Genomic DNA, 72,089 nt, shown 5'->3' with positions numbered 1-72,089 from the left:
AAATTCATCCTTCCACAGTCCAAATTTCGCACACAATCACTCATATCATCTAGTACAATTAGTCTCCTATTCGATTTCACAATCCTAACATCATTGCATATAATTTCTACGAATTCCTTCGACTAAAATCCCAATTTCGTTCACACAATATTTCACCATTTTCAGCATATTATTGTTTAATAAGGTTCAGACCCCTTACCTCTTTGGATTGAAGGAAGCTCTGAGCAATCTTTGGCCTTTTCCTCTTCCTTCTCTTTCTCTTCAGCGTTTCTCCCCCCTTTCTCTGACTCTGAGGCAAAACACGTGAAAACAACCTGAGTCCTCACTTTGGCCTCTTTTATCCAATTTCCACTTTTACCCTTCCACTCTTCATATTCCAATTATTTTATTTATTTAATTATTATTAAAATAAATAATATCTATAATAATAATAATAATAATCCAATAATTCAACTTTATTTAATTAAATTAATAAAATAATATTAACTCAATTAAATAATTCTCTTATTTTAATCGGGGTGTTACAGCCACATCCAAGCTTATCCACTCCATGATCTTCTTCCAGGTAGCCCTTGTAACAGATGAATTTCACAAGTCACAAGTTCGAAATAACAGCTTCACAATGATCATGTTGCAGATGAACTTAGAGAGATCTTGAATGATGTGTCAGATGAAGTTTCAAATTGCAAGCACTTGGTTTCTCAATAAGTTGGCATTGACCAAGTCCTTTAGCATAGGAAGGTTGCCTATATTCTAAGTCAGTTTGTCCAAGATCAAGCCAATAGTCCACACAAAAGTTTTTTAGGCATTTTTTTGTTATTATGTACATTATTGGTCAAAGACCACACAAACAAGCAAAGCACAAACAAAATATATCACACAATATGGTCCAAATGGACAAAGTGAAAATTGCATTAACATAAACAATTAGAATGGTATGAACAATGGCAAATGAAATAAAAGCTAGAATTAAATGGCATTAAAGTAAAGGGCTTGAAATTAAAAGTTAGTAGTTAATAGGTTAGAAGTTAGTATTGTTTTGTTTTTGCTTTTCATTCTTAGACATTCTTTGGAGAACACTCAACCCACCTATCACAAGCATGAATCCTTGAGCCAAAATATCTTCCAAAGGAAGGAAAGAAGACCAAGTTTCCACACAATACCATGAAAGAGGGGAGACTTACAATCTCACTAACTAGAATGCTATGCCTTTTATGTCACAAATTTAGCGCTATGTTAAGCAATCGTAATTGGACTTATGTAGAAGTCACAACTATTTGAGGCCGGGCAATAGAAGTTTGGTGTTAATGCATGTTAGAGACATAGTATAATAGATTATACTCATGAAACATACCATACACAAAAAAAGATATGCAAAAGGTGTGGCCTAATCTCATCCATACTCATGTTAATTTTTCAATCAACTAGCATTAGAACTTTGAGATATCATCTACCAAATGGAATGAATGAATGAAGAAGGGGAATAAGATGAAGTGGGAAGGGAATGAATCAAAACACAAATTGGTCAAAGGAGGACTTTTACCAAATTAATATCATTCATTCATTTTGGGAGATGGAATGTACATTCCATCAATCCCCTAAATCCAATGATATTAATTTGACAAAGTCAAATCAACCTTTACCAAGACCCAACAACAATAATCAAACATCAAAAAGTCATCAAAATTGGTCAACAAAATTATTTGGCAATTAATCAAATTAAAAATACTAAAATAAGGCATTTAAATTAAATATGGTTTGTCCAATTCCTAAAACCTCATCAAAACACCAAATAAATGGCCATGAGATTTATCATAGGTCAAACAAGGTCAAAGGACCTTGGAGAAAAAATTTCATAATTTTTGGACATTCAAAAGTATTTCTAAACAATTAAAAACAAATTCAAAATCAATTAAATCATGAAAAATATTAATAATGATCCAAAAAATGATTTTAATTCAGAATATGAAAGAGGAAATTATTTGAAAATTTTGGGTGAAACTCTCATATTTTTTGGATCAATATTAAAATTAATATAAATTAATGAAAATAAAAGGAATTAAAATAAAAAAGAGAAAATCAAAAAAACGTGGACCACTTGATCTGCCTCATTAATTGAGGTGGCAGATCAAGTGGTTGAGCACGCGCGGTTCACCATGCACTTGAGTCAATTGTCCACACACGTGGTAATCAACATGTACGCTCGTGATTAAATCATTTCAACTGGATCCTATGGTTGTGAGAGATGCCAACACATCGCTGGAGATGTAGCTCCGATCTTCTTCTCCAGTGGACCTCACCGGACTGGTCCACCTTCAACCATCACCAAAATTAAAAAGAAGGACATGATTTCAAAGTAAAAATGGCACTGGACACGAATCTGACCTCAATTTATCCCAACTCCAAGTATATTGAGAGATACATGGAGTTGAAATTTGAGGTACATGAACTGAGTTGCTTCGATTTGGCCTCAAAGCAACTCAATCTTCTTACGTACATTGGTAGGACTTCAGACAACCAAGGAATTAAGAGAATTGAGCAAGATTTAGGGAGAATCGAAGAGATTAAAATTTCTGGAAAATACCTTCAATGTAGGTCTGGATTCAGCTGTTCTTGCCTTGGCTCGTGCTTGATCTCACTCCAAATGCTTGCAGAAGAAGAATTGAATGCTCAAAAGGTCTTGGATCCCTAGAGTTTTGAATCTCAACACAGTGAGAATTCGAACTCAATTTCAAGTGAAATTCTTAGGATTATCCTTTGGAATGAGAGGGTTAGAGGTTTGGGACCAAAGCTGGAGCGGATGTCTCTGAAATTCTGAGCATATGGAGCTCTATTTATAGCCAATTCAGTTGATATTTGCACACTTGAAATGAACTTCCAAAATTAGTAATGTGTGATGCATGAGTGCATGGGCGTGTGCAGACCCATGAAATCACTCCATTTGATCCATAATTGAGTGTAAGTAATGCTGAAGTCATGTTGGAATGCTAGGCAATTGTGCATGGATGTTTGATGTTCAATCTTGCCAAATGATGATACCATGTTCAAGCCATGCGCAGCCTATTCATTTCTTGTCCAAAATGGATGAATTTGGGCTTTTTGGAAAGGTTAGATCAAGAGGAACAACTTTCATGTTCAACACGTTTCCATTTGGAGCTTGGAACTTGAAGAATTTTGAGGTGGAAGTTTGGAAATTTTAACATATTGAAATTTTTTCAAAGTGTCAAGCCATATGTCTCAATATTCCACCTTGCTTAACTTTTTATGTGAGCTTCAAATGAGAAAAGTGTCTTCATCAAAGTTGTATCTCTCTAAAAGACCTTCAAAATGGTCACCAATTTCATGTCATTTGGATTTGAAATGATAGAGTTATGCATTTTTGAAGTTTGGAAAAATCACTTGATCAATGTTATAGGTCAAAAGTGACCTATAATGTAACCTCATATCACATGCTCAAAAAAGTTGAATCATCTCTCACTCCAAACATCAAAGTTGAATTAGACATCTTGAATTTAATTGTGCAACTTGGAAATCTTTCATCTCATAGCAATTTAGCAAGTTACGGCCTTGGGAAGTTGACTTTCAAATTAGGGCTTAGACAAAATGACCTATAACGTTTCAACATAGAAAATGATTTTCCAAGCAAAACTAGTTCTAGGGCTCAACATGAAAGTTGTTTAGAATATCATTTAGAGTAAGTTTTATCTCGGAATCATTTTCATATGGTGAAAATTGTAGGAGATAGGGTCTAGGGAGACCCAGTTTTGATCAAATGAATTCATCTGGCCAACCACCATCAACCAACTTGATAATCTTCAATTATCTTGAATTTCTAGGCTCATGGTAGATCATATATGCATAATATGATGAATTTTGAAGTGTCCCTTGTGAAATTTGATCAATTGATAAGATAACTTATTGGAGAAGTTACTCAAGATACCCAGTCAAACTAGGGTTTCCAATGCAAATCACTCAAACTCTTGAAGAATGCTTGATCAAAATAACATGTAGAGATAATTGGGACTCATATATGATGTTCATAATCATTCTTGTATCAATCCATGGTTGTGCTCTTTGTTCATGAGGGTCTCAAACCCTAGATATGAACTTAATAGATCAATGGAGATCATGCCCTACCTACAAAAGAGTTAGGCAAATGCAAAGAAATATTTTTGGTATTTTGGTTAGTGAAATGATAAAATACAAGTATGATACAATCACATAGTGCTTGGTGATCTCTCTCAAAACAAACCCAATGAAAGAGGGGTAAGGAGGATGCCAAGGTATGATCCCAATGTTAATGCTTATAATGAAATTGCATGAGGGATCTTAGGGTCAAAATTGGGGTCTTACAGCTGCCCCTATTTAAGGACATTCTAACTGAGGAGGAGAAGGTTAAAATCTTCATGTTGACTCAGTAGAATGGGCTTAAATAAAAACATATAGAAACAAATTTTGGTCCCTAAGAGACCTCATGATGCATATGATATGAATGTAAAGGTAAATTCTTTGTGGGAAAATATTGCCACAAAGGAAAAAGAAGTCAGAGAGACCGAAAGTCCACAAGAGTAAAATGCATTCCGTAAGGAAAACTCACTAGGGAGATCGAGACTCTGGGGGGGGGGGGGTAAAGGAGTTATGCGTAGGCCAGGCTACGACTCAAAACTACTGGGGGACTCGAGGAATTCCATACAAACATGGAAAAGAATCAGCCGGGGAGATAACAACATCTATAGGGGATACGAGTAAGTCAGGATAAAACTGAAATACTTGAATCATGCAGGGAAAAGCGATATCACTAAGGAAATGCACACTCAACTCAACTGGGGAAGAAATAAACTTCAACATAGGAGGAGCAGAAATCTATTATCCACAACCTGTTAATGGGTAAGGAGATAATAAAGATCTGACAGAGAGAACACTCGTCACCGATTAGGATGAACATATCAAGGATGACTCACTGAGAAACAACAGAAGGGAATATTCATTACCGGTTACTGGGTAAGGATAGCCTTATTGGGGAAACTGCAGAAAAAAGGATTTACAGCTACCAGTTACTGGGCAGAAGACCAAAGGTGAGAGTATCCATCATCGGTTAGGATGAACATATCAAGGATAAACTCAACAGGGAAGAAAATCCGTCATCGGTTAGGATGAACATATCAAGGATAGACTTGCCTGGGATTGTCAAGGAGGATACCCGTCATCGGTTAGGATGAACATATCAAGGATAAACCAACTGAATAATAAGTAGGAATTACATCTATCGAATGCTGGATAAAATACCTCAAAGAGAAAATCCGTCACCGGTTAAGATGAACATATCAAGGATAGACTCTGAGAGGAGATAAAATAGGAATTACATCTATCAGTTACTGGATAGAATACCAAGAGAGAGAACCTGTCACCGGTTAAAGTGAACATATCAAAGATCAACTCTGCGAAGGGGACAAAAAAAGCAGGATTTACAACTACTGGTTACTGGGTAGAAGACCGCAAAGAGAAGGAAACCCGTTATCAGTTAGGATGAACATATCAATGATTAACTCTCTGGGGAACAAAAATAGGGATTACGACTACCTTTTACTGGGTAGAATACCAAGAAGAGAATATCTGTCATCGGTTAGGATGAACATATCAAGGATAGACTCAAGCAGGGGAGAGAAAGATATTCGTCACTGGTTAGGATGAACATATCAAGGATATACTTCTTAGGGAATCAGATCCACTAGGGACTCCACTGTTGGAAAAAATATGGGTACTTTTGCTGGGTATTGGGCAAGAAGTAACAAACTGCAAGCTAAGAAGAATATTACCAGTTACTGGGAAATAAACTCTTAGGAGACTCGAAGCATCTATCTAGGTAAGAGCTAGAAAGAAACGGTAAATCAAGACTCATCCCAATGAGGACATGACTCAAGGGGAGCGGTTCCATCCAGGTAATTAACTGGGGAGGAAACTGAAATAATAATCATCCACAAGGAAATAAACTCGGTGGGGAAAAGGAGAAAGGTTAAAGTCTTTCTGCTTAAAGGGATGACACTCTACAATTGAAGGAGGACAAACACCAGATTTTATATGGGGATAGAGTACCTCCATAACAAAGAATAATCTCGAATGAATCAATAAAATATGATAATGCATGAAATTATATGAATGTGTATGTATATGTATATATGATGATTATGCTGACAACACGATCACAAAGGATACAAAGGCGTCGCAAAGAATTTGAATCATCGGTACAATCCTGGTCAATCCACAAAATATAGAGACAACTGCTGGAGAACAGAGAGATCAACAATCCAAAAGGCTTAACCCTAACTGGGGAAGGAGGATATCTGCTGAGGAAAGAAACCTCAAATCTGTAGGGAATTTTAGGTCAACACCATAAAAATGGGAGACAACCCTACAGAGAAAATAAACTGCTCAAAAACCAGGGGGAAACTCTGACTGGGAGCAAGTTGAAAGGCGATCGACGGGGAAATCAACCTTATCTGCTGAAGATCCACCCTACTGAGGAAATACAAACTCCGTTGGGGAAGGCAGAAACTTTGTCGGGGAAGATAACACACCACAGGGTATTCGAATCAACCAACTCAGTTGGGGAAACAGAACAAAGCTCTATTGGGGGAACAAATACTCCGCCGAGGAACTGAATCAACACAAATGTCCAGGGATACCCAAAGGGTTAACTGCTTGGAGAACCTCTAATGTTTTGCACTTAAGGACTTTCTATCCATTAAAATGTTGTTAATATTCCTTTTGATTGCTTTGAAAAATTCTTGCTTTTATATATTTATGAAAAACTGATTTTGGTTAAAAAATTAATTTTCAAAATGATCATAATAAAATTTAAAACTATTGGCTGAAGTAAATAAGAATAGAAACAATTGGATAAAAGCTCAACTTTATTTGATAGAATGGTAGTCTATAAATGACAAGACTCCACAGATTTTTACAAAGTTGAAAATGATAATTTACAATGGAAAAAGGTTACATTGAATACAAATGATCCTTAATCCTTATACCAACTCTTGATATCCACTGCGCTCTTGACCGCTACTGGGGTGATGAATCGATGTCAACCCTTATGCTCAAACTCTTGAAGAATGCTTGATCAAAATAACATGTAGAGATCATTGGGACTCATATATGATGTTCATAATCATTCTTGTATCAATCCATGGGTGTGCTCTTTGTTCATGAGGGTCTCAAACCCTAGATATGGAGTTGATAGATCAATGGAGATCATGCCCTATCTACAAAAGAGTTAGGCAAATGCAAAGATATATTTTTGGTATTTTGGTTAGTGAAATGATAAAATACAAGTATCATACAATCACATAGTGCTTGGTGATCTCTCCCAAAACAAACCCAATGAAAGAGGGGTAAGAAGGATGCTAAGGTATGATCCCAATGCTAATGCTTATGATGAAATTGCATGAGGGATCTTAGGGTCAAAATTGGGGTCTTACACTTGGTATAACAACTTATTGTTTATTGAGTTCACTTATAATAACAATTACCATTTGAGTATTGGAATGACCCTGTTCGAGACGTTGTATGGTAGGAGGTGTATGGCACCTTTATGTTGGTATGAATCTAGCGAGAGTGCGGTGATTGGATATGAGACTGTGCTACAAACTTCGGAGAAGATCAAAATGATCCAAAAGAAGATGAAAGCTTCACAGAGTCGCCATAAGATTTACCATGATAAGAGGAGGAAAACATGTTGAAGATTAACACACATCAAATCATAATCAGTTGATTCTGATTTGTCAAGCTGTTACAAAACAATGGTGTAAATAGAGTTATTATCTATTATTGTTATTCCTTTATTTAGGTAATTGCTTTATTTACATAGCAGCAATTATAGGAAATTATTTCTCTGTTTATTAACAAATTTGGGACAACTTTCAACCTATTGTATTCTATTTATACCTCACATGTAAGAGTTCCAAACACAATGAAATATATAACATATTTCTACATGGTATCAGAGCACAAGATCTGAACCATTCCTAAACCTTGAGCACCACCAATGGCTGATACTAAAGCAGAAAATCCAGCCAACAATTTGGATGAAGAACATGCTCTTCCTATCACTAGTCACAAATTGAATGACCAGAATTACAATCAATGGATGTGCTCAGTCAAAATCTACCTTCAAGGAAAAGGGAAGGAAGGTTATATCACAAGAGACTCCAAGTGTCCAAAAAAGGAGGATTCCAACCTCGGAAAATGGCAACTAGAAAATAGTCTAGTAATGTCATGGCTGCTAAACACCATGACAAATGAATTTGGAGAAATTTTCATGTACTATGACATTGCCAAAGATATGTGGGATGTCGTAAAGGAAACCTACTGTAATGTCGACAATACATCTGCAATTTTTGAAATCAAGAGCATACTCCATGATTTGCGTCAAGATGATCGCTCAGTCACAAAGTATTTTAATACTCTCAATCGTCACAGGCATCAATTGGATGTATATGATGAAAATGAAAAGAGCTGCGCAGAGGATAAAAAGAAGTACAAAGAATTGGTGGACAAAGATAGAGTCTATAAATTTCTATTAGGTTTTAACACAGAACTTGATGAAGTTCGTGGGAGAATCCTTGGAACAAAACCTTTTCCAAAAGTTTGAGAAGCTTTCTCGGAAATACGAAGAGAGGAGAGCAGGAGAAAAATGATGCTTGGAAAATCCAGTACATCCCCATCTATAGAGGGATCTGTAATGGCAGCAAGGGGAGATCAACGTTCTTTCCAAAAGAACACCCGACCTTGGTGTGACCACTGCAATAAACCGGGTCATACCAAGGACACATGCTGGATCATTCATAGAAAGACATCAGAGCTAAAATGGACCAAAAATTGGGATAATAGAGGGAACACAACTGAGGTAAATTCCCACTCATCACCATTCAACAAAGAGAAAATGAAAGCCTTACAAAAAAATTCATCAACAAACAATTGGTACAGCTACTGTGGCACAAAAAAAGTAATTTTTTGCATGCTTTAAACATTAACAAGGGAAAAAAAATTCATGGATTATTGACTCAAGAGCATCTGATCACATGACTGAAGACTTGGCTTTCTTTGATAGCTATTCTCCATGCCAAAATAATTTGATTGTTCGAACCTGTCTAAGGTCAGGGGTAAATGTTATGTCATTATTTCACAAAATATTACTCTTAATTCAGTACTCTATGTGCCTATTGTCCATCAGTAAACTTACAAAAGATTTGAAGTGCATCACTAAATTCTTCCCTAACCCGTGTGAACTTCAGATTTTGGAGTTGGGGAGGACGAATGGCAATGCTAAAGAATGTGTTGGACTCTATATCCTTCAGGCTGAAACATCTAAACCAGAATCCAAGGTAACCTCTTGCGCTGTAGTTTCTGAATATAGTGAAAAATCTACAATGTTGTGGCACTATAGACTAGGCCACCCAAATTTTATGTACTTAGAAGAAATGCTTCCTAAATTATTCAATAAAAATCAGAAATTGTTTCATTGTGAAATTTGTCAATTGTCCAAACATACACGCAACCCCCACCCACGTCAACCCTATAGACCTTCCCAACCTTTTTGTGTTATTCATGGTGATGTATGGGGACCATTGCGGGTCAAAACTGTAACTGGATCGAGATGGTTTGTCACCTTTATTAATGACCTCATAAGGATCACTTGGGTCTACCTTATGAAATACAAATCAGAAGTTGGTAGGATATTTGAATGTTTCCATACCATGGTGCAAACACACTTTCAAAGCAAAATTAGAGTGCTTAGGAGTGATAATGGTCGTGAGTACTATAATTTTGCACTAAGATCATACTTTCAGCAACATGGAATAATACACCAAACCTCACGTGTGGATACACCTCAGCAGAACGGGGTTGCCGAGAGAAAGAATAGACACCTTCTAGAAATAACTCGATCTCTCATGATAGCTACAAATGTACCTAATCAATTTTGGGGAGAAGTTGTCCTCACCGCAGCTGTCATACCCCAAAATTTGCCCGTTAATATTACAAGGCACCCCGACTTATCTTTCAAGGCATTGACCTTAAAAAGAACAAAGACCCAGCTCACAGATGGCCAAATCCAGAAAATGGCCCAAACTGGCATGCTCGCTAGGCGAGCAAATCCTTCGCCTAGCGAACCCTTCGCTACACGCTCGCCTAGCGAAGCTTGCGAATATCAGAACTTTTGGGCTTCATTCTGAGCCCATTAGGTCACCACAATCACTATAAATATCGAAACTTCAGTCACGAAAATGGAGAGACGAAGACGGACAGAAACCCTGGCATAGAAACCCTGGAGACTAACTCAAAGAATTCCGAGTAAAGAAACCCTGAAGGTCGCTCATTCGCACCGAAGTTACCTCCACCCAACTCCATCCGATACCAAGAGTGGTCAGTCCCTTTAACATCTCAGTTCAGTTGCAAACAGGTTTGCGCATCACCACTGTTTTATGCTTTTAATCGGTAATCTCTACATACATAAGGCATCATGATTAAATGTTCGGATATGTAATTTGATTTCACATGTGAATTTAAGCATGCCTGAATATCCTGAATGTTTATCCATGCTATTCCTGTAATTAAATGCCATAAAGTTCAGGGTTCCGGAGATCATGCTGCTATCATACTCAAAACCCGTAGCCGCTCGCTAGCACATCGCTAAGCGAGCCTGTAGCGAGCACTCGCTAAGCCTTCGCTAGGCGAAGCAGGAGCGAACGGGACAGTGGCTGTTTTGTTTCTTTTCTGTTCTGCCTCATGTTTACCTAATCAAGATTTATTATAATTCTGCATTATTTGGCCTGACTTTATGACTGTTGTGTTTATTTTGTGGTGCAATTTTCAATTGTACTTTATCTCGATGTTCTAACCCGTGTGCTGAATTGTGTAAAGGCTTACATATTCCCGAGGAAACGGCCGGCTAGGTATTCCACTTTATGTGTGGGATACCCTTATGGAGATGGATTCTGAATCACTTAATTTTAGTGTGGAGATTCATCCTAAATTACCTAATTGATTTTAATGTGGAGATTCGTCCTAATTATGTAATCGATTTTAATGTGGACCTAATCACCTAATTGATTACGGCTATCTAATTAATTGTAAAACTTTGCCTTTAAATAAGTGATCTCGGACCTCTCTTTGTTGCCTTACGGTATTACGGTATTACGGTATTACGGTATTACGGTCATGTCCCGCGAATGTGGGGATACACTTAGCACAGACCCTTCGATTAAATCATCATGTCCCTACAAAATAAGTCATAGTCCCTCGGAAGGTGCCTTCGAATATATGACTTTGTCCCTCGATGACCCTTCGATATAGCCTACGGTTAAATGATGATAGTCCCTTTGAATGCTAAGGTATCCTCATAACTGTTGCCTTCAATGACCAATCGATGACCCTACGATGACCCTTTACATCCAAAGGGATAAGACTACTTACTTCTCAATAGTAAGGACAGTTTTACCCTCATAAGGATAGGAAATGCCCATAAAGACCTTGGGTAGGTATAGCTCCTAAATGCTTGCTCACAACTTAAACTATTTTTCACACCCCACACCTTTCAAAACATCTTTTAGAAAATCACCACTTGGTATACATTCATACTAGAATCATTACCAAGTTATATTTTTCTAAACCACTTTCAAAATTAAACGAGATAAATACTTTGTATACATTCGTACAAGAATCATTACAAAGTTAAACTCTCTTTTCAAAACACTTTCAAGCAAATCACAAACACTTTTTTCGGACAAACATAAGTGATCAAGCAATTAAGAGCCCATGGATAACCATGGATACAAAGGGTGCTAACACCTTCCCTTTGTATAATGTACCTCCCGAACCCAAAATCTAATCAAGGTCTTTCCTGTTCTTTTATGTCCTTTCCTTTTGGATAAAATAAAAGTCGGTGGCGACTCTTGCTATCCGCGACATTGCGATTCAAAGCAAAACACACAAAGTCAGTTCACCGTATGACAGAACTGGCGACTCTGCTGGGGATGTAAAAAGAGAGGTTACCTTAAAAAACAAGATCACTTATTCAAAATTGTCTGATTTACTTTTAAGGGATTGCTCGGGTATCCTACACTTGAGTGAAAGATCCTACACCCGGATCTAGTGTACCTTAGGTAAGTAGCAATAGATCATCGCGACTATCCGGCGTATACTGGAATGGTTAAAATGATAGCTACGGTTAATGCGACACTTTGGATGTCCTGATGTTCCTCATGTTTACTTGAGGAGAAATTTGGCGTCTGCGTGGTGTCATTAAAGCATTAACCAGACCTTTAGAACCCTAATTGACTCATCCTAGCCATTAGAAAGTAGTGAGATAACTGACTTCGGTTCCGACTGGGGTTGGTTGAGACTCGATACTACACTCTTTGAGATTGGACTTTAGGGAAGCTTCGGTCAACCACTTGGTGTTGCACTGAGGTGGACTTAAGGAAAGGTCGATGATTTGAGATCCTTTTAGAACCCGGTTACTATTCTAGGACAGGTTGAACCAACCAAACTTCAGTGGGGAGGGTACTTACCTGTGGAACTCATGCAAGCCTTTAAACTTAGGAATGATGGTTGTGTGACTTGCTTGTGCTTGTTATTTACTTAACATCATAACATCATAACATCATAACATCATAACATCATGACTGTAGCGGTGTATTCGTCGCTATATGATCTATCGATTAAATCATAAGCTAGAGATACATTGAAATTTCGAGTCGCCACCGCACTTTTATTTATCCAAAGGACTGGCTAAAAAGCGAACAAAAGCCTAAGAAGTTTTACACGTAGAAAACTAATAAAAAGATCAGAGAGTCTGGGTAAGGGGTAAATTACGCAATGGGAAGGTGTTAGGCACCCACTACGTCCTAGGTACTCCTAGGGAGCCCTTTTCACACTTGTTATGCTAAATTGTTATTTGTTATGACAAAAATATTGTGCAAACATGATTGGGATGATGAGAAAAGAATATACAAGTTTTATTGAGTTATTGGGTTATTGGGTTTTATTTATTTTTGTGTTATTGGGTTCGAACGGATGAACCCGTTGCCTACGTACCTTCCATCAAAGGTAAGGATCAGAACGCCGTAGTTCGGCTAAAAGATTTCCAAAAGGTGGGTGGATTCAGTTTTAAACACAAGCACTGAGGCTTTTCATTATCAATGGGAGAACACTCGACCAAAAACAACATCCACCATGCGAGGATAGCTTCGACGTACTAGAGGGGTTAGCCCTGTTTGAAGTACGGAAGTCTTACTGTCGACTCACTAAGGATAGGCCAGATTTACATCAACCACAATGATAATTGAAACCTATGGCTAATGTGAAAAGATTAACAATGGACAGAGCCAAAACAAGTGAATGAGTGATGTTAATAGATTGTGATTATGAAAATGAAGTCAAAGTATGATTAAGATTGATTTGAAGAAGTATTGTGAAATGGAGTTTGAAAAAAGTCAAGGACTTGAGTCCAGGTTTTTAGTTAGAAAAAGCATGAAGATGTTTGCACAACACTTATGTCAAGTTTGAAAGATAAAGTGTGAAAAGGTTTAGGACATAATGAATGATGAATGGATGGAAATGGATTGTAAAACTTCTTAGAAGGTTCACTTCTTGAAATCATATAGGAGATGATTCAAGTGTGTCCTTTGGAATAGCAATGGATAATAATAAACAAACAAAGCAAAGAAAGAAAAGCGGATATCGGATGCCAATCACTGGTCTTATACCAATCTCCTAAAACAGAACGGGATATCAGAAGCCACTCAATGGTCTTACACTAATCTCCACAGGCAAAGAAATAAAAGGCGGATACCGGATACCAATAGATGGATTTACACCAGTCTCCTAAAACAGAACAGGATATCAGAAGCCACTCAATGGTCTTACACTAATCTCCACAGAAGAAAACAAGAATGAAACATGGAAGTCAACTGCCAATCTATCTGGACTTAGGTTAACTCCACAGTATGGTCCTAGGAAATCCAATGCCACATTACAGGGACTTACAGTGGATCCTCACATACAAGAACAAAAGCAACACATGATCATAGGAATGCAAATGCCAACTTGCAGGGACTTACAGTTGCAACCTCACATAAACAGAGAAAGCGAAACATGGATGTCAGATGCCAATCTGTCTGGGCTTACTCTAACATACACAGTATGATCCTAGGAATACAAATGCCAACTTGCAGGGACTTACAGTTGTATCCTCACATACAATCAAATAAATGTATCAAGCAAAGATAAGATGAGTGGCCAAGGTGATGGTCTTATACTCACTTCCATATCATAGGAGCAATGGCCAAAGAAATGGACTTACAATTGTCCTCAATGGGTAAACAGCAATGATAGCACACAAGCAAATGAGATGATGGTGCATTGATGAACAATTAATGATGATGAGTGCACAAAGCATGAAAGCAAACATGTGTATGAAGCAATCAATCAATCAATGAATATCAAACAGCACACTCTATAGCCAAACAAAGGGGCTCACACAAGAGGGTTTGACTTTAAAAGTCCACTGTAATAGGTGAAGGTCGCTCTTAACCTTGCCATTGAGAGGCTAAGGTGAAGCAGATAAAAAGGAGAATGAGGGGTGTGCCTCATTGCTTCTATCTCAGATCAGAGAGAGCATCAAAGAAAGTGTGGGAGTTCAGAAAGTAGGAACTCTCTCCACATTATTGACTCGATTAGATCTTGGGTATTTATCTCATTGCTTCAACCAGGTACTGGGAGCAAAGAGAGGACACACTGAATAGTGGGGGATAGATTGCTTATCCCTACCTTCCACCAATTGCCTTACTTGAAGGGCTTTTCCTGCTTGGGACAAATATAAACAAACACAGGCATTGCCTCTTAAGGAGGACTTCAGACAGTTTGCCCGGTCAAATAACAGACCGGGTCTCCAGACTACATGAAGAAGAAGTATTTATACCTCAAAGCAAATGCTAAAAAGCAAAGCAAGCAATCAAGTTCAAAGAACTTAGGCAACTAAAGTACCTGAAAAAGTCAAACTCATTAGTAAACAAGTCAACAGTCAAAATCAAAAGAAAATGAACCAATAGTCAACCACAGAGGGACCAATTGTGCAAGGCACAAAGACTCAAGCATATGAGTCACCTACAAAACAAAGGTTAGCACATTAAACAATCAAACTAGAACACATTTGAACGATCCTCAATGCATTGATGCTTAACCTGAAACAAATGAACTCAACATAAGCTTAGAGGACCACTAGGACTAGCCTAGGGTCAAAGATGAAAGAAAAAGTCAAGGCAGCAAGGAAGAGTCAACCCAAACCAAGTCTAAACATTCAAGAAGCATTCTCAATTGGATTCATAATTATATCATGCATCATGGTCATTTCATATGCAAAAGGATGCAAAGCATGGCAAGAGAAGCATACAAAAGTCAACAGCAAAGACTTCATTCAAAAGTCAACTCAAACAAACTCAAAAATCATGAAATAAATCACACTCAATCCTAACATCTAACATGGTATACATGTAAAATTTCATGGCATTTGGATGAGAGGAAGGCAGTCAAGTAAAATCATGAAGTCAAACCAAGTTCAATTAAGCATGGTGAAAGTCAACAAGCATAGGTCAACTTCAAAAAATCATATTAATTTGAAAACAGAAGAGAAATGAATGAGATTAACACCAATGCAAAGCTTGAGATGTCTAGTTATCACATATGAAATTTCAAAGTCATACAATATGATGTGAGAATTTCACAAAAGATTTGGCAAGGCATAGCACAAAAAGTCAACAAATGACCAAATATGGAAGAAAATTCTCAATCAAATGGAAAACAGCATGATTAATTCCAAGAAAATTCATACACAAACTAGACATGTGATAGATGATTCATGCAAAATTTGGGGTCAATTGGATGAGAGGAAGCATGTGAACAAAAATTGGGAAAATACATGATCATGGTATAGCACCAAATGTAACACATAACTTCAGAAAATCATAACTCTCAATCCACAAATGATAAATGCACAAACTTTATATGGAAATGAAGGTCAATGTGTCTAGTTTCACCACAAAAAATTTCAGGCTCATTGGATGCAACATGAGAATTTCACAATTGAAATGGCTCAATGTGTCATTTATGCATACATGTTGGAAAAACAATTATCATTTAAAATCCAGACCATGGAAAATTAATTAAAAATCATGATAAAATAGAGGACACATTCATGAGTTTAATGCAAAAAATCTCACAATTTTTGGAGTTGAAATGAATTTAAAATGAATTATGGAAGTTGATGAACATTTGAATGGAAACATGAAGAACATGGCATGGCAATTGGTCAACATAAGAGTCAACGATGGCATAAGCGTAATTTGGGACTCACTAATCTAAACTACTGCGTTTTGGCAAGGCAAAACGAAATGTTCTCATTGGCTCCCAGCCAATGGAACAGTAATTTGGCCAACGGTTCAAAATATTTTCTGTTTTAGAAACCCTAGGTTCACATACAGCAGGGCAAGCTCATTCAACATCAATGTTCAACATTCAATCAACAACTTCAAATAGAATAGGTCATACAGCCATGGCAAAACAGCAGGTCCCTCATACAAATACCTCATGAACAACAAACCAACAATAATCAACAGCAAAAACACACATAGACATGAGAATTCTGGCCAAGGAAGGTTTGGTATGAACAGCAGCAGGGTTTATGCAGAAAAAACAGCAACAGGGTTTATGCAGCCAATCACACATTCATTATCATCATCATGAACAAAACGCATCCATCAATTAATAATCATACAACAGCCATGCAAAGCTATCCTCATGCAATATTAACTAACAACAATCCAAACACGATCATGAGAAAATTCTGGATATGGTAGGTTTCGAAACAGCAGCATGGTATTGAAATACTGCAAGCAGCATCATGTGTTCATCAACATCCAAACAAAACAAACAACAGCATGGTATTTGGCAAGGTTCTTGCAGCAAGCAGTCCACAGCATACAACACCATCATCATGTTTCATCATACATAGACATCAAGCATACAGCAGGAAAATTTATGGGAATTAATCTTAGAGTTTTTTTCAAAAACAACACAGCAGCAACAACTAATCATGGCAATGATGCAACAAACCAATACACATTCAGACCAAATTCCTGGGCATACTCATTATAACAGCAGCAGGCATTATCTTCATGTTCATTAACAAATAAAACTCAAACAACAACATGGACACCACATGATAATACACTCATGATGCTTATACAACATATAACACACAGCAACCAAAACATATGAGCTGGATTTCTGGAAACAGTATGAGGGTTTGGCTTATGCAGCAACACGATTTCAACATTAATCATTCATCATTCAAACATCAATCGTGACCAACATCAACAATCCAAACAAGCAATACATCATCATCATTAAGCACCCTCAACCAACAATGAAACAAGCATATCATAGGAAAAATCTGGGCAGGAATACGCTTATGAACAGGGCAGCATACATTCATCCACCATGAGCTCGAAAATTTAATGTGCCCAGAAATTGAAATCAAAGGTACCAATAGCATCATCAAGCAATAGGCAAAAAGAATATAGCATCAAAACTCATCAAGCTAATGCAAGCATGGCCAATCGAGCAGAAATGCATTTGGACACAAAATAAGAAACTCAGATTTCTCTAACATAAGAGCACCATTTCAAACAAGGCATAGCATTCTAGAATCAACATTCAAGGACCTTTCACAAACATAGCATAGCAAGGCATATAATGGAAGTCGATTGCTTACTTGGTTTTGAAGAAATTGTTGAAACAGTGATGGTTTGGATGTTTCCAGCTCGAATAAAGATCCACAATGCTTGATGATGATGGATAGTTGGAGAAGCTCAGCTCAAAACCATCAAATCCAGCTCAAATCAAATTTCACCATGGACATGGCTTCATGTAGCAGCAGCGAGAAACAAGGTTACAGCAAGGGAATGGAGGTCGATTAAGCTTCAAAAGGTTGTTTGGACTATGGAGGAACCAAGTGTGCTCGAGTTTCTTCAAGGGTTTTTGCATAATTTTTCTTTTGGCCAAAATGTAAGAAGGAGAGTATGTGTTGTTCTGTGATGGTAGGCTGCAAAAACTAGGGTTGAAATCAGCAGAAATATTGCTTTTATACTTCTGTTTTGCAAGGCTTAATCAAATGGTAAACTTGTTTATGCTTAATGACACATTTTGCAATTTTGCTAATTGGTATGTAAGTGGAGAAGGGAGGTATAAAGCTGGTCGATTTGGGCTGGAAAGGCTGCAGAAGGACATTGCAAAATGCTGTTTGTGGTTGTACATGTACTGCTGTACCTGCCTTTTACTCTTATGCTCCCATTTGCACATTTTGCCAAATTGTGCTTTTGATCCAAAATGATGGTGGAATGATGGTATGGACATGATTTAAAGCTTGAGACAAGTCACAAATAATATATGAAACATTTCCCAATTGGCCAATTGGTGAAAAAAGTCTTAATTCAAAAAGTCAAAGTTTGGTCAAACTTTGATTTTAAATGCAATAGGTCCAAAAATGCCATTTTGAATGGTAAGGTTTTAGGTCATGAAATTTATATTTTTGGAAAGAGGATGAAAAATGTGGTTTGTAGGAAAAAACCCCACCAAATTTGGCCTTATGGTTTGAGAGATATGGCTTGTTGAAGTTCAAAAATTGGTGAAAATGATTTGATCATATCTTGACAACCACACATGGGATTTTGATGTTCTTGGACTTTTTGAAAATGGGAGAACAAGATCTTCAACTTTCATGTTGGGCAAAAATTCATTTGAAGCTTGTATCATGATGTAAGTTTAAGATCAAGAAGTTTCCATTTTTGGCAGTTGAAATTACAGGTCCACTTGCTATTTCTGGAAAATTTCTGATTGACTTGATTTTCTTCCATGATGAGGTTTGGCATGATAGATGAGGCTTATACAAGCATGAATGAGCTTCTTCAAATCAATTCCATCCATCAAATTACTGATTAAATCCTCAGTTGACCAAGTTTGACTGTCTGTTGACTTTTCTAGGGTTTTGAATGATTGATGCACTTCTGATGAATTCCAAACCCTAATTCCTTGAGAACTTGACTTCAAATGATGTCTCAAGATGTATGAACTTTTGATTATTGATCATGGTGCCCAAATTCTGCAAGAATGGCCACCGTCCATTGCTTTGACTGACTGTTGACTGTTTTTGACCTAATTTCTGATGACTGCTTCAACTGCAAGCAACAAGGTTAAACTGACAATATTTTTGTACTTTTTGGTTAGTAATCATATGAAAAGCAAAGATATACAAATGCAAAGTATGCTTGGTGATCAAGAAATCAACCCACAGGGCAACCTACCCACTAGGAGGGGACAAAGGCATGCAATGATCCTTGAGGTTATGATATGATATGATATGGACCATGAGGGATCTTAGGGCCAAAATTGGGGTCTTACAGATGCCCCTATTTAAGGTCATTCTAGCCGGAGAAGTGAAGTTTAGAAATCTTCATCTCGACGCGGTAGAATGGGCTTAAATAACAGTAATGAGACGAATTTTGGTCCCTAAGAGACCTCATGATGCAGATGTATGTATGTAAAAGACACAAATTCTGTGGGGAATATGATTCACACAGAAGAAAAGACGATCCATCGGAGTAATACACTCACCAGGAACAGAGACTCTAACAAGACTCTATGGGGATAGTAAAAGAAAGAGAGATGTGTGAACAAGACACGACTCCAAACTGGGGAATATAAGACTGACATAACGTGATCAAAACACGACTCTGATTAGGGGAAAAACAGAGAACAGACCAGAGAACTCACTGGGGAGTGAGGGACTCACACTGGGAAGAGAATTCCAAGTGGAAAATAAATCCATTGGAGAGACACAAGCTGACTCCTGGGGGAGAAGCAATAGAAAACTCCACTGGGGAAAGTAACAAAGCAAATGAGATGTTACCAGGCATACGGGTAACAAACTCAGGAAAATCTGACTCCACAGGGGGACCGAGGTCATAATAGGGAGCAGAAAGGAGGGAACACCAAGGATACCGGTTACTGGGTATATAATAGGTGACCGACCAAAACGTGAATTGGATTTCACTTCCAAAGCACTCATCATCCTGAAGGGAGCTAGAAAAGCAAACTTGTTTATAGGATGGATATTTGATTCTGTAAAGAATGCAAATCTTACTCTGAGGGGAAAGCAACAAAGGATTGACCCAAGAGTGAACGAGACATATTATTCATTACCGGCAGACCGTGAATAATATACTCGAAGGGAAAATTATCCTGAACCGGTTACTGGGTTGTTTATAGGATAAGATCCGAAATCGTGAATTGGTTTGTGTTCCAAAACACTCATCACCCGAAAGAAAGCTAGAACAGCAGACTTGTTTAAAGGATGGTCAAAAAAACGTGAATTGGTGTGTGTTCCAAGACACTCATCATCCGAAAGAAAGCTAGAACAGCAGACTTGTTTAAAGGATGGTCAAAAAAAAACGTGAATTGGTGTGTGTTCCAAAACACTCATCATCCTGAAGAAAGCTAGAACAGCAGACTTGTTTATAGGATGGACAAAAAAACGTGAATTGGTGTGTGTTCCAAAACACTCATCATCCAAAACACAAACTGGTTAAAGGATGGCTATTCGATTCTACAAAGAATACGAATCTTGCTCAGTTGGGGAAAATCAACGAAGGATTCCAACTAAAGAGCGCATGAGAAATATTATTCATTACCGGCAGACCGTGAATAATACACTCGAAAGGAAAATTATCCTGAACCGGTTACTGGGTTGTTTAAGGATAAAAATCCGAAAAGAAAGGCATCGGGATACCAGAATAGGTATATAATGATGACCAGTCAAAAGGAGCAACAGACATTACCAACAAAAGGGTAAATGAAAGGCGATCTGCTGAGGATAAATTGCAAGCATCCGGCAATTATCCACAGGGACTAGCTGGGGATGCATTGGTAAACAACCAATGATCCAGGGAACAAATCACGAGCATACGGTGAAAAGACCCACTGGGGATAAAATTGCTAGCATACGGCAATTATCCACAAAAGACTTGCTGAGAATATAAGTGCTGATCTGAGCAACTTATACAAGCAAAGGAAAATCATCATCAAGTATTGAATGAAGATAACCACAAAATTAGGGTTTACATCTACCGAATACGGGGTAGAAGACCGAAAACTCCGCGTGGGGATAGAACAAATCACAAATCCGCACGGGAAACCAAAATAGGGTTTATAACAAACCACAAACTGCTGAAGAGCAGGAAAATAGGATTTACAACCACCGGTATACGGGTAGAAAACCAAAACTCTGGCTGGAGAATAAAAGGTGTATAACCACAAATTCTGTTAAGAAAGCCAGGAAAGATAGGACTTACAACTGCTGGTTTGTAGGCAGAGGCCCAAAAAACATTCCGCTGGGGAACAACCCACTGGGAAACACAAGATAATTGACAAATAGCCAATTCGGGAACGATCCGAAAAGACAGACTGAATCAAGACACGTCCTAATGAGGATATAACTCAAATAGGAAAATCCATCCCAATATATGTGTTGGGAGGAAACGGAAGAAACCGTCATCCACGAGGGTATATCTCAGTGGGGAACTGCAGAAGAAAAGACAAACTTTTTCTGCTTATGGGGCTGACTCTATATGGAGAGATTTATAACACCCGACATCTGCTTGGGGAGATCTGTAAAGAGATCTATATCACCATAGCAGGAGACACGACGAACAAAAGATATATGGCAAGAAATGCAACATGAATATCTGAATGTTTTATGAATATGCATGAATATGCGTGATTCATGTTTGATGAATGCTGACAAAACAGACAATTCTAACACAACAGGTTCAGGAAACAAACGTCCGGTATTATACTTCCAGGGGAAAAACCAGCTGGAGAGCCAATCTGCGGAGATCTACGTGCTGTAAAGCAAAGATCTGCGAGTACTGCTGAAGAAGCAGAGAATCATAGATATCAGGAAACAACCCAATCAGGGTACAGAAAGTCACAACGGGCGAAACGGCCACCAAGACGAATCTGTAGGGGAACAAGAGAAAATCCAAGATATCTGCAGGGGATCCCAGTGTCAACTGAGAAACAAAAGGTGCATTGCACAAACTGCTGTAGAAGCAAATCCACACAACTCCACTAGGGAACAACCCACTGAAGGAGAATGATATCATCCAAATAGAATCTTAACTGCATAAGCAACTCTACTGGGGAAGACTGTCGGCTACTCTCTTGGGAACAAGCCACTGAGGGAGGACAAATCAGACGAATAGGTTCTGCAACAAACCGCTCCACTTGGGGAGAATATACATAGCAAACTGATCACAACAAGTAGATTCTGCAATATAAGCCAACTCTACTGGGGATCACAGACAGTCAGGAAATTAATCCGTTCACTGGAGGCTAGAGCCATCATCCGACCATACTGGGGATTGAGGGAGCAATCAACTGGCGAAACTGCCACAACGAACACTCTGCAGACTACGCTGAGGAAAAGATGATTGGAATACTGGGATACCAACCCAATCAACCACGGAGTAGGAAAATAAATCCTACTCTGCTGAAGAGAAAAAACTCTGATGGAGAGATAGCAACAATTCCACAGACGACTTCGCCGGGGAAAAGGGTAAAGTGCCGGGTATCAAACCACTGACTTACCAAGTCTTCAAAAAGAAAGCGATCGTGCTGAGGAAACAGACAAGTCCTGCTGGCACACTGCGTGGGGAGAAGCGGTAACAACTCCACTTGCAAACCTGGTGGGGATATTAATAACAGCTCTACTCGCGACTCCGAGGGGAGTATCAATCAATCAGTTATACTCCTGACTGTGCTGAGGAGACAAATAAAGTCTGGGGCGTACGACCCACTAGAGAAAGTGACGGGGCACCAAGATGACAAACCATCAACCACCGAAACTTCACAAGAAAACACCCATGCTGGGAAAACTGCTGCTGGAGAGTACGAAGTCTTCAACAACACATCACTTGCGACTGTATTGGGGAACAACCCCAACAACAACTCTGTCTGAGGAATAACCTCAACCGAGATCTGAAGAAAGAAGATACCACCAAACCAGGAATATGAACGAATGTCTTACCTGTTGGGAATCATGCCACCCTCGGGAGAGCACTGAGATATTCTTGAGTATCCTTTCAATCTTGTAAATGTTCACTTTGTTTAAACAACGATTTTGAAAAATTTGATTTGTTTAAAACAATGATATTTTATCAATTTAAAACATGCAAAACATTTGTTGAATTGAAACAAATAAGAGTGCAAATAATTGGATAAAGCTCAAATTGATTTGATAGAATGGTAGCCTGCAAATGGCAAGACTCCATAGATCTGTACAAATTTGAAATCAGTGATATATATTGGAAGAGGGCTACATTGAACATAATGATCCTTTCTCTACCAATTTGAATCTCGACGTATTCGAAGCTTCAGTTGACGACGAATCGAGAATCTTCTGACGAAATGACGACTGATGAACCAGAAAGTCTTGTCAGGATGCAGTTACTTGCCAAATCCCTAATTTTTGCCTAGATTGCCCCAGAGTGAGGTACTCAATCTAGCGGGATGCAAATATTTTTTCCAAAGTCTCTAATTTTTGCCTGGATTACCCTTGCGGGTTCTCCACCGAGACGCTCATTTTTGCCTAAGCCGCCCTTTCGGGTTTTCAACTTAGCGAGCAATTCTGTTTTTTCATTCTCTTTTCATTTGCATATACTTTTTTTCTAGGCAAAGTATCTCTTAACCGCATCTGAATTCACAGGACGAGTGAAATCCTCCCCATCCATTGTTGTAAGCATCAAAGCTCCGCCTGAAAAGGCTCTCTTAACAACATATGGACCCTCGTAGTTTGGAGTCCACTTGCCCCTGGAATCGGGCGCGAAAGACAAGACTTTCTTGAGCACAAGGTCACCTTCTCGGAACACACGAGGCTTGACCTTCTTGTCGAATGCGTTCTTCATTCTCTGCTGATATAACTGACCATGACACATGGCAGTTAAACGCTTCTCTTCAATTAAATTCAATTGGTCATAACGACTTTGAATCCATTCAGCATCAGTCAACTAGGGACTTGAGGGTATACTTTTTTCTTTTTCTTTTGAAAAATTTTGAAAATTTTTTTTTGCTGATTTTTGATTTTTCATCTTTTTTTTTTTCACCCTCTTTCTTTCTTTTTTTTTTTTTTTTTTTTTTTTTTTTTTTTTTGATTGCATTTGCAATGCCCCAGTTTAACTGTTTTGTTGATTCTCATGATACAGCTGAATGAGCTTCTTTGGTGCTCAAGAAGGCGGGTAATCTCGTCAGGAATCCCTTCAACATCATCTTCCTCTGCCTCAGATACAAGGACTTCAAGATTGGGAGACGGCGTTGGATCATTATGTTCAATGGGTTTAGAAATCCCTGCATAATGATTCTGGATAATGAAAAGCTTTTGATATTAAACAAGCAAATCATTTATGCAGATGAAAAGACTGCTTTTATGTTTTTCATGGGTTTTTTGTGATCACCGATTTCATGCAGAAAAGCAAAAAGTGAAAACAAATGGAAAAACAAATGTTTAACAATGCATTAATTGAATGAAAACATCATTGTATATATGCTCTGCCAACAATGTCATCACTTCTCCTTTTGGCATGGGAGAAGGGTTTTAAACAAAGTGAACAAATCACGCTGATTTATGAATGACCGTAGGAACATCCACAGCGACCCAATTGTGGCAGACACCACCAGGTATGATGAAATTGTTCAGGTCTTCTGCGTCTTCTTCAAAGATAGCAGCAGCTTCCTCAGGTTGATCGTCATGGATGAATCCTCCACTTGTGAACAAACCTTGCTCCTTAAGTGCCCCAGAACAGTAGCTAATGCTAGCCCGGGATCGGTTAACCAGGAATAAATCCATCAACAGGAATAAATCCATCAACAGGAATAAATCCATCAACAGCACTAAGGCTGACAAAATCCTCCCTGAATTCACAATTCTCTTGCTCCGGATGATCCATCAATCTGGCAGAGTTGGCTCTGGTATAATACCGGCAAAGTGCGTCTTCAAAATGAATGAAGGTCACAGGGTCAGACCACAGGACGGGAAACCGGAACAAAACACCTGCTTATGCAAATGATGCATGAAGTGTTTATGCATATGCTTGTTTTTTATCAAAGGAACCCGAGGGTTTTACTTGCAAACTTTGAAATTTTAAGCATTTTGATCATACATGAGAATATCTCATCAGATATATCAGGTGAAATTTTTTTTCCGGTTTTTTCATGTTTTGAAATTTTTTGCAAATAAACTCCTTTGAGTTCCTTGAAAATTTTCTTTTTCTGATGATATGGATGCGGATGAATGCGTGAATGTATGAATGCAACAAACACACTCAAGGATCAAGCAAAGCACACCAGACAAAGGTCGTGGGAAAGCTCTATGTATCCCTAATATCAATCATCCATTTTGGTGGATTTAAGTTTTCACCTTATCGACACCCAAGTTCCATTGATATTAACGGTACATGAACCGGTTCAGACATTCTTAATATCAACCAGCCGCTTTGATGGATTTTAGGTTTTACACCTGATCCGGGATCCATTGATATTAACAATGTTTGAACGACTCAACCACGAATCACGGGTTTGTTGAGAGTCACGAGCATGGAGTCTCGGTTAAGGACCACCCAAAGGGAGTGTACTAGGGTTTAAACCTGCCAGACATGTTCTATCAGAGGTTCCCATAGTCATCGTTCCATCTTTCGAATATTGTCGGAGGAACGAATACTCGTATTCCAAGAATATTCTCAAGAGAAACTCTTATGAGTGTAGTATCGCGTAACAATCGTATCAGAACTGACATCTGAACGACCTCCGCACTACGGTCCTAAAAATAGGCCAAGATGGGTTTGGTAAACTAAGGTCCTTGGCTTCTGCGGAACATGATTGAAAGAATAATGCCTAACCACAAATAACTTGTGTGACATTATTAGTTCAACATGACCTCCACCAAGTGAATGGGCTCGCAAGTCAACTGGCTAAGGACTACTCCACACCAGTCGACAAGACTATGCCATTCTCCTATCCTAGAGAGCACTCGAGTTCGGGTATAGAACTCATCTCACAGATCACCAAAGCACACAGCAAATGTATATCAAGCAATTCACACATTACAATCAATACAGTGATCCCAAATTGTACAAAAATATGTCAGATAAAGAATAATAATATAGCACAACAAGGGTGAAAAGTAGGCACTACCACCAGGGACCGGCTTATTTCCCCAGCAGAGTCGCCACTTTTCTGTAGCGGTGTATTCGTCGCTATATGATCTATCGATTAAATCATAAGCTAGAGATACATTGAAATTTCGAGTCGCCACCGCACTTTTATTTATCCAAAGGACTGGCTAAAAAGCGAACAAAAGCCTAAGAAGTTTTACACGTAGAAAACTAATAAAAAGATCAGAGAGTCTGGGTAAGGGGTAAATTACGCAATGGGAAGGTGTTAGGCACCCACTACGTCCTAGGTACTCCTAGGGAGCCCTTTTCACACTTGTTATGCTAAATTGTTATTTGTTATGACAAAAATATTGTGCAAACATGATTGGGATGATGAGAAAAGAATATACAAGTTTTATTGAGTTATTGGGTTATTGGGTTTTATTTATTTTTGTGTTATTGGGTTCGAACGGATGAACCCGTTGCCTACGTACCTTCCATCAAAGGTAAGGATCAGAACGCCGTAGTTCGGCTAAAAGATTTCCAAAAGGTGGGTGGATTCAGTTTTAAACACAAGCACTGAGGCTTTTCATTATCAATGGGAGAACACTCGACCAAAAACAACATCCACCATGCGAGGATAGCTTCGACGTACTAGAGGGGTTAGCCCTGTTTGAAGTACGGAAGTCTTACTGTCGACTCACTAAGGATAGGCCAGATTTACATCAACCACAATGATAATTGAAACCTATGGCTAATGTGAAAAGATTAACAATGGACAGAGCCAAAACAAGTGAATGAGTGATGTTAATAGATTGTGATTATGAAAATGAAGTCAAAGTATGATTAAGATTGATTTGAAGAAGTATTGTGAAATGGAGTTTGAAAAAAGTCAAGGACTTGAGTCCAGGTTTTTAGTTAGAAAAAGCATGAAGATGTTTGCACAACACTTATGTCAAGTTTGAAAGATAAAGTGTGAAAAGGTTTAGGACATAATGAATGATGAATGGATGGAAATGGATTGTAAAACTTCTTAGAAGGTTCACTTCTTGAAATCATATAGGAGATGATTCAAGTGTGTCCTTTGGAATAGCAATGGATAATAATAAACAAACAAAGCAAAGAAAGAAAAGCGGATATCGGATGCCAATCACTGGTCTTATACCAATCTCCTAAAACAGAACGGGATATCAGAAGCCACTCAATGGTCTTACACTAATCTCCACAGGCAAAGAAATAAAAGGCGGATACCGGATACCAATAGATGGATTTACACCAGTCTCCTAAAACAGAACAGGATATCAGAAGCCACTCAATGGTCTTACACTAATCTCCACAGAAGAAAACAAGAATGAAACATGGAAGTCAACTGCCAATCTATCTGGACTTAGGTTAACTCCACAGTATGGTCCTAGGAAATCCAATGCCACATTACAGGGACTTACAGTGGATCCTCACATACAAGAACAAAAGCAACACATGATCATAGGAATGCAAATGCCAACTTGCAGGGACTTACAGTTGCAACCTCACATAAACAGAGAAAGCGAAACATGGATGTCAGATGCCAATCTGTCTGGGCTTACTCTAACATACACAGTATGATCCTAGGAATACAAATGCCAACTTGCAGGGACTTACAGTTGTATCCTCACATACAATCAAATAAATGTATCAAGCAAAGATAAGATGAGTGGCCAAGGTGATGGTCTTATACTCACTTCCATATCATAGGAGCAATGGCCAAAGAAATGGACTTACAATTGTCCTCAATGGGTAAACAGCAATGATAGCACACAAGCAAATGAGATGATGGTGCATTGATGAACAATTAATGATGATGAGTGCACAAAGCATGAAAGCAAACATGTGTATGAAGCAATCAATCAATCAATGAATATCAAACAGCACACTCTATAGCCAAACAAAGGGGCTCACACAAGAGGGTTTGACTTTAAAAGTCCACTGTAATAGGTGAAGGTCGCTCTTAACCTTGCCATTGAGAGGCTAAGGTGAAGCAGATAAAAAGGAGAATGAGGGGTGTGCCTCATTGCTTCTATCTCAGATCAGAGAGAGCATCAAAGAAAGTGTGGGAGTTCAGAAAGTAGGAACTCTCTCCACATTATTGACTCGATTAGATCTTGGGTATTTATCTCATTGCTTCAACCAGGTACTGGGAGCAAAGAGAGGACACACTGAATAGTGGGGGATAGATTGCTTATCCCTACCTTCCACCAATTGCCTTACTTGAAGGGCTTTTCCTGCTTGGGACAAATATAAACAAACACAGGCATTGCCTCTTAAGGAGGACTTCAGACAGTTTGCCCGGTCAAATAACAGACCGGGTCTCCAGACTACATGAAGAAGAAGTATTTATACCTCAAAGCAAATGCTAAAAAGCAAAGCAAGCAATCAAGTTCAAAGAACTTAGGCAACTAAAGTACCTGAAAAAGTCAAACTCATTAGTAAACAAGTCAACAGTCAAAATCAAAAGAAAATGAACCAATAGTCAACCACAGAGGGACCAATTGTGCAAGGCACAAAGACTCAAGCATATGAGTCACCTACAAAACAAAGGTTAGCACATTAAATAATCAAACTAGAACACATTTGAACGATCCTCAATGCATTGATGCTTAACCTGAAACAAATGAACTCAACATAAGCTTAGAGGACCACTAGGACTAGCCTAGGGTCAAAGATGAAAGAAAAAGTCAAGGCAGCAAGGAAGAGTCAACCCAAACCAAGTCTAAACATTCAAGAAGCATTCTCAATTGGATTCATAATTATATCATGCATCATGGTCATTTCATATGCAAAAGGATGCAAAGCATGGCAAGAGAAGCATACAAAAGTCAACAGCAAAGACTTCATTCAAAAGTCAACTCAAACAAACTCAAAAATCATGAAATAAATCACACTCAATCCTAACATCTAACATGGTATACATGTAAAATTTCATGGCATTTGGATGAGAGGAAGGCAGTCAAGTAAAATCATGAAGTCAAACCAAGTTCAATTAAGCATGGTGAAAGTCAACAAGCATAGGTCAACTTCAAAAAATCATATTAATTTGAAAACAGAAGAGAAATGAATGAGATTAACACCAATGCAAATCTTGAGATGTCTAGTTATCACATATGAAATTTCAAAGTCATACAATATGATGTGAGAATTTCACAAAAGATTTGGCAAGGCATAGCACAAAAAGTCAACAAATGACCAAATATGGAAGAAAATTCTCAATCAAATGGAAAACAGCATGATTAATTCCAAGAAAATTCATACACAAACTAGACATGTGATAGATGATTCATGCAAAATTTGGGGTCAATTGGATGAGAGGAAGCATGTGAACAAAAATTGGGAAAATACATGATCATGGTATAGCACCAAATGTAACACATAACTTCAGAAAATCATAACTCTCAATCCACAAATGATAAATGCACAAACTTTATATGGAAATGAAGGTCAATGTGTCTAGTTTCACCACAAAAAATTTCAGGCTCATTGGATGCAACATGAGAATTTCACAATTGAAATGGCTCAATGTGTCATTTATGCATACATGTTGGAAAAACAATTATCATTTAAAATCCAGACCATGGAAAATTAATTAAAAATCATGATAAAATAGAGGACACATTCATGAGTTTAATGCAAAAAATCTCACAATTTTTGGAGTTGAAATGAATTTAAAATGAATTATGGAAGTTGATGAACATTTGAATGGAAACATGAAGAACATGGCATGGCAATTGGTCAACATAAGAGTCAACGATGGCATAAGCGTAATTTGGGACTCACTAATCTAAACTACTGCGTTTTGGCAAGGCAAAACGAAATGTTCTCATTGGCTCCCAGCCAATGGAACAGTAATTTGGCCAACGGTTCAAAATATTTTCTGTTTTAGAAACCCTAGGTTCACATACAGCAGGGCAAGCTCATTCAACATCAATGTTCAACATTCAATCAACAACTTCAAATAGAATAGGTCATACAGCCATGGCAAAACAGCAGGTCCCTCATACAAATACCTCATGAACAACAAACCAACAATAATCAACAGCAAAAACACACATAGACATGAGAATTCTGGCCAAGGAAGGTTTGGTATGAACAGCAGCAGGGTTTATGCAGAAAAAACAGCAACAGGGTTTATGCAGCCAATCACACATTCATTATCATCATCATGAACAAAACGCATCCATCAATTAATAATCATACAACAGCCATGCAAAGCTATCCTCATGCAATATTAACTAACAACAATCCAAACACGATCATGAGAAAATTCTGGATATGGTAGGTTTCGAAACAGCAGCATGGTATTGAAATACTGCAAGCAGCATCATGTGTTCATCAACATCCAAACAAAACAAACAACAGCATGGTATTTGGCAAGGTTCTTGCAGCAAGCAGTCCACAGCATACAACACCATCATCATGTTTCATCATACATAGACATCAAGCATACAGCAGGAAAATTTATGGGAATTAATCTTAGAGTTTTTTTCAAAAACAACACAGCAGCAACAACTAATCATGGCAATGATGCAACAAACCAATACACATTCAGACCAAATTCCTGGGCATACTCATTATAACAGCAGCAGGCATTATCTTCATGTTCATTAACAAATAAAACTCAAACAACAACATGGACACCACATGATAATACACTCATGATGCTTATACAACATATAACACACAGCAACCAAAACATATGAGCTGGATTTCTGGAAACAGTATGAGGGTTTGGCTTATGCAGCAACACGATTTCAACATTAATCATTCATCATTCAAACATCAATCGTGACCAACATCAACAATCCAAACAAGCAATACATCATCATCATTAAGCACCCTCAACCAACAATGAAACAAGCATATCATAGGAAAAATCTGGGCAGGAATACGCTTATGAACAGGGCAGCATACATTCATCCACCATGAGCTCGAAAATTTAATGTGCCCAGAAATTGAAATCAAAGGTACCAATAGCATCATCAAGCAATAGGCAAAAAGAATATAGCATCAAAACTCATCAAGCTAATGCAAGCATGGCCAATCGAGCAGAAATGCATTTGGACACAAAATAAGAAACTCAGATTTCTCTAACATAAGAGCACCATTTCAAACAAGGCATAGCATTCTAGAATCAACATTCAAGGACCTTTCACAAACATAGCATAGCAAGGCATATAATGGAAGTCGATTGCTTACTTGGTTTTGAAGAAATTGTTGAAACAGTGATGGTTTGGATGTTTCCAGCTCGAATAAAGATCCACAATGCTTGATGATGATGGATAGTTGGAGAAGCTCAGCTCAAAACCATCAAATCCAGCTCAAATCAAATTTCACCATGGACATGGCTTCATGTAGCAGCAGCGAGAAACAAGGTTACAGCAAGGGAATGGAGGTCGATTAAGCTTCAAAAGGTTGTTTGGACTATGGAGGAACCAAGTGTGCTCGAGTTTCTTCAAGGGTTTTTGCAGAATTTTTCTTTTGGCCAAAATGTAAGAAGGAGAGTATGTGTTGTTCTGTGATGGTAGGCTGCAAAAACTAGGGTTGAAATCAGCAGAAATATTGCTTTTATACTTCTGTTTTGCAAGGCTTAATCAAATGGTAAACTTGTTTATGCTTAATGACACATTTTGCAATTTTGCTAATTGGTATGTAAGTGGAGAAGGGAGGTATAAAGCTGGTCGATTTGGGCTGGAAAGGCTGCAGAAGGACATTGCAAAATGCTGTTTGTGGTTGTACATGTACTGCTGTACCTGCCTTTTACTCTTATGCTCCCATTTGCACATTTTGCCAAATTGTGCTTTTGATCCAAAATGATGGTGGAATGATGGTATGGACATGATTTAAAGCTTGAGACAAGTCACAAATAATATATGAAACATTTCCCAATTGGCCAATTGGTGAAAAAAGTCTTAATTCAAAAAGTCAAAGTTTGGTCAAACTTTGATTTTAAATGCAATAGGTCCAAAAATGCCATTTTGAATGGTAAGGTTTTAGGTCATGAAATTTATATTTTTGGAAAGAGGATGAAAAATGTGGTTTGTAGGAAAAAACCCCACCAAATTTGGCCTTATGGTTTGAGAGATATGGCTTGTTGAAGTTCAAAAATTGGTGAAAATGATTTGATCATATCTTGACAACCACACATGGGATTTTGATGTTCTTGGACTTTTTGAAAATGGGAGAACAAGATCTTCAACTTTCATGTTGGGCAAAAATTCATTTGAAGCTTGTATCATGATGTAAGTTTAAGATCAAGAAGTTTCCATTTTTGGCAGTTGAAATTACAGGTCCACTTGCTATTTCTGGAAAATTTCTGATTGACTTGATTTTCTTCCATGATGAGGTTTGGCATGATAGATGAGGCTTATACAAGCATGAATGAGCTTCTTCAAATCAATTCCATCCATCAAATTACTGATTAAATCCTCAGTTGACCAAGTTTGACTGTCTGTTGACTTTTCTAGGGTTTTGAATGATTGATGCACTTCTGATGAATTCCAAACCCTAATTCCTTGAGAACTTGACTTCAAATGATGTCTCAAGATGTATGAACTTTTGATTATTGATCATGGTGCCCAAATTCTGCAAGAATGGCCACCGTCCATTGCTTTGACTGACTGTTGACTGTTTTTGACCTAATTTCTGATGACTGCTTCAACTGCAAGCAACAAGGTTAAACTGACAATATTTTTGTACTTTTTGGTTAGTAATCATATGAAAAGCAAAGATATACAAATGCAAAGTATGCTTGGTGATCAAGAAATCAACCCACAGGGCAACCTACCCACTAGGAGGGGACAAAGGCATGCAATGATCCTTGAGGTTATGATATGATATGATATGGACCATGAGGGATCTTAGGGCCAAAATTGGGGTCTTACAATGACATCATGGCATTGTACTAACCATTTCAAGGACTTTAAACATTGAAAACATTTCATACATTGCATAGCATGACATAACATTGCATAACAGGTACTCTAAAGGGATCAATGTTCTCACGGTTTTCCTCCAAACAGAAAAATGGACCTCGAACAAACTGTCAAAGATCTCCATGCTCAGAATGCTCAACTCCAGGGGATGATCTTGAACTTATCCAAGGGGCAGGAGGAACTGAAGGCTCTCTTGCTTGAGAAGAAAAAGGACAAGAAACCTGTGAGTTACATTAACCCGGGAAGAAGGCTTAGGGGACAGGCTGCAGGAGTCAAGATTAGAATTCCGAAGGATCAAGAAGAGGGGACAGGTTCAGAAGATGAGAATGCTGATCCTTTCAACCCTGAGGACGAAGATGAAGATTGTGAGAATGAACATTACTCTCCAAGAGATGATAAGTACAAGTTGCTGGAAGAACGTATGCTAGCTATGGAAGGTCAGAGGGCGCCCGGTCTGGATTTCGAAAGCCTAGGTCTGGTCTCTGGTGTGGTCATTCCCCGCAAATTCAAGGTCCCCGCTTTCACTAAGTATGATGGGGCATCTTGTCCTCAGATGCATCTGAGAGCTTATGTGAGAAAGATTCAGTCGTATACCACCAGTAGGAAACTATGGATCCATTTCTTCCAAGAGAGTCTGTCTGGCACACAGTTAGAATGGTACTATCAGCTCGAGAGCTCTGACATCCGCACCTGGACTGATTTAGCGACAGCTTTCTACAAGCACTACCAGTATAACTCTGAACTAGCGCCTACCCGGCTACAGTTGCAGAATATGACTATCGGATCTAAAGAAAGCTTCAAAGAATATGCTCAAAAATGGAGAGATTTGGCTGGCAGAGTCAAACCCCCCATGACTGATCGAGAATTAGTGGACATGTTCATGAGCACACTGACTGGCCCATTCTACAACCATCTATTGAGAATTTCCTCATCGGGCTTCACTGAACTTATATTGACAGGTGAACATGTTGAAAGCGGCATTCGAAGTGGAAAGATACAGGCAACTATCTCTGATTCTCCGGAGACTCCTAATGTCATCACTGCTCCTCTGCCTAATCTTGACAAGACTGTCAATGCTGTGGAAGATGCTGATAACAATTGTGACTTGGATAGTTGGGTTCTCCCAACAATTGGTGACGGACTCGACAATTGGAAGGCTGAAGACACTATCCTGATTTTCTTTAGTCAGGAGTAATTGTTATTGCTATTTTAGTGTTTCAAGGCATTGTGTCTATGCCCGGGGCACAATAGCTAATTTTTCAAGGGTTTTGTCATTTTCATAAGCATATTCATATTCAATAAATCAATGGACCTTTTTGCATTCAAATATTGCGCTCTTTATCTTTCAAATAAGCTATGTTTTCTTGCACACACTCACGTAACAAATTACCGATCCATATCCACTCTGGATCCTATTGATAGTAATTATGCTACCGTTCATTATGACTTTGAAAATCCGATCTACCAAGCTGAGGATAGAAGTGAGGAAGATTGGGAAGTACCTGGAGAGCTTGCCAGACTACTGCAAGAAGAAAAGACTATTCAGCCGCATGAGGCATCGATCGAAATCGTAAATCTGGACCACGTCGCCCGATTTAGCTCTCATTTGACCGCTACTTGCAAATCCATCTCCAAATTACTGAGACAAAATCAAGAAGTATCTCCAAGAACCTCCAATTCTGATACCACCAGTTGAAGGAAGACCTCTGATCATGTATTTGACCGTGTTAGAAAATTCAATGGGGTGCGTGTTGGGGCAACATGACGAGTCTGGTCAAAAAGAGCATGCAATATACCACCTTAGCAAAAAGGTACCGACTGTGAAACAAGATACCCACAGCTCGAGAAAGATTGCTGTGCTTTGGCTTGGGCTGCTCGCCGACTAAGACAGTAGATGTTGAATCATACCACCTTATTGATTTCTAAGATGGATCTTATCAAATATACATTTGAGAAACCTGCTATCTCCTGAAAAAGCTATCACTGATAATGGTGCTAATTTGAACGACAAGATGATTACTGAATTCTGCATGCAGTTCAAAATAAAACACCATAATTCCGAAGTGGCGACTTGGTAATAAAGCGTATCATTCTACCACAAGGTGATTCTAGAGGCAAATGGACTCTCACATACGAAGGGCCATTTGTGGTTAAGAAGGTATTCTTTGGTGGAGCCATGATACTTGCTACAATGGATGACGAAGAATCCCCGCATCCCGTGAACACGGACATAGTTAAAAAATACTACGCATGTACACACGGAAAGTCGAAAACCTGAAAAGGCGGCTTGGGCAAAAAAGGGTATCCTGGTGGACTGAAAACCTGAAAAGGCGGTCCAGGCAAAAATTAGGGATTAAAGCGTCTGACTATGTCCCGTTCTCGGTCAGCTTCACCCAAATCAAAGGGACTGAACAAGCCAATCACTTTTATCCGACAGCAGGAGATGAGAGGCTTGAAGACATAATGACAGTGGCAGAATTAAAATCAATAGGACTTTTTCTTCATAGCTTTTCTTTGTTGTCTCGACGATTTCCTCTTACTAGGATTTCTGTCTCCTTGTGCTCAAATTGCCTGTTTATAGGCCCTCTTTCAAAATCAATACAATTTTATTTCCAAAAAGATGCTTTTGTTTTATTTTTTCTGTTTTGTTTGCATAAACGTCCATTGATTTAATTTGAATTAATATATGCATTTGAATATGATCGATGTTCATCAAAAATACATACATAAAATAGCAATAGCAGTTACTAAAAGACTTTAGGATCGAGGAGAAGGTCTAACCATACGTTCCAATGAATCCGGTTGCTAATTCCTTTCCCCAACAAAAACCAGCTACCTCCTAGAAGAGATTGGCATCACTAGACGGACTGGTCGTCTCCTCCACCCCCCAGCCAGGCTTCTATTGAACATTTCTACCATCAGACAGAAATCAAATACCCCCAGCTGAGAAAGGGTCATCAATACAAATATCTCCGACCAGAAGACTGAGATTTATTTCCCCAGTAGAGTCCCCTGGAAGAACTTTTCAGACACATTATTCATTCATGCATCATTTCACATCACATACACGCATACGATGTTCGCATTTATTTTCAAAAGCATAAAACATCTCATGCATCATGACATGGCATGAAGCTAACTTCCCTTTTCAGGTTAATTATCCTCCTGATATAGTCAAAATAAAAGATCCATTCAGACGGACGTCCTTATCAATCACATTCAGGATTCAACTACATCTTTCAGATATACTCCATGTCAACATTCATTCTGACATCCTCCTAACGATGGCATCTATAAGCCCATCCCAGACATTTATTGCAAATACAACATATACAAATATCAGCGGATATAGCCTAGCGTACGGCTCATTCTGATTCAGCCCAACATATGATTCCTTCAACTATTTCAAGACGGTCTAGCGTACGACCCATTCGGACCTTCAAGTCTTCAGATGCTACCTAGCGTACGGTACATTTCTGAAGTGTAGTCTAGCGTACGACTACCCCTTTCATCATCAGATTCAGCCTAACGGACGGCTCATTCTGCTCAGAGACGGTCTAGCGTACGACCCATTTGGATGTTCATTCCCTCAGATGCTACCTAGCGTACGGTACATTTCTGAAGTGTAGTCTAGCGTACGACTACCCCCTTTCATCATCAGACACAGCCTAACGGACGGCTTATCCTGCAACTCCAATACGGTCTAGCATAAGACCCATTTGGATCTTCAACTCAGATACGATCTAGCATATAATCCGGTCTGATCTTCTATCCCCAGTGAAATCACCCGCTTAATGGAGGACTCATTCGGTTACTCAGATACGATCTAGCGTACGATCCATTCTGATCTTTACCTCTCCAGAGGCAGCCTAATAGATGTTTCATTCTGCAATTCAGATACGATCTAGTGTACGATCCATGCTGATCCTTTATCCCCAGCAGCGTATAACACACTCTGACTCCCCAGCGAAGTCGACAGCCTAATGGATAACTCACTATACGGTCTAGCGTATGACCCGGTATGACATCCATGTTTTCAGATATCGTCTAATGTACGACGCATTCTGAAGCTCTCATCATCAAACTTCCTGGATGGCATCTTTAAGCCCATCTCCATCAGGAATAACTTCTGATTAACAAGTGCAAATTTTTGGGGCATTCTAGTGTTTAATATTCTTCCACCTCCAGACCATGAATGGCGTACATACCATTCCAACTCTCTCAGTCCAAGAATATTAAACAGGGGCAGCTGTCATACCCCATTGCCCGTTAATATTACAAGGCACCCCGACTTATCTTTCAAGGCATTGACCTTAAAAAGAACAAAGACCCAGCTCACAGATGGCCAAATCCAGAAAATGGCCCAAACTGGCATGCTCGCTAGGCGAGCAAATCCTTCGCCTAGCGAACCCTTCGCTACACGCTCGCCTAGCGAAGCTTGCGAATATCAGAATTTTTGGGCTTCATTCTGAGCCCATTAGGTCACCACAATCACTATAAATACCGACACTTCAGTCACGAAAATGGAGAGACGAAGACGGACAGAAACCCTGGCATAGAAACCCTGGAGACTAACTCAGAGAATTCCGAGTAAAGAAACCCTGAAGGTCGCTCATTCGCACCGAAGTTACCTCCGCCCAACTCCATCCGATACCAAGAGTGGTCAGTCCCTTCAACATCTCAGTTCAGTTGCAAACAGGTTTGCGCATCACCACTGTTTTATGCTTTTAATCGGTAATCTCTACATACATAAGGCATCATGATTAAATGTTCGAATATGTAATTTGATTTCACATGTGAATTTAAGTATGCCTGAATATCCTGAATGTTTATCCATGCTATTCCTGTAATTAAATGCCATAAAGTTCAGGGTTCCGGAGATCATGCTGCTATCATACTCAAAACCCGTAGCCGCTCGCTAGCACATCGCTAAGCGAGCCTGTAGCGAGCACTCGCTAAGCCTTCGCTAGGCGAAGCAGGAGCGAACGGGACAGTGGCTGTTTTGTTTCTTTTCTGTTCTGCCTCATGTTTACCTAATCAAGATTTATTATAATTCTGCATTATTTGGCCTGACTTTATGACTGTTGTGTTTATTTTGTGGTGCAATTTTCAATTGTACTTTATCTCGATGTTCTAACCCGTGTGCTGAATTGTGTAAAGGCTTACATATTCCCGAGGAAACGGCCGGCTAGGTATTCCACTTTATGTGTGGGATACCCTTATGGAGATGGATTCTGAATCACTTAATTTTAGTGTGGAGATTCATCCTAAATTACCTAATTGATTTTAATGTGGAGATTCGTCCTAATTATGTAATCGATTTTAATGTGGACCTAATCACCTAATTGATTACGGCTATCTAATTAATTGTAAAACTTTGCCTTTAAATAAGTGATCTCGGACCTCTCTTTGTTGCCTTACGGTATTACGGTATTACGGTATTACGGTCATGTCCCGCGAATGTGGGGATACACTTAGCACAGACCCTTCGATTAAATCATCATGTCCCTACAAAATAAGTCATAGTCCCTCGGACGGTGCCTTCGAATATATGACTTTGTCCCTCGATGACCCTTCGATATAGCCTACGGTTAAATGATGATAGTCCCTTTGAATGCTAAGGTATCCTCATAACTGTTGCCTTCAATGACCAATCGATGACCCTACGATGACCCTTTACATCCAAAGGGATAAGACTACTTACTTCTCAATAGTAAGGACAGTTTTACCCTCATAAGGATAGGAAATGCCCATAAATACCTTGGGTAGGTATAGCTCCTAAATGCTTGCTCACAACTTAAACTATTTTTCACACCCCACACCTTTCAAAACATCTTTTAGAAAATCACCACTTGGTATACATTCATACTAGAATCATTACCAAGTTATATTTTTCTAAACCGCTTTCAAAATTAAACGAGATAAATACTTTGTATACATTCGCACAAGAATCATTACAAAGTTAAACTCTCTTTTCAAAACACTTTCAAGCAAATCACAAACACTTTTTTCGGACAAACATAAGTGATCAAGCAATTAAGAGCCCATGGATAACCATGGATACAAAGGGTGCTAACACCTTCCCTTTGTATAATGTACCTCCCGAACCCAAAATCTAATCAAGGTCTTTCTTGTTCTTTTATGTCCTTTCCTTTTGGATAAAATAAAAGTCGGTGGCGACTCTTGCTATCCGCGACATTGCGATTCAAAGCAAAACACACAAAGTCAGTTCACCGTATGACAGCAACCTATCTTATAAATAGAATGCCTTCCTGGATCCTTAACTTTCATATTCCCTACTCCACTCTCCAAACCTTATACCCAACCAATTGTATCCTTACATATATTCCTTTGAAAATATTTGGATGTACAACCTTTGTCCATAATCTTGATCCCCAACGCAGTAAACTTGACATGAAATCCATTAAATGCATATTCCTTGGCTACTCTCCTCACCAAAAGGGATACAAATGTTATTCATCTCAAAACAAAAAATTCTACCACACCATGGATGTAACCTTTTTTTAGAATCAACCATATTACCCCAAAATTGGCATTCAAGGGGAGAACACATATCCAATTGAAGTGATAGAACCCCAACTTTTGGAACTTGATCTAACTAAACCCAAACTCATTGCAGAGGCATTAGAACCTACACATGAACCAAATGAAAATGCAACAAAAAATGCAGAACCTACTCGTGGACAAGAAGAGATTACGTCAGAAAATGTAGAAGATATTGCAGTAGAAAATGTAAAGGATATTGCAGTAGAAACTACAACCCATACAATAGAAACTGTACCAAGAAACAACATGAATGTGTACTACAGGAAGAGCAATAAGGGAATAAAGTCCTGAACAACTCCAATGCAGAACCAAGAAACCTCCAAGACTCTAGGAAATGGTGTTCTCTCAGGTAATACTGCTCCTAACTCTGTGAATGTTGATGATATTGATATTCCTATTGCCTTGAGAAAAAAATGTAAGATCATGTACTAATCATCCCATTGAAAGATTTGTATCTTATGGAAAATCATCCCAGAGTTATAAAACTTTTGTAACAACTCTTGATAATACACACATTCCAAGCAACATCCATGAGGCACTCCAAAACTCTGAATGGGCAGCAACCGTAACTGAAGAGGTTCATGCCTTAATAAAGAATGACACTTGGGAGATCACAAGGCTACTTGTAGGGAAGAAGCCGATAGGATGCAAATGGATATTCTCCATGAAGTATAATGCAAATGAAGGTATAAATCGGTACAAAGCTGGACTTGTAGCAAAGGGATTCACTCAATCATATGGAGTAAAATATGAAGAGACTTTTTCACCAATGGCCAAACTAAACTTAGTTAGAGTTATTCTGTCTTTAGCTGAAAATTTAGATTGGCCACTCCATCAACTAGACATCAAGAATGCCTTCTTAACTGGTGACCTAGAAGAGAAAGTTGATATGCAGATTCCTCCTGGACTTGAATCATCCAGCACCGCAAATATGGTGCGCAGGCTCCGAAAATCCCTTTATGGACTCAAGTAGTCTCCAAGGGCGTGGTTTGATAGATTGACTCGAGTTGTCAAGAAAGACGGGTTCAACCAATGTCAATCAGATCACACTATGTTTGTTAAACACTCCATGGAAGGAAAGGTAGCTTTGTTCATTGTTTATGTTGATGACATCGTTATTACAGGAAATGATTATGATCAAATTGATCATTTAAAGGGACTTTTGGCAAATGAATTTGAAGTTAAGGACTTGGGACAACTTAAGTATATTTTAGGAATGGAAGTTGCACGAATAAAGAATGGCATCTATGTGTCACAAAGGAAATACACCCTTGACTTACTTCAAGAAACTGGAATGTTTGGGTGCAAGGAAACTAATACACCAATAGAATAAATAAAAGGAAGAGAAGATGAAAGTCCACTAGCCGACAAAGATAGATATCAAAGTCTAGTTGGGAAACTAATCTACCTATCTCACACTAGGCCCGACATTGGGTTTGCGGTAATCTTGGCTAGTCGCCACATGTCAACTCCAACCGAGTCTAACATGAAAATGGAGAATAGAATCCTTCAATACCTCAAAGGCACACCAGGACGAGGTCTCCACTTCAAGAAGAATTCAAACAGAGGCATTGAAGTTTATACAGACCCAGATTGGTCAGGGTGCTCCACAGGCAGAAAATCGACTACAAATTATTGTTCATTTGTGTGGGGGAACCTAGTAATTTGGAGAAGTAAGAAACAATTTGTAGTGATGAGTAGTGCAACAGCAAAATTTAGAGCTATGATCCTAAGTATTTGTGAAGGAATGTGGCTTAAGAGCATGCTAGATGAAATCAAAATTCATGTGAGCCCTACTGTGAAGTTACTATGTGATAACAAAACTGCTATAAGTATTGCAAAGAACTCAGTCCAACATGATATAACAAAACATGTGGAAATTGACTGACACTTCATTAAAGAAGAAATTGATCATAAGATTATTAGTATTGATCGTGTCCCATCATGCAAGTAAATTGCAGATATCTTAACCAAGACTCTTCCAAGAAATACTTATGAAAATATCAAATCCAATTTGGACATGATAGACATCTACCACCCAGATTGAAGGGGAGTGTTGAAGATTAGCACATATCAAATCATAATCAGTTAATTATGATTTATCAAGCGTTACAAAACAATGGTGTAAATAGAGTTATTATCTATTATTGATATTTCTTTATTTAGGTAATTACTATTTCCTTATTTAGATAGCAATAATTATAAGAAGTCATTTTTCTGTTTATTAACAAATTATGGTACAATTTTCAACCTATTGTATTCTATTTATACCTCACATGTAAGAGTTCCAAACACAATGAAATATACAACATATTTCTACAAAACACTTGAAATCCAAGAGGGAGATCATGTGTTCTTACGAGTTATTCCGGTAACTGGTGTTGGTCAAGTTTTGAAGTCTCAAAAGCTTATGCCATATTTTGTTGGTTCATACCAGATCTTACAGAGGATAAGAGAGATTACATATCAGATTGCCTTGCCACCGCTTGCTAATCTTCATGATTTGTTTCATGTGTATCAGTTGAGGAGATACATTTTAGATCCATCTCATATGATCCAAGTGGACGATGTACAAGTGAGAGAGAACTTGACTGTTGAGGCATCACACATGTGGATAGAGGATCGGGAAGTAAAGAAGTTGTATGCTAAAAATATTTCCTTGGTAAGGGTTGTGTAAGGAGGACCAACAAGTGAAAACGTAACGTGGGAGCTGGAGAGTCGGATGAGAAAGTCTCATCCAGAATTATTTTCTTAAAGTAATTTTCAGGGACAAAAGTTTTTTAAGTGGATGAGAGATTTTTGAAACTTTGACATATGCATCTACACTTCATTCTCATAGGACCAAAGGGATATGATATGCAACTTTCCTAGATTACAAGCAAGGTGTCAAAGGAACTATCCTATTGGACATCAACGATAAATAAAATTTTCTTACCAAAAAAAATGTTGTTCATCGTGAACATATTTTTCCACACAAATGATCATACATCTTCTAATTCAAACATCCCAATCCTTCCAATAAACTCTTACCTTTTTCCATTAAATTGATCATTTTCGTTCTCCATAGAAACCAAACCCAATAACACAGAAAATAAATGTTCAAATAGCAAACGCCCACAAAGGTCGGAAAATGAATGGAAAATAAGAAAACAAGAAATAAAATTAACACATCGTTCTAGTGATCATGCTTTGCTAAGTCACCAAAATATAAATCAAAAGCACCTTTGATTTTAGCTCTAGATACAAATGAAGCCAAAAAATAGGCTGTAGCAATCACATGAATGACAAGCTTTGTGCTCTTTTTTTTTACTTTTCCAACCTTGTATAATACATACAAATACATGAAATCAGACTAAACCTTTGTCGGAGAAGAGTCTAGACTTTAATTCAAACATTGCAGGCCTAAACATCACATGCACAACAATATTTTAAGGAACCAACAACCTTTAAGTATCATCACTTCTTCTCTGTTGTAACACCCACGACAACATTGCTTACCTGTGCCAGAGTTCACATTCTTACAATTAGACCTTGTTTTGTTAAAAAATCGGAGAAAAAACAGTGAAAGAAAAGAGATAGTAATTACCAATTTCCCACTTGAATCAACGGACATAGGATTTTCTACTACTACAGTTTGGCTCTCAAAGCGGGGTCTTGACTGCAGGGTAATACGATCATACGTATACTTGTTAGATATCATAACGGTAAACCATGGTATGTACAGTGAATAATAACCGACAGAAAGAAAAATCAAAAGCAATAATGATGCAATAGAAGATACCGTTTCTGAACTGGTTGTTTCATTAGGTCGCTGTGCAGGAAGCGGTGGCCTTCCATTGGTCATCTACAGAAGGACAACGAAGCACAAGTGGCGAATTCGTAAAAGAATTCAGCTTAACAGAAAATTACATAAAATGCCAAAGATTCACATCATATTTTTTAAAAATTTCATGTAATGGTGATATCAAATGAGAGGCAGGCACAGAGAAATAGAAAGTGAAATCACGGATTAATATAATTCCATCAATGTATACTTACACTGACATTAGTAATATAGTGACATATTGCACATTTGACCGAGGGAGCTCCATAAGGATACACGAGTGTTGTTCGACAGTTCCCACAATGGATATGGCTCATTTGATTAGAATCTTTTTGATACATACACAAAACCCAAGAACAAGTCAGTAAACAATTTAGCATATATGATTGTTGACATAAATTCTTACTATAAAATAAGGACCAACAAGGACGAAACTATAAATCACACCGTCAAAAAGGATTTAATACCATGCAGTGAACCAACTGTTCCAGTTACTGAAATAGTTAATAACAGCTTCAATTGAGGTGTACAATGGCGCACTGGACAAACTAAGGATAGTAAGAATGACAGCAGGGTAGGCCAGTGGATATAATGCTCAGAGAATAGTAACTTCAGCTCCACTGCTCCACCAATGCAGAGGAAAGAGAAAAGGCTGCACCAGAGGTGAGCCTTGAACAAAGTAGAGGGAAGACGATCAAAGTTGAAACACAGTCAGTCAAGTATGCACGATTTTTAGACTTTTCATTTTGGCCCTGATACCATGTTGGTAAAGAGAATAGGGGAACTATATGCTGTTCTAGGAATAATCAGAAGATATTATGTTTGTTGGATATTTCTTGCTGTACGTTTTAGTTGTTAGAGACACAAAAACCAATTCTGAGCCTTTAACCAAACATCTTACGCTTTTAGAAGGGTTGGGAATTGACAAGGTATCAAATAATACAACCAACCGATCGAAAATTCAACGCTTGTCAATCCCATTCTTCTGAATAAAACTGAATTTCAGCACAAAGTGGAGCGTGGGCTTTTACATTGTACACATCTCTACGTTTCAAAAGCAGAGGGTTCTCGCACAAAGAAATGTGTGTGAGATATAAAAAGTATTCATGATATTTCACTACACAGCACGGTCTCTTTCATGTCCGTTGATCACTGAGTAGACGACAAATACTTGTTTGAGTATGGTGTACATATAATTGGCTTGCATTCATTAATAGACATCACCATAAATGAATTAAGTGTATTTAATGACCAAGAAAACTACAAACACATTACTACAGTTACAAATTGGAAAGGTGCGTTTATCAGCAAATCAGCATGCAGTGCAACAAGATTCATATTAAACTAAATAGCTGTATAAATCTGGCAACACGTAACTGAAAATATATTATACCTGGTACAAGATTTATAGTGTTACAGCAGGAACATCTCACGCTGGTAGCTCCGCGTGTGTACATTAGCAATGTCCTACAGCCTCCACAATAAAGTTGCGACATTTCCATTCCTGCACGCACATTAGAAAATTTAAGATCCTCAGATGTAACCAATTACTTTAAATCCAACAACAAATGAACTTTTAATCTAGCTGGAACAACAAGATGGCTACACGCTACATTCGTTTTACATTGGGAATGAGGAACTACGATAACGATTGAACTATTTTATAGAACTCGAGTCCAATTCTGTACAAAACTGGTATTATTGAGTTAATTTCCCCCTTGGAAGAACCAACAACCAAAGTGGCTTCCATTCCATAACTGCGAAAGCTAAAAGCTTACTACATAACCCAAGCGTGCAATCAAGTTAACTAAACACACTAAGCATGGAGCAAGAAACTTCCTCAAATCCTGAAATCTTGATAACAGAAACAGAAAAAGGAAACGTACCGGGAGGAAGAACAGGAGTAATCGTGTTGCACAATGCACAACAAACATTGGTTGCTCCTCTAGGGTAAAGCAACATGTTCCTACACCCACTACACACAATGTGGCTCCGCATAGCTACAAAGTTAAACAACACCATAATCAAACATACTTAAAAAGAGAACAAAGAAAATAGACAACACCACAGCCATAATGAAAAAGAAACAAAAACATGAAATGACAATTTGTCACAAGATGCACAATAATAACAAAGGCTTATCCAACTAGGTAGAAATCTTATATCTCTTGCCAAACCATTGCACTCTATCAAATCAATAGTACTTCTCTAACACACATGTTCAAACCACCTAAGTCGAGATTCATCCATTTTTCAACCAACAACCAACATCATTCACAAGATATATTCTTTACAATAACCAAGGGTTGAATTTTAAACTATTGAGTTCTCCGAAATCCATATTCAACCATCTTTTCTACGACAACCACCATCATCACAAGAAAAAATTTAATCTTTACATTTTCAAACACCAAAATATTCAAAATTCTAAGAACAAAACAAAGCCTACCACACCAATAATAATTATCATAGCATAGAATTACAAACCCAATAATTTTGATGAAATATAAAGATTGAAAGATCTAAGAAAAAGAATACCTGCAATATAGTGAATTGGGAAAACGCACAGCAAAATTGTTGTGCGGAGAAATCAAAAGAAGAATCAAACTATGAATGAAAAGAACAAAAAGGAAACGTTTTTGATTCAATTGCGATTTATTTCTATCAAAGTTTTGATCTTTTTTGCCTTCAAATTCAAGTCTTGTTTAATTCTTCTTTCTGGATTGATGATGTGCGGAAACTTCTTCACCGATTTTTTTCTTTTTTTTACTTTAAGCTTTATGCATTAAAAAACAATTTTTTTTTTTACCAAAATGGTATAAAATTTATTATATTCTGTTACTTTGCTATGAAAATTGCTTGGAATGTTCTTTTTGTATAAACTTTGACTTCATTTAATGTGGTAAAATAGTGTTTTTTGACTCAGAATTTTCTTTACCCATTTTTTTTATATTTCTAAAAATAGGTTAACAGAAATAAAAATGATTTTTTAGTTTCGAATTAGGAAAGAAATCTTACCATAAAGGATATTACTAACTAATTAGTTTACATCTAATAGTTGGTATCTTAAAAATTAGCAAAATAAATTTATAATAAATTAAATTTATTGTGTATGATAAAAATAACGGTTGAAAATTGAATAATAAATATAAAATAAAATAAATAAAATATTTATAATTATTGTTTTTTTATTTAAACATGAGACTAAATATAGAATTGAAACCAAAATGATGATTTATAAGTTTTTTATAAATAAAGGTCACATATAATAAGAAAAGAAGGAGGGAGGTAAATAGGAGGTGGACTAGGCCAAACCATCTATTAAGAAATAAATTTAAATTTAGATAATTTATGTTGAAACAAAATTGTTCATATTTTTTGAATTTTGATGATAAGAAAGTATTTAAAGAATAATTTGATATACTAATATACGTTCAAGTGTATAGGATCATAAGTTTATAATTCAACTAAGAATTAACCCTGATGAAAGTATATGTAGAGATGCTAAAAGTTTCAGATTCTGAAAGATCATAATCTGATGACTCTGAACATGGTGTTTAAGTTTCTGAAGCATCAAAATCTGATGACTCTGAACATGGTGTTTAAGTTTCTGAAGCATCAAAAACTCTGGTGACAACTCAGACTCTGGAGACCTCAGCTAAAAGTGCCCAATCTCTGGTCCGTACTCTATCTCCATAACATACCAATCTTGTCAACGCCGGACTTATGGGAAAAGTCAACTAGAGTTTCTTAGTGCAAGGCTCAAGGAAAGTTGATCTGACCTCTTAAGTCTGCTCCAACATTTGATATATACCTAGTATGAAAAAGAAGCAATGGACAATGCTATTATTCATTGGATGAAAATCTTAACAAGACCCATCTTCCAACGTCTCTCTCTTGGAACTACTGTTTTTCAAAAATCACTTATGCAATCTACTTTCCAACGACTCTTTTCCCGCCTCTATAAAACGGAGCTGAAGATTTGAAGGAAGGTTAACAACTCACGAACAATCTAACAAGAATAACTTTGAGCAAAAATATTTATTTTTTTATTGCACAAGCTCTTAAGATTTCTTATCTTTGTATATCCTAGAAATCTTTAGTGTTAAGAATCATTGTTGCGCTTAAGGTATGTTGACGTGAAGCTGCTTTAGAATCTCCATAAAATTTCTAAATTGTTGCGTTTCTTTAGCCTTTCTAATCCTTTGGGGAAAAGGTGGTGGTGGTATCTCATACACAAATTTGGATGTTGTGCTGACTTTTGGCATATCAGTAGTCGGTTCTGATATTGTAGATGCCGTGCCAGAAGTCATCAGATTAGCTTGCTAAACTTACAGTATTTATGTTCTTTCTTCAACTATGGGAGTTGTTGTAGGTGTTACAAGCTTTTCTCCTGATGCATAAAAAAACTTTAGATCTTTTCTTCATTGGTCAGTGTTTTATTGGTTTGGTTCTTCATACTTTGTGCCACTTCTCAATGAGATGACTTTGCATGTTTCAGTGCTCTTAGCACAAAAAGTAGATGTTGGCATTTCAGTGGAACTTGGGAGTACTCCCATAGGTCTTGAAGTAAGTGCATAAGCAATTAGCCCAACTTGGTTTTTCAATTTTTTGATGCTTCCAGGTTGAGCTTGAAACTGATTCTTAGTTTCATATATTCAAAATATTTTCTAGTTGGTTATTTCCCTGTGTAACCACAACATGATTTGGTGTATAAAAAACAGGGGGGAATTTATGGCGATTGAGGCTTAAGTTGATTTTGGGTGTCACTCAATGAAAAGTTTGGATGTTTACGCCATGTAGGGTTGTATGTATTATTGTAGGAGTTGTTGTATTTTTTGTTGCGACATAATTCACAAAAACAAGGTTAGCTTAATATTATTCAAATAAGTGAGCTCTCCTACAACACAAACATGCAACATCATTAGGATCTGTTACAACTTTGACTGGCTCGGCCGCTGGTGGCTCACAGATGGCGCATTATAACTCATTATCATGTTCTTCATCATTTTATGTATTTGGTACACTTGAGAAGCTAAGGTTGTGGTCTCAGTGACTTCATGAACACTAATTGGCTTCTTTGGAACAACTACAATGCCTACTTTAGTAACCACCTATTGATATGTGTTGATAACAATACTCTCAATCAATTTTTAACCTTTTTCATAGGACATAGACAATAATAGGGGTGGCAAAACGGGTCCGGCCCATTGGGCATGCCCGTTTTGCCCGCACTTTAGTGCGGGGTGGGCCAAGGATTTAGGCCCTCACTCTCTGATGTGTCCGTCCCGCCCCGCCCTGTTTTATTCGCGAGCTTTTGCGGGCTCGAGCATTTACATAAACTTTTGCATTTTTAGGTTTAAAAAGTGAAGTGCCCGCGGGCTTTCCCCGTCCTCATTTTTTGTGGGCCGAGCCTATGTTTTAGGCCCGCATCCTCAACTATGACCATCCCGCCCCGCCCCATTTTTTGCGGGCTTTTGTGGGGAGGGCCTAAACGGGGCGGGCATACCCGTTTGCCACCCCTAGACAACAATGCATCCAAAATGTTTATTGATGATGTTACTAATCCATTGTAAAATGTTTTCAATTGAATACAGATTTGGATCCCACGGTGTGGACATTACCTTAATAATTCCTTGAATCTTTCCCAAGCATCAAACAAAGACTCATCATCTCCTTTCCTAAATGAAGTTATTTCATTTCTCATTTTCGCATTCTTGACAGGAGGAAAATACTCAGCTAAAAACTTTTCAGCAAAGGCATTCCATGTGGCTATGGAATTAGGTTCTAAGGAATTGAGCCAACTTTTTGTTATATCCCTTAGAAGGTATGGAAACAACCTCAATCTAAAAGCATCATCAATAATTCCAAGGATTTTGAAGTTACTAGCAATTTTTAGAAATTACCTCAAGTGTAAATGTGGATCTTCATTAGCAACTATTGAGTATTCACCAATAGCTTGTAACATTTGGAACATCATAGGCTTGAACTCAAATTGTGCCACTGTGATCTTTGGTCGTATGGTTCTTGTGTTCATGGAATTAAGATCAAACACAACATAATCTCTTACGTTTCTTGCTATATCATTGGCAATGCCAATAATATAATTTTTTTTCCATGAATCCTTCTTTCTCCAGTTGTAATTCTTCAAGTTCTTCAAAGGGATATTTAAATGGTTCTTCAAAAACATCAAACACATGAGTAAGAGGAGAGCTTCATGGTAAGTGACAAGTAGTTTGAAATACCCTTAGTAATCTGAGTGTTCTTTCAGGCTCAGGGTCTCTTATGTATACTAGAGTCTGCAACCTACGAATGCAGCATACGCGAGCATGTTGTGTCACCAGAAGATTTTTTTTTTAAAAAGCTCTAATGAACTTTTCTCAAATTTTTTAGAAAATCAAAGTTTTATTGATACAATCCCTGACAACGATGCCAAAAACTCGTTGCGCTATTTATAAGTGTAAGTATACACAATCAAATAGTAACAAGTGTCGTAAAAGTAAGAGTATCGATCCCACGGAGATTGTAATAACTTAAGTTGATTCTCACAGTAAAATCTTGTGAATAGTCATGATAAAAAAGGTAACAATAGTAATGGTTGTCACATGTTCAGGTTAAATAACAATAAATAATAAAAGAGAAGTTAGTTCAACCGTGAGAGTCAGGTGAACAATGATTTATTTAATGAAGTTCATATATTGTGTGTCTCTTATGAGATCTGTCGTGACGGATGAGGCAGAAGGTGATCTAGTAGTGTATGCATACAACATTAAAACATGTCTTTTTTTAACTTTTGATTTCCCCTATGGTTGTAGTCATTTCTCTATAAAGTGACTAATCTAGTGAATATGTCTATCATACTATTTTCAACCATATTTACTTATGAATTTCATTAGTTAATAGATCTTTCAATCATTAACCAACTTTTACCTATTTCTAAGGTGATCAAGCAAAGAAACAAATGTATAACATTATTTCACATAGAAAAAAGACATCACTTCAAATCACACCATTTTAATACAAAATAATAGTTTTCATTAAAATTCACATTACTCAACATAACTAGGTTTAACTCATGGTGAGGAAAAGAAATACAACAACACAAGTTCTTACAGTCAACATTTCTAAACACAAATGAAAAGATAATGTAAACCTAAGTATGACACTCTACTCCTTTCAATCTTTCAATCAACAGGAGGCAAGTTGTGTCACGCCAGGAAGCTTAACACTTATTCAATAATGGAAGGATGAAAGGAACTATTCACTACAGGTTTAGACTTTATCTTCTTCAACAAGATACTTTTTTGAGTAATTTCTCAAGTCTCTCAACTTCTGAACCTCTTTCATTTATTTTAATATGTCCCTTTTATATCCTCTAAGTTTAGGGTTTTTGTCTTGTCATTGGATCACGCGCCTTGAGAATATTCATTGTTTTGGCCCAAGGAAATCAACATATTCCTTCTCTTTTCCCTCGAATCAACATCAGGTAGTACAACTCAGTATGCAAGGGACAACATGTCATGTGGCAGCTCTACTGCGCAGACAAACAAACAACTCGCTAATTCTGTGTTCAACAACTTTTACAGGGTTTTGTCCTATAATGTTTGATCTTATCCATTCAATTTTTCCAATTAGCTTTTGCTTCAATCTTCACACTCATGCCATGTTTGACCTAATTCTGAAGGCCTTCACTCCTTATAACATCTTCTGGATCTAAAATCTATTGGGGAGTGAGGTTTAATTGATACACTAATTCAACCATACCAGAACTTATCATAAAGTAGTCCTACACAAGAAACAAACACATGAAATTCCCAAAAGAAAGTACCTAGTGTGTTCTAAACTAATTGAACTAAAATAACAAAATCTACTTAAGTTAATCTAATAAAGCTTGCTATCATAAAATAAAATCAAATAATGAAGTCTTTAATCTCTCACAAATTACGAGTTATTATCCCCGTAACATCCTAACTGACCTACCTTTCCTAGGACTAGCCAAAGCCACATTAGGCCCCACAACACCTAACATGGTGCAATGAGATATCACATTAGGACATTAGCTTACATACAACATCACACCACCTTACATCGAATAAGGAAGTAATGTGAAATGTTACACTAGTGAGGAAACAAACAAGGCTCAAGAAACATTAGTCCCATCACCTAGAAGTTGAATGGCGAAGAGAAATATGGTCTTGAATTGGGGGGAAAATCTCAATGTACCTAGATAGAACTACCTTTGTAAAAATAAGAGACGGGGACGTTGAAATAGACTGTGAATTGGATTCCTCAACATTACCACAACTTTGAGAACAATTTTGAGAATCACAAAAAGACATAATTAAGTTTTGTTCTTGAATAAGAGAAAGTGCTTGAAAATAAATTAAAAAATTGAAAGAGCGCTAAATAAATGAATGAGAGAGAAACTAAAAAAAAATTAAAATCAAAGTAAAAAGGAATTTTTTTGACTAAAGCTATTTATAGAAGGTATTCATCTAATTGATTAGGCTAAATTAGTTGGAAAAGTTACGATTATACCGTTGGGGTGATTGAATCGGCATAGTTGAATGGGTTTCCACCTATTCACAAGCAAAGACAAGATTTACATAATCCAGGACCGACCCAATTATATTGGTGACCCTGATATAATTATAAAAATGGACCTAAATTTTTTTTAAAACACAATTATAATAATTAAAATATATATATATATATATCAAAAATACAATTATATATTAATTAAAAAATATATATAACAAAAATATAATTATATATTAATTAAAATAAACTTAATTATAATTATTTTGAATTTTGATCAATTTTGATTTTTATATGTATTGAATTTTTATTTATAATATTTTTTTCGATTATTGAGTATTTTTAATAAAATTTTATTTATTTTTATTAATATTTATGAAAAAAAATTAAAAATTTCAAACATTTGAACCCTCTAATATTCTAATATTTGGGGTCTATACTGCAGCACATGCTCCACATGCGCAGGAAAGCCCGACAACATCTATGTTTTTGTTTTACAACACAATGATGATACTATTCACACATAAATTACTATTTATGTTGAATTATATCCTAGCTAATGCCAATTGATAACACAACGCAATGGGACATTAGTTTACACCTAAACATAATTGAGTTGTTAACCAAAAATGACAAACTGAATTAATGTCAACTAGATCCTTTTTTTTCTCTCGAATAGAAGAGTAGTCAAAAAGTCTTAGAAATAATTTACTAATAATTAATTTTTTATATATATAATTATTTTAGAGATAATTTGTATTATATCTTCTTACATTGAATACTAACATAGTAAATTTAAATTCTGACTAGAAAAATATGTCTATCACATGAAGATACATACATTGTTTTATGAGAAATTTTTAGTCCTCAGATTCTATGAATGTAGAACTAGTTCTCCAATTAAATAAAAATTCCTACAGATGGTGGATACTTTTGACCCTAATTATGCAATTTTTTTCTTACCTATGGGATTCTATATGGGGATTAATTCTTACCTATGGTTTGAATTTACTTCCTAAACTAACTTTTATTTTATTTTTATCTTTTCGAACATGTAAACTAACTTTAAAACTAAATGAACAATATTGGTGAATTCTTTCATGTTTCTTCACCAACTACACCAACCTAAAGTTATGAGTTGGGTATACCGCCCAAGAAATACATACATGGAATAGAGCATACACTTAGCTTCTTAGACTTAACAAATGATATGGTTTGATTAATGCCAATGTCCCTATATCTATAATAACCCATCAATGTGGATCATTATTAACCATCACTTTCTTAATTATACCATCTCTTGCAATTAAGTTAAACAATGGCTTCAAGAAATGGTGAAGAAGAGAAAGCTGAACTAGGCTTCAATGATGTTCATGAGACAAAGACAAACAAGGATTGGATCCTTTTGTCACTTAGAGTGGTTGCATTTTTTGCCACTACAGCTGCAACTCTTGTGATGGCACTCAACAAACAGACCAAGAGTTTGATTGTTGGCACCATTGGCAACAATCCAATAACTGCTACTCTTTCTGCAAAGTTTAATCAAACTCCAGCCTTTGTGTAAGATTTAAACATCATAGAATATAGTTTGTTCCGTAACACTAACACCTCTGAAAAAATGTGTGTCTGTATCGGTGTCTGATACTGACGCTGACATTTGTGATTATATTTAATTTATTTGTTTTTTCAAATTATTACTATGTTAGTGTTTATATAGTTCGATCCTCCATTTTATACTAACATATATCATTGTGTGGTGATGAAGGTTCTTTGTGATAGCAAATGCAAATGCTAGTTTCCATAACTTGGTGATGATAGCATTGGATGTATTAGGACCCCAATATGATTACAAAGGACTTCGTCTTGCATTGATTGCAATATTAGACATGGTAAAAAAAAGTTTATTACCATTAAATTTACATAAATTCTACAAATATTTTTTTGAGTTTTGATTGAATGATTATATTTATTTTTTTTGGTGGGAAGTTAACTATGGCTCTAGCATCAGCTGGAGATGGAGCAGCAACATTCATGTCAGAGTTAGGAAGAAATGGTAATTCACATGCAAGGTGGGTTAAGATATGTGACAAATTTGAAAGCTATTGCAATAGAGGTGGTGGTGCACTCATTGCTTCTTTCATTGGTTTCATTCTTCTTTTGATTATCACAGTGATGTCCATTGCTAAGCTTCTAAAGCCAAATCGCATTAATCATGCTACCAGTCCTTGATGATATGATACATATATACCTTTGTGTTATACAAATGAACCTATGTTGTTTTCTCTATGTTCACTTTCCTTTGTTTGAGTGTTAGTGTTTGATATATGTAATTAGTTATACTTGAAAGATAAATAAAATAGTATAGAATTGAATCTTGCATCTTCAATTTCTTTAAGTTCCTTAGCTCAACTAGTAGTTGAGCTAAAAGATTATATTCAAAAAGCTGTTTACAAAGTATTCAAAGTAAATATAGACAAACCATCCTTAACAAGGACTTCATCCTCGTACCTTCAGAAAATATCAAAAGTGTGTTGGTTCTATCAATTTGTACAGGGATTGTCCAAATGACGATATCCCTTTCCTAATAAGTAGATAATTCTTCTAACTACAAACAAATTCCTCTCTTCCATGAATGTGTATTTGTGGTACAACAAGATTCCAATGCACCCCTTCAAATTCAATAGAGGAAAAGCCACATTAATGAAAAATAGCTCCAATTAGTGTTACAATGTGATTTTATTGAATCACAAGAATCCTAAAGATACATGTAATGGTGGATAAGATCTTCAAAATCAAAATAGACATATTTTTGAATTTCGAATAAGTGACTCTAAATACAAGAGAAAATGTGAACTGTAGTATTTAAAAATCGTAATTGAATTAAAATTTATACAAGCTTAGAAAAATTAACGAAAGCTTCTAAAGTTTCATATTTTAGAAATAACGTCCAAGTGAACTTAGAGTAGTCATCAATAATTACAAACCCGTAATAATTGTCTCCTAAACTTCTTATCTGTGAAAGGCCAAACAAGTCTAGGTGGAAAAGCTCGAGAGGTTTTGATGTCGAAACAATATTTTTCGATTTAATCGACACCCTCACTTGATTTCCCATTTAGCAAACATCACATAATTTGTCTTTTGAAAATATAGCCAAGAATCTTCATCCTTGGAGACTAAGCACTTAGTTCCATGCATTGACACATCATCCAAATCAAGCATATAGATATTATCAATCCTAGAACCCTTAAAAACAAGGGCCTTACATGCCTTATGCTCATATAAACAACTTAGGGTATCAAAAACCACTGAGTACCCTTTGTCGCATAATTGGATAATGCTAAATAGGTTTTGTTTAAGCCCTTTAACTAAAAGCACATGTTGAATGGTAATTATTGAGGGATTTTCCATAATACATTTTCTTAAATTTTTACTCCTTGTGTTGTCCCCATATGTGAAATGACCACTTTCTTTCTCATCTAAGAACATGGAAGCATCTCTTGTCGTGTGTCTTGAACATGTGCTATCTTGGAATCGTAACCTTTTCGCGGAGACAAGACTTTTCTATAGACAATCAAATAGGAAATTTAGGTACTCATCCTTTAGGATTATTTGAGGAACACTTAGGCACCTATGGCATTTTGAAAAATCAATTTGATTCCATGGATTTCAAAGCAATAAAAAAGAACTACCAAAAAGTATAAAAAAAAATGTCCCATGATGTAGTTCTTCAGGCACATTTGTGTATATTGAATAGCATTGAACAAGTTCAACCTTAATTATCTGCTCAAAAAATACTTACCAAGGAAAAATCATCCCGAGAGAATGAAAAATGTTTGTTTAATGAGCATAACAAGAGTTTCATAAATTGGTTTAATGACAGAATTTCTAATGATGAGAGTGCGTCCGAGACAATTAATTGGATATTATATATGCCTAAATTTAATGTAATAATTTGGAGTGCATACGACATTAATAAATGTTCCTTCTATACAAAGTTAAAGGATGATCATAATATAACACAAAATAAATGAGTTATGGTTAAGGTTGAACCCATTTACTTCTCTAGTTCCAAAAATAAGAATTATGTAATGGTATATAGATCAAACTTTGGGGTCATTTAAGAGATTTGAGAGATTGATTATGTTATATTTAAAGTTCCTTTATTTAAATACAAGTGGATTGACAGTAACAATGACGTATAAATTAATAACACAATGCAAAAGTGTGTTGGTTATATCAATTTATATGGGGATTGTCCAAACGACGATATCCCTTTCCTAATATTGATAGACTGGTAGATAATTCTTCTAAGTACAAACAAATTCCTTTCTTTCATGGTTGTGTATTTGTGGTACAACAAGATTCTAATGCACCCCTTCAATAGAGGAAAAGTTGCATTAATGATAAATAGCTCTAATTAGTGTTATAATGTGATGTTATTGTATCTGAAGAATACTAGAGATACATATAATGATGGGTAAGATCTTCAAAATCAAAATAGTTATATTTTTGAGTTTTGAATAAGTGACTATAAACACAAGAGGAGAGGTGAATTGTAGTATTTAAAAATCGTAATTGAATTAAAATTAATTATTAAAAATACTAGTTTGTGTAAGTATAGTTAAAACAACGAAAGAAAATGAAAAATGAAAATGTAAAGGAAAGTAAATAATTGAAAGTAAAATAGAGAGAAAGTTGAGAAAGATTGCACCTAGATCTATAGAGGTTCGGCCAATCTCTTGTCCTACTTCTTTGTTTAAGAAAAAACTTATTGAGAGTTTCACTAATAATATCTTTTGAATTTTTACCACGTTATGCCCAAGAACCTTATTACGATCGACTAAGATTTTAACACGATGATCCATGAAACCAAGTGGATATTTCACAACCTAAGCTCATGAACCAAGAACGATATTTTGACTAACTGATCTCGGAAACCAAACAAAGGTTTTACTAGGAAAACATCAACAACCAAACAAGAGAAACTTTAAGAGAATCACACTTTTGATAAAATAGTTGAAAACCTATATAACCAAAAGCCTCACAAATGTATTTCACTTACAAAGACACTCAGGAAGCTTTTAGTGAAAGAAAAATATGGCGTAATAGTGAGGATGCGCCCTCCTTAAATAGAAGAAAATATGGCGTAAAAAGTGTTATGTCATGGAACTAGATATTAAATGTAGGTTAAAGATAAAGAATGATGAACCAATGATATTGATCTCTAATGTGGTGGCTCATGGTGGACCTGAAAGATTAGTACTCCAACGCCCAAGTGAGTTCAAGATTCAAGATTATTGTAGTGAAAAGTACATATCAAAAAGTGTACACTGCATTCACGTGAAATTAATTTTATACCTTGGGTCACATGGAGTGGATTGGCATAAATTTGGCCTTAGCAATTTGAGTCTTTGGCCAGCTCAAAACAGCTGCCCCTAAGGCTTTGTTAGACACTTAGGGAGTCAGGGAAGTCTTTAGTGCTTGTGGCCAACCTCCGAGGATATCGTCCGTTTCAAACTATATGTGGAAACACATGGTATTAGTTGAAAAAATAGTGGGAAACAAGTGCATTAAATGCATTTCAATCATTGAAATGTTTGACTGCTTCTTTCTGAAACGCAAGGTGAAGTGACTACTTAGGGTAATGTCACTGCTTATAAGCACTTGAGTTTGTTTATGTTTCCAAGGGAAAATACAGTTGTTGATTTCGTAACTTCCATCTGCCGTTGATCCGGGTCATTTACTCATATATATATATATATATATATATATATATATATATATTATGGAGGAAATTTTTTGCAATCCTTGAAAGCCAGTTTCCTTTCAACAATGTTTCTTATTAGCAAGTGTCTTCCTCTCTCCCTTCCTGAAAGTACTTATCAGAATAGTTTCAACTTTTTTATTAAAGTTTATATGTTTATTCGTTACGTTTGCTTCACCACCTTCTCCTTATCAGATACCCTTCTCAGCTCAAACTTTTACCTTCATAATTTATGTTCTTTGGTAAAGATGAGTGTCATACCCCAAAATTTGCCCATTAATATTTCAAGACATTTCAGGGCACTCCGACTCATTTTATGACACTTAAAGGAACAAAGGCCCAGCTCGCGAATGACCCAAACTGGCCGACACGCTCACCCAGTGATAATATGAAAGTGGTTTATTTGGAAGCGGAGAAAAAGGGGTGCAAAAAGAAAAGAAAACGAACCAAACGGCAAAGCCCAGCCCAAAGCGCAAGACACAAATGTTGTGCCTGTGACGGACGTCACAGAGGGCGTGACGAGCGTCACGCAACACAGCCTTGTGACGGGCGTCACAGAAGGCGTGACGAGCGTCACGCAACACACCCCTGTGACGGGCGTCACACATGGTGTGACGAACGTCACACCATTCCCCTACTTTGTAGGCGCAGGTAACGCTTCGGAGACTTGAAGATCCGTTGAGGAATGTTGGGCCCTGCATCCACTATATCCATGCGCACGTTGAAGACTTTTTGGGCAACATGCATGACCTAATGACACTAATATAAATAGCCACCTTGAAAACCTAAAAGGGGGGCTTTTTTCACATTCCTTTTTCCGTGGCCGTTTTCGCTTTTGCACATTTACTTTTCCAACAGCTTAGGCATTGTGTTTTACAAGACTACTGTTTAACTTACCCCGGGTAACCCTAAAGGAAACCCTGAAGGAAAAGCCGGCGGCCGCAAAGCTACCTCCGTCCAATTCAATCCGGCTCGCCAACTCAAGGGTGCAATTCGATTGCAAACAGGTTTGCATTATTATTACAGCTTCATTTTCTCAATTTGCATGCGATATCGCTTTATGTTCTTAACTTGCGTGTGATATCATAATTTAACTCATAAATGTATTTGAGGTTTGCATGTGGACTTAAGTATGCCTGGATACTTTGAATTGTTATAATGGATGCCGCTGTTTCTTCGCTCTGTTTTGATCCTTGCCCACCTGACCTGTTTTACTATAACTATGCTTTGCTTACCTGATACTATCACTGCTTTGGTGTAATCTTCGATTACACCCCGATTTGGTATTCTAACCCGTTTGCTGAATTTTGCAAAGGTTCATATGTCCCAGGAAAAGATTGCCGTTAGGTCTTCCACTTTATTTGTGGGATACCATTGTGAAGGCTCACCCTAAATTGCCTAATTAATTTTAATATGTTAATTTTAATAATTAATTTTAATGTGTTAATTTTAATAATTAATTTTAATGTAATTTTAATGTATTGATTTTAATGTGGAGGCTCACCCTAATTACCTACTTAACTTTAAAACATGACCTTTAAATAAGTGATCTTGGACCTCTTTTTGCTGCCTTACGGTACTACGGTAGAAATCGGTCATGTCCCGCGAATGTGGGGATACCCTTAGCAATGGCCCTGCGATTAAATCATCATAAAATAAATCATGGTCCCTCGGATGTTGCCTTCGAAAATACGATTTTGTCCCTCGATGACCCTTCGGCGTAGCCTACGGTTAAATGATGATAGTCCCTTCGAATGTTAAGGTATCCTCACAACTGTTGCCTTCAATGACCAATCGATGACCCTACGATGACCCTTCTACATCCCAAGGATAAACTACTTGCTTCTCAATAGTAAGGACAGTTTTACCCTCATAAGGATGGGAAATGTCCGGAAAGACCTCGGACAGGTACAACCTTAATTGCTCATTCATAATAAAAAATACTTTTCCCACCTTACACCTTTCAAACATCCTTTTTTAGAAAATCACCACTTAGCATACATCCGTACTAGGATCATTGCCAAGTTATATTTTTCTAAACCATTTTCTAAATTAAACGAGATAACCACTTTGTATACATTCATGCAAGAATCATTACAAAGTTAAATTCTCATTTTCAAAACATCTTTCATACATTTCTCAACCACTTTTTCAAACCTAGAAAACATAAATGATTGAGCAATTAAGAGCCCATGGATAACCATGGATACGAAGGGTGCCTAACACCTTCCCTTCGTATAAAGTACCTCCCGAACCTAAGAATTTAAAATTAAGGTCTTTCCTGTTCTTTTCCACCTTTCCTTATGGGATAAAAGAAAAGTCGGTGGCGACTCTTGCTAACCGCGACATTGCGATTACAAATCCAATAAAGTCCAGTTCACCGTATGACAGAACTGGCGACTCTGCTGGGGACTACAAAGAGAGGTCCATCTTAAAAAAAAAAAAAAAAAAAAAAAAAAAATCATTTATGTTTTATTATTCCTTCTTTTAAGGGGGCTTTGAGTGAAAGATCCTACACCCGGATCTAGTGTACCTTAGGAAAGTAGCAATAGATCATCGCGACTATCCGGCGTATACTGGAATGGTCAAAATGATAGCTACGGTTAATGTGACACTTTGGTTGTCCTGATGGTCCTCATGTTATTTGAGGAAAAATTTGGCTTCCGCGTGGTGTCATCAAAGCATTAACCAGACCTTTAGAACCCTAATTGACTCATCCTAGCCATTAGAAAGTAGTGAGATAACTGACTTCGGTTCCGACTGGGGTTGGTTGATACTCGATACTACACTCCTTGAGATTGGACTTTAGGGAAGCTTCGGTCAACCACTTGGTGTTGCACTGAAGTGGACTTGAGGGAAGGTCAATGATTGGAGATCCTTTTCGAACCCGGTTACTATTCTAGGACAGGTTGAACCAACTAAACTTCAGTGGGGAGGGTACTTACCTATGGAACTCATGCAAGCCTTAAAACCTAAGAATGATGGTTGTGTGACTTGTTTGTGCTTGTTATTTATTTAACCTCATAACATCATAACATCATAACCTCATGACATCATAACATCATCATACTAACCATTTCAAGGACTTAGGAATTTAGCTTTGCTCTTTGAACGGGTTATGGCTTCCAGGAAGACTATCCGGATCAATCTTGTAGCAATCTCTCCTCAACTCAAGGATTTGGTGTCAGAACTCCCCGATCATGCTCAGTTCAACAAGAAACATGGTCATCTCCTCAATCTGGTTACCACGGGTTTCAAAGAAGATATGATGAGAGTCCTATTCCAGTTCTTCGATCCTAAGCATCATTGCTTCACTTTCCCAGATTATCAGTTGGTACCCACGTTAGAAGAATTCTCCCAGCTGCTTGGGATACCTATCCTGGATCAAATACCCTTCAGCGGTTTAGAAAAGATGCCAAAGTCGGAAGAAGTTGCCGCAGCTTTACACATGACGAAATCTGACATTGAGACCAATTGGGTAACAAGAAGTGGAATTAAAGGTTTACTCGCCAAATTTCTGATAAGTAAGGCCCGAGAATTCCTAAAAGTTATGAATGTTCATGCTTTTGAAGATGTTCTAGCATTGTTAATCTATGGTTTGGTGTTATTCCCTAATCCAGACCAATTCATAGACATGAATGCTATTAAGATATTCCTCACTCATAACCCTGGGCCTACCTTGCTTGGAGATGTTTTGCATTCCCTTCACACTCGTACTATGAAGAAGCAAGGGACTCTCATGTGCTGCGTACCATTGTTGTCTAGGTGGTTTATTTCGCACCTCCCTCAATCAGTCTTGAAGAATGATCAAAATCTGAAATGGTCTCAAAGGATAATGACACTCTCCCATTCAGACATCCGGTGGTGTTCTAACCTCAGAGAAAATGTTATCATCATCGACCGTTGTGGAGAATTCCCTAATGTACCCCTCATGGGGATACGAGGAGGTATTACTTATAATCCTGCCTTAGCCCTACGTCAGTTTGGGTATGCCCGAAGAGATGGTCCACATGAAATGATTATTCAAGGTACAGTGTTCGACTATGACAATGACCCTCAAAATCTCCGTCAAAAGTTTGTACGAGCTTGGGGCATGGTGAAAAGAAGCAATTTAGGCAAGAAAAATTCTATTCCTATGGAGCCTTATCTCAGATGGGTCCGCGCCAGAGCTCGTGAACTTGTCATGCCATATCTTGCAGTCGGACCATTGATTGTTGAATCGGAGGTCGAAGGAGGTACTTCCCAGATCATTTCTTACCCAGATATGCCTACTGATGCTGAGGAATTGAAAAGATCCTGGACCCAGTTGAGAGAGGAGAGAGATACTTTCGAAGCTCAGTTCAATGCAGAAAGGAAGAAAGTATTAGAGCTCACCAGTCAGCTTAATGAGGAACGAAGACTCAATGCATATCTTCGCCCAAAAAGAAGTCGCCCCTGGGAGATTTGAGATGTCATTGTATTTTACTATTATTCCTTTTGTAATGAACATTGATTAAAAAAGTAGCAATAAACATTTCTCCCTTTTTGGTAGTTTATGCAAAGTTAAATTCCAAAAGTCCTTGAAAACATTTCATACATTGCATAGCATAACATTGCATAACAGGTACTCTAAAGGGATCAATGTTCTCACGGTTTTCCTCCAAACAGAAAAATGGATCTCGAACAAACTGTCAAAGATCTCCAGGCTCAAAATGCTCAACTCCAGAAAATGATCTTGAACTTATCCAAGGGGCAGGAGGAACTGAAGGCTCTCTTGCTCGAGAAAAAGGAAGACAAGAAACCTGTGAGTTACATCAACCCGGGAAGAAGGCTCAAACGACAGGCCTCAGGAGTTGAGATTAGAATTCCGAAGGATCAAGAAGAGGAAACAGAGACAGATTCCGAAGATGAGAATGTTGATCTCTTCAACCCTGAGGACGTCAATGAAGATTATGAGAATGAACAGTACTCTCCAAGAGATGATAAGTACAAGTTGCTGGAAGAACGTATGCTAGCTATAGAAGGTCAGAAGGCGCCCGGTCTGGACTTCGAAAACTTGAGTCTGGTCTCTGGTGTGGTCGTTCCCCGCAAATTCAAGATCCCCACTTTCACTATATACGATGGGGCATCTTGTCCTCAGATGCATCTGAGGGCTTATGTGAGAAAGATTCAGCCGCATACTACTGATAGGAAGCTATGGATCCATTTCTTCCAAGAGAGTCTGTCTGGCACACAATTGGAATGGTACTATCAGCTCGAGAGCTCTAACATCCGCACCTGGACTGATTTAGCAACAACTTTCTACAAGCACTACCAGTATAATTCTGAATTGGCACCTACTCGGCTACAGTTGCAGAATATGACCATGGGATCTAAAGAAGGCTTCAAAGAATATGCTCAAAAATGGAGAGATTTGGCTGGCAGAGTCAAATCCCCTATGACTGATCGAGAATTAGTGGACATGTTCATGAGCACACTGACTGGCCCATTCTACAGCCATCTATTGAGGAGTTCCTCATTGGGTTTCACTGAACTTATATTAATAGGTGAACATGTTGAAAGCGGCATTCGAAGTGGAAAGATACAGGCAGTTACCTCTGATCCTCCGGAGACTCCTAATGTCATCACTGCTCCTCTGCCTAATCAAGACGAGACTGTCAATGCTGTGGAAGATACTGATAACGATTGCGACCTGGATAGCTGGATTTTCCCAACAATTGGTGACAGACTCGACAATTGGAAGGCTGAGGACACTATCCCGATTTCCTTTAGTCAGGAGTAATTGTTATTGTTATTTTAGTGTTTTAAAGCATTGTGTCTATACCCGGGGCACAATAGCTAATTTTTCAAGGGTTTTGTCATTTTCATAAGCATATTCATATTCAATAAATCAATGGACTTTTTGCATTCAAATATTGCGCTCTTTATCTTTCCTGTCATTTTTCAAACAAGCTATGTTTTCTTGCACACACTCACGTAACAAATTGCAGATCCGTATCCACTCTGGATCCTATTGATAATAATTCCGCTACTGTTTATTATGACTTTGAAAATCCGATCTACCAAGCCGAAGATGGAAGTGAGGAAGATTGTGAAGTCCCTGGAGAGCTTGCCGGATTGTTACTGCAAGAGGAAAGGACTATACAGCCGCATGAAGAGTCCCTCGAAATCGTAAACCTGGGTACTGAGGTAGACAGAAAAGAAGTCAAAATAGGAGCAGATTTGGAAAGTAGTGTGAAAGTAAGGCTGATCCAGATGTTGCACGACTATGTGGAGGTTTTTGCTTGGTCTTATGAAGACATGCCCGGGTTGGATACTAATATAGTGGTGCATCGGCTGCCTACGAAGGAAGACTGCCGTCCTGTCAAGCAAAAGGTTCGCCGCATGCGTCCCGAAATGTCTGAGAAAATCAAAGCCGAGGTTATGAAACAATTCAATGCCGGTTTCCTAGCCGTTACTTCTTATCCTCAATGGGTTGCTAATGTGGTGCCTGTGCCAAAGAAAGATGGTAAGGTGCGAATGTGCGTAGATTACCGAGACCTGAATAAAGCAAGTCCCAAAGACGACTTTCCGCTCCCGCACATTGATGTTCTGGTAGATAACACCGCTCAACACAAAGTATTCTCATTCATGGATGGATTCTCGGGTTACAACCAGATTAAGATGGCGCCTGAGGACATGGAGAAGACTACGTTTGTGACGCAATGGGGCACGTTCTGTTATAAAGTAATGCCATTTGGTCTAAAGAACGCCGGGGCAACGTACCAGCGTGCTATGGTGGTTTTGTTCCATGATATGATTCATCATGAGATAGAAGTATATGCGGATGACATGATAGCTAGATCTCATACTGAAGAAGAACATCTCGATCACTTATACAAACTGTTCGAGAGGTTGAAGAAGTACAAGTTGAGATTGAATCCAAACAAATGCACTTTTGGAGTGAGATCCGGTAAACTCTTGGGCTTTATTGTCAGCGGTAAAGGAATCGAGGTTGACCCGGCTAAAGTGAAGGCTATTCAAGAAATGCCAGTTCCCCGTACGGAGAAAGAAGTCAGAGGTTTCTTGGGACGCTTGAACTACATTGCTCGATTTATCTCCCACTTGACCGCTACTTGCAAACCCATCTTCAAGCTACTGAGGAAAAATCAAAAGATGATATGGAATGAGGAATGTCAAGAAGCTTTTGACAAAATCAAGAAATATCTCCAGGAACCTCCGATTCTGATACCACCAGTTGAAGGAAGACCTCTAATCATGTATTTGACCGTGTTAGAAAATTCAATGGGGTGCGTATTGGGGCAACATGACGAGTCTGGTCGAAAAGAGCATGCCATATACTACCTGAGCAAAAAGTTTACCGACTGTGAAACAAGATACTCACTGCTCGAGAGAACTTGCTGTGCTTTGGCCTGGGCTGCTCGCCGACTAAGACAGTATATGTTGAATCAGACCACTTTGTTGATTTCTAGGATGGATCCCATCAAATACATGTTCGAGAAGCCTGCCCTCTCCGGAAGAATAGCGAGATGGCAGATGATCTTGACAGAGTACGATATCCAGTACACTACCCAGAAAGCAATCAAAGGAAGCGTGCTAGCTGATCATTTGGCTCATCAAGCGGTGGACGATTACCAATCTATGAATTTTGAGTTCCCAGATGAGGATGTCATGCTTGTTACTGATAATGGAAAACCTAAACCAGATGAAGGACCCGAATGGGGATCCCGATGGACTATGGTCTTTGATGGATCTTCTAATGCATTGGGCCATGGTGTTGGGATTGTGCTCATTTCTCCCGGAGGTTACCATACACCTCTCACGGCTAGACTATGTTTCCATTGTACCAATAATATGGCTGAGTATGAAGCATGTATTTTTGGACTCAAAGCTGCTATAGATTGGCGAATCAAGTTTTTGAGTGTGTACGGAGATTCGGCCTTGGTAATCAGTCAGATCAACGGGGAATGGGATACTAAACATCCAAATCTCATCCCTTATCGAGAGCAGGTGATGACATTAATCCCATACTTTGAAGAGGTAACATTTGAACATATTCCACGAGAGGAAAACCAGTTGGCAGACGCATTAGCTACCATGTCATCTATGTTCAGAGTCAGATGGGGCAGCGAAGCTCCCATGATTATCATCGGACGGTCAGATGAACCAGCTTACTGTTATGGACTTAACACTGAGAAGGTACAGGAGAAACCTTGGTTCCACGACGTAAGAAGATATTTAGAAGCTCAGGAATACCCTGAAGGGGCATCCATCAAGGACAGAAGATTCCTGAGGAAGTTCTCCGCTAAATTCTTTCTGAGTAACGGAGTGTTATACAAACGTAATCATGATTCGACTCTGCTTCGCTGTGTGGATAGAAAGGAAGCAGAAAGGATTATGGAAGACATGCATGACGGTATTTTTGGGACTCATTCTAATGGACATACAATGGCCAAGAAGATTCTGAGATCAGGGTATTACTGGTCTACCATGGAAGCGGATTGCCACCGTCACTCCAGAACCTGTCACAAGTGTCAGATCTATGCGGACAAAGTACATGTGCCTCCTGCTCCATTGAACGTGTTGACAGCTCCCTGGCCATTTGCAATGTGGGGCATCGATATGATCGGAGAGATTAAACCTACGGCTTCCAATGGACATCGCTTCATTCTCGTCGCTATTGATTACTTCACAAAGTGGGTAGAGGCGGCCTCATTCGCTTATGTCACCAAGAATGTGGTGGCACGGTTCATCAAGAATAGTCTTATTTGTCGATATGGCATCCCTGAAAGAATTATCACTGATAATGGTACTAATTTGAACAACAAGATGATTACTGAACTCTGCACGCAGTTCAAAATTAAGCATCACAACTCTTCTCCGTACCGGCCAAAGATGAATGGCGCCGTAGAAGCCGCTAATAAGAATATCAAGAAGATCATACAAAAGATGACGGTAACATACAAAGACTGGCATGAGATGTTACCGTTTGCCCTTCACGGTTATCGCACTTCAGTACGCACTTCGACAGGGGCAACTCCTTTCTCTTTAGTCTATGGAATGGAAGCCGTTTTACCAGTGGAAGTTCAGATTCCCTCCCTAAGGATCATGAAAGAGGCGGGCTTAGATGAAGATGAATGGATTCAGACACGACTCGATCAGATAAACTTGATCGATGAGAAGAGACTTGCGGCTGTTTGTCATGGACAGATATATCAGAAGCGCATGACCCAGGCATTTAACAAAAGAGTCAAGAGACAGGTGTATCAAATTGGCGACTTGGTGATCAAGCGTATCATTCTACCCCAAGGTGATCCCAGAGGCAAATGGACTCCCACATACGAAGGGCCATTTGTAGTTAAGAAGGTATTCTCTGGTGGAGCCATGATACTTGCTACAATGGATGGTGAAGACTTCCCACATCCCGTGAACGCGGACATAGTTAAAAAATACTACGCATAAAAAAAGACCCGCTAGATCGACGTATCTAGGCAAAAGTAAGGGCATCCCGGCGAACCAAAAGGGTTCGGGAAAAAATTAGGGATATATATATATAAGATGTATACCCGGCAAGTCGAAAACCTGAAAAGGCGGCTTGGGCAAAAAAGGGTATCCTGTTGGACTGAAAACCTGAAAAGGCGGTCCAGGCAAAAGTTAGGGATTAAAGCGTATGACTATGTCCCGTTTTCAGTCAACTTTCATCCAAGTTCAAGGGACTGACCAAGCCAATCACTTCTATCCGACAGCAGAGGATGAGATGCTTGAAGACATAATGGCCGTAGTAGACTTAAAATCAATAGGACTTTTTCTGCATAGTTTTCTCTTTGTTTCGACAATTTCCTCTTACCAGGATTTCTGTCTCCTTGTACACAAATTGCCTGTTTATAGGCCTCCTTTCAAAATCAATACAACCTTCTTTCAAAAAAGATATTTTTGTTTTTTACTTTTTCCGTCTTGTTTGCGTAAACGTCCATTGATTTAATTTGAATTAATATGTGCATTTGAATATGATCAATGTTTATCAAAAATACGTACATAGAATAGCAATAGCAGTTACTACAAGACTTTGGGATCGAGGGTAAGGTCTAATCATGCTCCCGATGAGTCCACTACCAATTCTCTTCCCCCAGCAAGCCTGTTCTTCCCCAGAAGAAGTGGGCAGTATTCCCCGGCACAGCCAGCTATCCCCCAACAGAGGTTGGCACCATCAGACAGATTGATCCTCTCTTCCATCCCCAGCCAGGCTCTGTTGAATATTTCCGCCATCAGACCAAATCAACAACCCCCTGCCGCGAAAGGGTCATCATTACAAGTATCTCCAATCAGTAGATGGGAATTTATTTTCCCCAGTAGAGTCTCCAAGCAGAACTTCTCATACGCATAACTCATTCCTTACATCATTTCACATCATACGCATGCATACAACATTCGCATTTATTTTCGAAAGCATAAAACATCTCATGCATCATGACATGGCATAAAGCTAACCTTTCTTTGCAGGTTAATTATCCTCCTGATATAGTCAAAGTAAAAGGCTCATCCAGGCAGACGCCTTTATCAATCACAGACAAGATTCAGATACATATTCCAGATGCAATTCACGGGAACATTCATTCAGACAGACACCTCTATCAATTATGTACAAGATCCAGATATGTATCTCAGATACAAGTCCCGGGACATTCATTCTGACTACAGTTCAGTATCCTCCTAACGATGGCATCTTTAAGCCCATCCCAGACATTTATTGCAAGTACAACATGTACAGATATTATCAGATACAGCCTAACATACGGTTCATTCTGATTCAGCCCAACATATGATTCGTTCAACTATTTCAAGACGGTCTAATGTACGACCCAATTAAGACCTTTGTCTCCTCAGATGCTACCTAGTGTACGGTACATTTCTGAAGTGTAGTCTGGTGTACGACTACCCCCTTTTATCATCAGATTCAGCCTAATGGACGGCTCATTCTGCTCTGATACGGTCTAATGTACGACCCAATTAAGACCTTTGTCTCCTCAGATGCTACCTAGTGTACGGTACATCTCTGAAGTGTAGTCTAGTGTACGACTACCCCCTTTTATCATCAGATTCAGCCTAATGGACGGCTCATTCTGCTCTGATACGGTCTAATGTACGACCCAATTAAGACCTTTGTCTCCTCAGATGCTACCTAGTGTACGATACATTTCTGAAGTGTAGTCTAGTGTACGACTACCCCCTTTTATCATCAGATTCAGCCTAATGGACGGCTCATCCTGCAACTCCAATACAGTCTATCATAAGACCCATTTGGATCTTCAACTCAGATACAATCTAGCGTACGATCCGTTCTGATTTTTCATCCTCAGCAAAGTCATCTGCCTAATGGATAGCCCACTCTGGTCTTCAGACACGGTCTAATGTACGATCCATTCTGATCCCTTATCCCCAGCAGTATAGCATACTCTGACTCCCCGACGAAGTCAACAGCATAATGGAGGGTTCACTATACGATCTAGCGTATGACCCGGTATGACACCCATGTCTTCAGATATCGTCTAACGTACGACACAGTCTGAAGCTCCCATCATCAAACTTCCTGGATGGCATCTTTAAGCCCATCTCCATCAAGACCAATTGACAAGCGCAAATTTTCGGGGCATTCTAGTGTTCAATAATCTTCCACCTCCAGACCACGAATGATGCCCATACCATTCTACTCTCTCGGTTCAAGAATATTGAACAAGGGCAGCTGTCATACCCCAAAATTTGCCCATTAATATTTCAAGACATTTCAGGGCACTCCGACTCATTTTATGACACTTAAAGGAACAAAGGCCCAGCTCGCGAATGACCCAAACTGGCCGACACGCTCACCCAGTGATAATATGAAAGTGGTTTATTTGGAAGCGGAGAAAAAGGGGTGCAAAAAGAAAAGAAAACGAACCAAACGGCAAAGCCCAGCCCAAAGCGCAAGACACAAATGTTGTGCCTGTGACGGACGTCACAGAGGGCGTGACGAGCGTCACGCAACACAGCCTTGTGACGGGCGTCACAGAAGGCGTGACGAGCGTCACGCAACACACCCCTGTGACGGGCGTCACACATGGTGTGACGAACGTCACACCATTCCCCTACTTTGTAGGCGCAGGTAACGCTTCGGAGACTTGAAGATCCGTTGAGGAATGTTGGGCCCTGCATCCACTATATCCATGCGCACGTTGAAGACTTTTTGGGCAACATGCATGACCTAATGACACTAATATAAATAGCCACCTTGAAAACCTAAAAGGGGGGCTTTTTTCACATTCCTTTTTCCGTGGCCGTTTTCGCTTTTGCACATTTACTTTTCCAACAGCTTAGGCATTGTGTTTTACAAGACTACTGTTTAACTTACCCCGGGTAACCCTAAAGGAAACCCTGAAGGAAAAGCCGGCGGCCGCAAAGCTACCTCCGTCCAATTCAATCCGGCTCGCCAACTCAAGGGTGCAATTCGATTGCAAACAGGTTTGCATTATTATTACAGCTTCATTTTCTCAATTTGCATGCGATATCGCTTTATGTTCTTAACTTGCGTGTGATATCATAATTTAACTCATAAATGTATTTGAGGTTTGCATGTGGACTTAAGTATGCCTGGATACTTTGAATTGTTATAATGGATGCCGCTGTTTCTTCGCTCTGTTTTGATCCTTGCCCACCTGACCTGTTTTACTATAACTATGCTTTGCTTACCTGATACTATCACTGCTTTGGTGTAATCTTCGATTACACCCCGATTTGGTATTCTAACCCGTTTGCTGAATTTTGCAAAGGTTCATATGTCCCAGGAAAAGATTGCCGTTAGGTCTTCCACTTTATTTGTGGGATACCATTGTGAAGGCTCACCCTAAATTGCCTAATTAATTTTAATATGTTAATTTTAATAATTAATTTTAATGTGTTAATTTTAATAATTAATTTTAATGTAATTTTAATGTATTGATTTTAATGTGGAGGCTCACCCTAATTACCTACTTAACTTTAAAACATGACCTTTAAATAAGTGATCTTGGACCTCTTTTTGCTGCCTTACGGTACTACGGTAGAAATCGGTCATGTCCCGCGAATGTGGGGATACCCTTAGCAATGGCCCTGCGATTAAATCATCATAAAATAAATCATGGTCCCTCGGATGTTGCCTTCGAAAATACGATTTTGTCCCTCGATGACCCTTCGGCGTAGCCTACGGTTAAATGATGATAGTCCCTTCGAATGTTAAGGTATCCTCACAACTGTTGCCTTCAATGACCAATCGATGACCCTACGATGACCCTTCTACATCCCAAGGATAAACTACTTGCTTCTCAATAGTAAGGACAGTTTTACCCTCATAAGGATGGGAAATGCCCGGAAAGACCTCGGACAGGTACAACCTTAATTGCTCATTCATAATAAAAAATACTTTTCCCACCTTACACCTTTCAAACATCCTTTTTTAGAAAATCACCACTTAGCATACATCCGTACTAGGATCATTGCCAAGTTATATTTTTCTAAACCATTTTCTAAATTAAACGAGATAACCACTTTGTATACATTCATGCAAGAATCATTACAAAGTTAAATTCTCATTTTCAAAACATCTTTCATACATTTCTCAACCACTTTTTCAAACCTAGAAAACATAAATGATTGAGCAATTAAGAGCCCATGGATAACCATGGATACGAAGGGTGCCTAACACCTTCCCTTCGTATAAAGTACCTCCCGAACCTAAGAATTTAAAATTAAGGTCTTTCCTGTTCTTTTCCACCTTTCCTTATGGGATAAAAGAAAAGTCGGTGGCGACTCTTGCTAACCGCGACATTGCGATTACAAATCCAATAAAGTCCAGTTCACCGTATGACAATGAGTGATAACTCCATTTTCATAGTTAGTGATTTTGAAAGTGATGTTTCATTCGTTGTGGGAACGAGTGTATCTTTTGATTCAAATTTCCCTCACTTTGCCCATGATTTCATGGGGCAAGAAGTTGTGTCCTTGACCAGTGATTCTGACTAAAAAAGGGTATGTGGTAATTCCTTTGATGAGAGAGATTCTTCCCTGCCTTTGAGGCCCTCTTTTAGGATGATGCCGATGAGGAGGATCATATAGTTGGATTTATG

The 72,089-nt window shown here is 38.1% G+C and overlaps 2 protein-coding genes and 1 non-coding gene across 4 annotated transcripts; 2 read left to right on the top strand and 1 right to left on the bottom strand.

Moving 5' to 3' along the window:
- Positions 1-43,058: 43,058 nt before the first annotated feature.
- Positions 43,059-46,449, bottom strand: LOC127086769 (protein LSD1). Of its 2 annotated transcripts, none has more exons than XM_051027575.1 (7): positions 46,212-46,449; positions 45,560-45,673; positions 45,067-45,177; positions 43,895-44,001; positions 43,632-43,694; positions 43,437-43,508; positions 43,059-43,348 (listed from the first exon to the last, which is right to left on the bottom strand). In XM_051027575.1, the coding sequence occupies exons 2-7, from the start codon at positions 45,669-45,671 to the stop codon at positions 43,307-43,309; spliced, it is 507 nt and encodes a 168-aa protein (XP_050883532.1). In that variant the 5' UTR covers positions 45,672-45,673; positions 46,212-46,449; the 3' UTR covers positions 43,059-43,306. The 2 variants fall into 2 exon arrangements, with proteins under 2 accessions (XP_050883532.1, XP_050883528.1); XM_051027571.1 differs by having other exon boundaries at positions 43,889-44,001; positions 46,212-46,445.
- Positions 46,450-49,276: 2,827 nt separating this feature from the next.
- On the top strand, positions 49,277-49,383 carry LOC127116069 (small nucleolar RNA R71). The gene has a single exon (XR_007801055.1). It is a non-coding gene; the product is annotated as a small nucleolar RNA R71 (small nucleolar RNA).
- Positions 49,384-53,418: 4,035 nt separating this feature from the next.
- LOC127086758 (CASP-like protein 1B1) lies at positions 53,419-54,587 on the top strand. Its single transcript, XM_051027560.1, has 3 exons — positions 53,419-53,771; positions 53,977-54,100; positions 54,198-54,587. Exons 1-3 carry the CDS (start codon positions 53,530-53,532, stop codon positions 54,438-54,440), a joined length of 609 nt encoding a protein of 202 aa, XP_050883517.1. The 5' UTR covers positions 53,419-53,529; the 3' UTR covers positions 54,441-54,587.
- Positions 54,588-72,089: the final 17,502 nt, after the last annotated feature.

This window comes from Lathyrus oleraceus, chromosome 1 (genome assembly GCF_024323335.1).
Source record: "Lathyrus oleraceus cultivar Zhongwan6 chromosome 1, CAAS_Psat_ZW6_1.0, whole genome shotgun sequence".
Taxonomy (NCBI): Eukaryota; Viridiplantae; Streptophyta; class Magnoliopsida; order Fabales; family Fabaceae; genus Lathyrus; species Lathyrus oleraceus.
The sequence above is the reverse complement of the archived record's forward strand: the minus strand, read 5'-3'. Positions and strand labels throughout refer to the sequence as shown.

Coding starts and splice junctions, on each gene's coding strand:
- LOC127086758 (XM_051027560.1), top strand. CDS start 53,530: ATGGCTTCAAGAAATGGTGAAGAAGAGAAAGCTGAACTAGGCTTCAAT. Junction 53,772..53,976: donor AATCAAACTCCAGCCTTTGT/GTAAGATTTAAA, acceptor GTGGTGATGAAG/GTTCTTTGTGATAGCAAATG. Junction 54,101..54,197: donor TGATTGCAATATTAGACATG/GTAAAAAAAAGT, acceptor TTTGGTGGGAAG/TTAACTATGGCTCTAGCATC.
- LOC127086769 (XM_051027571.1), bottom strand. CDS start 45,671: ATGCGGAGCCACATTGTGTGTAGTGGGTGTAGGAACATGTTGCTTTAC. Junction 43,695..43,888: donor ACTATATTACTAATGTCAGT/GTAAGTATACAT, acceptor GTCCTTCTGTAG/ATGACCAATGGAAGGCCACC. Junction 43,509..43,631: donor AAACAACCAGTTCAGAAACG/GTATCTTCTATT, acceptor ATTACCCTGCAG/TCAAGACCCCGCTTTGAGAG.